Source organism: Lepidochelys olivacea (assembly GCF_965140295.1).
Source record: "Lepidochelys olivacea isolate rLepOli2 genome assembly, chromosome: 4".
NCBI lineage: Eukaryota > Metazoa > Chordata > Testudines > Cheloniidae > Lepidochelys > Lepidochelys olivacea.
In genome coordinates this window covers 149204053-149271720 of record NC_140414.1, presented here as the reverse complement: position 1 = coordinate 149271720, position 67668 = coordinate 149204053, and the positions used below count along the sequence as shown (strand labels likewise).

At 67.1% G+C, this 67668-nt stretch overlaps 1 protein-coding gene and 1 pseudogene across 4 annotated transcripts; both read left to right on the top strand.

The window, feature by feature from the left end:
* Positions 1-30235: 30235 nt before the first annotated feature.
* On the top strand, positions 30236-34591 carry LOC311519354 (annotated as a pseudogene). The gene is made up of 4 exons: positions 30236-30873; positions 31686-31792; positions 34091-34475; positions 34508-34591. The product of its transcript is annotated as an uncharacterized misc_RNA (transcript).
* An 11488-nt stretch (positions 34592-46079) lies between these two features.
* Positions 46080-55879, top strand: PCGF1 (polycomb group ring finger 1). Of its 3 annotated transcripts, none has more exons than XM_084626888.1 (9): positions 46080-46228; positions 48324-48429; positions 49135-49287; positions 49705-49776; positions 50267-50372; positions 51887-51920; positions 53198-53284; positions 55287-55361; positions 55716-55879. In XM_084626888.1, exons 1-9 carry the CDS (start codon positions 46133-46135, stop codon positions 55761-55763), a joined length of 777 nt encoding a protein of 258 aa, XP_084483014.1. In that variant the 5' UTR covers positions 46080-46132; the 3' UTR covers positions 55764-55879. The 3 variants fall into 3 exon arrangements, with proteins under 3 accessions (XP_084483014.1, XP_084483012.1, XP_084483013.1); XM_084626886.1 differs by having other exon boundaries at positions 55281-55361; XM_084626887.1 differs by having other exon boundaries at positions 46099-46228; positions 48327-48429; positions 55281-55361.
* The last annotated feature ends 11789 nt before the right edge of the window (positions 55880-67668 follow it).

Below are 67668 nucleotides of genomic sequence, written 5' to 3'. Positions count from 1 at the left end.
GCTGGGACCTCAGCCTGACCCACGGCATCTGCTTCTGGGAGCCACCCCCAAACTCGGCAATCCCCTCCGGAACAGAGTGGGGCCCACGCCAGGTGCTAAAACACCCCCGGCACTCAGGGCCAGACACTGGAACCAGGCAGAGGTGGTGCTGAGCCCTGGGGACTGAGCCCCCCGCGGCAGCAGGGAGACCAGCTCTGCGGCCCCATGTGGAGCGAAGCCTTGAGAGAGAGAGAGGCTGTCCCAGGAACTGCGGCTCAGTGGGGCCCGCTGTACGGGGCGCAGGCGGGGCCTGGGCTAACAGCACCCAGGAGACTGCGGCTGCAGGGCTGGGAGAAGCCCAGGCTCCGGCCACAGCCCATTGTCTTGCTGGGCCCCGGGGGAAGACCACTCAGCCCCAGGCAGCCGGTCCCCCTGGCTAGGCGAGCAACCTGCCCCTGCCTGGTCAGTTGTGACCAGGCTGCGTGCTGGGAGGGCCCCGGGAGGGGGCATCCCAAGGAGGGGTGTGAAGGGGGCGGCAGGGCTGTGTGCACAGGGGGCCCGGAGCTGCCAAGTTTTGTGCTGCTCCACGTGTGATGTTTTATGCAAATTACTTAATGAGGCAATTTAAATATGTGTAAATAGTTGCATAGCCCATACATGTAAGGGATGGGGGTGGGGCTCAGAGTGGCACAAACCCTATGGGGCAGTGCTGGGAGCGCCAGGCAGGGGGCACGAGGGGCAGAGGCAGCAGGCAGAGGCGTGGATCCGCGGACACCCCCGGGGCCTGCCCTCCGCCCAGCAGGAGGGATCCGTGCGGGGCATGGGGCTGGCAGGTGCACGAGTGTCCCGTGAGATGCCCGATGCCAGGCAGCCCTGGGCGGCATGCAGGTGCCCATGGGTGGGCGGGGGACATGCTGTAGGAGTGGATGGAAAGGGAGAACAGCCCTTCCCAGGCACCCGGGCCCAGGCGAATGTGCTGGACTGGGCCTAACACCCCAGCTGCCCCTCTCCCAGTAGCCCCATGGGCTCAGCTCTCTCTCCAGTCCCGTGCCACGTGGACACGGGCTTCGCTGCTCAGACGACGCGGCCTCCGGGGCCAGGGAATGAGGCTGAGCCCCTCGGCCTCCCCCCGCGTCCCCAGGCGGCTCGGTGCTAGGAGAGCCGCGCGTGGCGGAGGAGCGGCAGAACCCGCAGCAGTGCCAGGGCAGAGGAGAGGCGCGTGGGCTCCGTGCCCGCCTGGGAAACACGAGCCCATCGGCTCCGCAGGGCCCCTCGCTGCGCTGCCCGACACCCTCCCTTGTGCCTGCAGCCAGTGCTGCTTTCCTGGCCTGGGCTTGGGGGCCGGGCAGTTCCCGGGCAGAGGGAGGCGGGGAAGGCCAGGGCCGTGGGGAGCGGTGGGGGGTCATGCTGACAGGGGTGGAGCCCGGGTTCCTGTCCACCCCTGCCCTCGGCTCCTGTGTCAGCCCGACTCCCTTCTCCCGCAGCCCTCCCTGCTAAGGGGGGGCCGTGATCTCCCCCCTCCCCCAGGCCAGGTTCTGCTGAGCCCAGAGGTGCTGGCAGCCGGTGGGACGTGGGCGGGAGCCCCTGGCTGTGCTGACAGGAGCCGTCGCCCCGAACCTCGTTATCAAAGGCAAAGGGCATGTAATCGGATTGAGCAAATCCAATCAGGTGCATTAGGCAGGGAGTGGAGTCCATAACCAGCCCAGCCCCCGACACACACACACACAGACGCACGGACACACACACACACGGACACACACACACGGACACACACACAGACGCACGGACACACGGACACACACACAGACGCACGGACACACGCACAGACGCACGGACACACACACACAGACGCACGGACACGCACATACGTGCAGACAGACACACACACACACAGACGCACACACACACACACACACAGACGTGCAGACACGCGCACAGACACACACACACACACAGACGTGCAGACACGCGCACACACACACACGCACAGACACACACAGAGACCTATAGCCCAGCCTTCACCCCAGCCAATTTCTGCTCGGCTCTGGCTCCCCCCCGAGGCTGCCCCCCCCCACTGGCCTGCCGTCAGTCCCTCTTTCCCCAGGACCCCCAGCCAGCAAGCCCCAGGGGCCGTGTGCCAGGCAGGCTGTGTCCATCTCTCGGGGCCATGCCCCGGTAACAGCCATTCCCCATGGGAGTAGCTGGGCCTGCCAGCCCCTGCCATCCTCAGGCTGCCTGCGGAGAAAGGAGACACCATGGCATGGGGACTGGGGCCGTCCCGCAGCTTCTTGGCCTCCCACAGGAGGGGAAGGAGGATCCCGTCTCCAGCTGAACCCACAGGGAGTGGACCAGCATCCCCTGCTCAGAGTGGGACACAACACCAGGTTTGTCACTGTCCTGCCCGAGACCTTTCACGGTACAAGTGCTCAAAGCCTCAGTGCTACGTCTCATGCCAAAGTCAGCAGCACAGTGCCCCTGGCACCATGCTGGGGATTGGCACCAGCCCTGCCCCATGCTGCCCCCTGCTCCCCGCAGCACAGTGCCCCCTAGTACCACACCGGGGCCAGCCCTGCCTGCCGGGGGAGAGCGTCCCCAGCTGCCCCCCGCTCCCCGCAGCACAGCGCCCCTGTGACGAAGTGGGACTGTTCTTAATGTTTCCTCTGAATAGTGTGGGGGTGCCTCAGTTTCCCCTAGGCAGTTCTTAAGTATCTAGGGGGTGGGGTAAGGGTGTATGATCATTGCAGAGCCCTAGAGGGCCGGTGTGTGCAGGGGTCTGGACACAGAGAATGGCCGACACCCTGTTTCCTGGCCACTGATGGCCTGGGCCTTCCCCCCTGCAAGGTGAGAGCTAAAGGGTTGGAGAACAAAGGAATCCGGTGCCTTCCTGGCCCGGGAAAGGAACAAAGCCCAGAGGACGAGGGGCTGGAGGGTGAGTCAGTTTGGGGCTGGCTGGAGACATGGAGTGAAGGGCAGACAGGGTTGTCTGGCTCACCTCCCCCCAAAATGGACCCGGCTGAGGGGTCCTGTTCTCTGCACCTACAAGCTCTGTTTTAGACCATGTTCCTGTCGTCTAATAAATTTCTGTTTTACTGGCTGGCTGAGAGTCACGTCTGTCTGCAGAGTTGGGGGGCAGGACCCTCTGGCTTCCCCAGAAGCCCCACCTGAGTGGACTCGCTGTGGGAAGCGCACGGAGGGGCAGAGGATGCTGAATGCTCCGAGGTCAGACCCAGGAAGGTGGAAGCCGTGTGAGCTGTGTGTCCTGAAGACAGGCTGCTCACCGAAAGGCGACTGCCCCAGAGTCCTGACTGGCTTCATGGGGAGCAGTTACAGAGCATCGCCCGGGGACTCCGTGACAGCCCCCTAGTGCCGCACGGGGGCCAGCCCTGCCTGCCAGGGGAGAGCGCCCCCGGCTGCCCCCTGCTCCCCGCAGCACAGCGCCCCCTAGTGCCCCACTGGGGCCAGCCCTGCCTGCCAGGGGAGAGCGCCCCCGGCTGCCCCCCGCTCCCCGCAGCACAGCGCCCCCTAGTGCCCCACTGGGGCCAGCCCTGCCTGCCAAGGGAGAGCGCCCCCGGCTGCCCCCTGCTCCCCGCAGCACAGCGCCCCCTAGTGGCGCACTGGGGCCAGCCCTGCCTGCCAGGGGAGAGCGCCCCCGGCTGCCCCCTGCTCCCCGCAGCACAGCACCCCCTAGTGGCGCACTGGGGCCAGCCCTGCCTGCCAGGGGAGAGCGCCCCCGGCTGCCCCCTGCTCCCCGCAGCACAGCACCCCCTAGTGCCCCACTGGGGCCAGCCCTGCCTGCCAGGGGAGAGCGCCCCCGGCTGCCCCCTGCTCCCCGCAGCACAGCACCCCCTAGTGCCCCACTGGGGCCAGCCCTGCCTGCCAGGGGAGAGCGCCCCCGGCTGCCCCCCGCTCCCCGCAGCACAGCACCCCCTAGTGCCCCACTGGGGCCAGCCCTGCCTGCCAGGGGAGAGCGCCCCCGGCTGCCCCCCGCTCCCCGCAGCACAGCACCCCCTAGTGCCCCACTGGGGCCAGCCCTGCCTGCCAGGGGAGAGCGCCCCCGGCTGCCCCCCGCTCCCCGCAGCACAGCACCCCCTAGTGCCCCACTGGGGCCAGCCCTGCCTGCCAGGGGAGAGCGCCCCCGGCTGCCCCCTGCTCCCCGCAGCACAGCGCCCCCTAGTGGTGCACTGGGTTGTTGTGGTCAGCACTGACTGTTGGGGCAGAGCGCCCCTGCTGAGAACCCCACCCGGCTCCTGGCAGCACCTGGACACTCCCGGCCACATGCCCACCCTGGCCAGGCCAGCTTTACCCGTGTGCTGGGCAAGGTCCAGAGCGCAGCGGGCGGGGAGCAGGGTAGAGCTTCCAGCGGGATGCTGTGGAAGCCCCCCCGCCAAGCCTTGATGGGGCTCGTAACGAGGCTGCGACCCATGTGTTGGCATCCCGGTGGGGGGCGTTGGGGGCTGAGTGATGCAGGGCCAGGATTGGTGGGTCTGGGGGCTCAGTGACACAGGGCCAGGCTGGAGGACGGGGAGGCTGGAGGCTGGGCAGGGCCAGGGTGGGGGCTGAGCCATGCAGGCAGAGGCGGATTAGAGGTTTCTGGGGCCCTGGGCCAAAGCTAGTGGGGTCCCTCCCCACACCTTCCGCCTGCAGGAGGAGCACTAGCATCACTCCGCTGGGACCTGAGGGGGGTCGTTCCACCATCCTGGGCCCGTCTGTTCCCGGGTTGAGCTCCTGGCCTCGCTCTCCTTGCTGGCTGTTCAGGACCAAGGGCCCGTGCGGAGGCAGATCCTCCAGAGACAAGAGGCTGCCACGCTCCAGACCGGAGCAAAGGGGACGTGTCTGGCCCCTGCCCAGCGGGTGGGACGGGGACGAGAACCTGCCAGCCAAGTGGGAGAGCAACACTCAGATCCCTGTGCCCCCGAGGCACACAGCAACCGCCCGCGTACAGTGTGAGGGGCCTTGTGTGTGCCCCCGGGGGAACCCACCCCCAGGCCCGGCTGCTCTGCAGGCACTGCCCTGCGGCTGGGGCTTTGCTCCCCAGAGTCCTTGGGGCTCCGTCTCTGGAGAACGTTACCCCCAGAGACCTGCCCCCCCGTGCAGCCCACCTCGCTACACCAGTGGCCAGCCCCTCGGCCGTGGGACGCTCGCAGGGCTCACAAATTCGCTGCCACCCCGGGCACGGGCGCGGCCAGGCCAGGCAGCGGGGCCCATGGCAGGGCTCACAGAACGAGCCCAGCAGAGGCAAGTCACAGGTAAAAGAAAACCAGAAAGCTCAGCCTTGAGCCCCTGCTTATTCCTACGCCCCACTCCAGGCCAGGAAGGCGTTTCACGCCCAGTGGTCAGTCCAAGCAGCGCTGGCCCAGTGGGGATCGGCGCCCCATAAGCCGCTGCCACTGGCAGGATGGTCCTTGGTAACGGATGCCAGCTTGTGCCCTTCCCCCCCGTTTGACACGTCCAGCCCCTTTGTCTCTTCTCACCGCCAGGTAGGGCTGCCAACTTGGTAATTGCACAAAACTGAACATCCCTTCCCCAAGGCCCCGCCCCTGCTCCGCCCATCCCCCAAGGCCCCGCCCCTACTCACTCCATTCATTGCTCCCTCGCCCCTACCTTCACTCTCTTTCACCAGGTTGGGGCAGGGGGTTGGGGTGCAGGAGGGGTGAGGGCTCCGGCTGGGGGTGGGGGCTCTGGGGTGGGGCTAGGGATGAGGGGGTTGGGGTGCAGGAGGGAGCTCCAGGCTGGGGCATGGGTTTGGGGTGCGGGGGAGGTGAGGTGTCTGCTCTGGGAGAGAGTTTGGGTGTGGGAGGGGGTTGGGGTGTGGGAGCAGATGCGGGGTCCTGGCAGCGCTTACCATAGCTCCCAGGAAGCGGCCGCCAGGTCCCATGGCCCCTAGCCAATGGGCACCTTGGAGCCGGCCCTCAGGGCAGGGGCAGTGCATGGAGTTTCCCTGGCTGTCCATGTGTCTAGGGGCCGCAAGGACCTGGTGGCTGCTTCCGGGTGGGCCACCAGGGTCCTTTTTCAACCAGGTGTCCCTACCCTATGGCCACCCTATGACCAGGGCGTTCCCTGGACTTCAGTTTTCCCCGATGGGCCCCAGCCAAGGTGAAAGGATTGTGGCGGATTCTCCAACTCTGACAGCTGCTCGGCCCGAACCGCTGCTGGAGGCATTATCGTGGGGCTGGTGGGGCCCTGCCCTACGGAGGTCATGACTCCGTGCTCCCGTCTAGCCGGAGAATCTCGGAACCCACTCATGGGCTCTTTGCCCTTTGCCAAGGCCAAGCCTGCCCCGGGCTGTGTGGGGCGAAAGTCGCCCGTTGTTCTCTCCGTTGCCTGAGCGAACTCTGAGCCCCCCAGCCGTTGGGGACGGTTCGGCACCTGCAGCTTTGGAGCACAGCATTCGGCACGTCACAGAACTCGTCCAATATCTTCTGTGCATCCATCCAGCAATAACCCCGCCGGCCTGAGCAATGCCATAGCATGAGGGGCAAGCGCAGGGGGAAGGGCTCACAATCGCTAAAGCAGGCCCAGAGCCCCCCTCCCCGGGACAGAAGTGCCTGACCTGGGTGCCAAGGCCCATCTGCAGGCAGTGCCCTCCCTCCTCCTCCGCCTGGAAGGGGCAACGATTATTTCTAACATGCAGCCGGCATGGCCCCAGCAAGGGGAAACGGATGTACTACCTTTAGCAGGAGCCATGGAGACAATACGTCCCTAGCCCTAGCCTGTACTCAGGCCCAAGAAACAACTCCGGGAAGGTGGGCAAGGAAATTTGCCATTGAAATAAATAAAGTTCTTGTGGGAAAATGTCACCAAAGGGGAGAGACAATTCATGGTGTGGTGGAAATTGGTGAACTTTACACTGAAAAAAGACCAAATCGTTGTACGAACACGTGACCCCATTTCACTCCTGGTATATACCCGGAGGTACCTGTGGGAATCCAGCTAACAACAAATGTGGTTATGTTTTCCACTGATCGCCAGTCCTGGGCATATAAAGAACAACAATAATGGAAAAACCATTGCCATGTTTCTGTTTGCGGCCCGTGAAAATTTGGGATATGTGTGAGAGGATCAAGACGTACAAGAAAGAGACAAATGTTTCTGTGTTAAAGACAAAGGCTCCCAAAGCTGCATGTTTGCGGGAGTCACTGAACCGAAGCCAGCTGTGTTTGAGGGAAGGGGTGTGTTTGGGTTAGAAGTCGTTCTCCAATGGCCATGGTAGATGATAACAACTTGCATTTTATGACTTATTTAATTCAGAGATGGTTTTGCAATATTACAAAGATTGCAAGCTGTGATTTTGCACACTATATGTACCTGTGTGGGCTGTGAACGACTTGGCGTTCAAGCCGCAGCGGTGTCACGAAGTGAGGCCTGTAACCCGAGGCATGGATACGACCACGATAAGAAAATTGTTGGTGCAACCTATGTTACATTTGCCTTTGCAATATGCGCCCGGACCGGAGAACAAACGTACTGAAGTACAACGCGGGAGTACGGAAATCACTCGTACTGAAAACTACCGCAGATGCGGGACATCACTCCTGGTGGGAAACACTATTAGGGTCGTCGCCTTCTGCACCTGGTATGCTAACGTAAGGGGACTGTTGCCCCCTTACGAACATTCAGTGGGGGTGTTTTGGTTGGCTAGCTCCCAGTACTAAAAAGGGGGAAGGGTCGATGGGGAATCAGGACCCTGAGACTGACAGCAACCAGGAACAATGGGGAGAGGCCAATGCTCCAGGTCAGCCGGAATGACAGGGCGAGCAGGCTAATCAGAGAGTCAGGAGGCCAGGGAGGTCCCGTCCTCCGTGTGAGCTGGATTTGCCTGGGTCAGACGAGTCGGGCCGAGCTAAGGAGAAAGCAGGGGCCTGAGCTGAGCTGGGGAACAGAGCTGGGCAAGATCCAGAGGGACCAGAAAAGCAGCCCAGAGAGAGCAGACCCTGTCCTGGGAGCAGAGCTGCAGCCCCAAAGCCAGAGGCACAGCCCAGAGAGAGCAGACTTGCCCTGGGAGCAGAGCTGCAGCAACCAGAGCTGGAGGGGCCAGAAAAGCAGCCCAGGAAGCAGGTCAGTGCTGGGAGCAGAGTCACAGAAGCAGCCTGCAGAGCAGACCTGTCCTGGGAGCAGAGCTGCAGCAACCAGAGCCAGAGGGGCCAGAGAAGCAGCCCAGGGAGCTGGAGGCAGAGCAGCAGCCGTGCAGAGACAGAGTGGTGTAGCTGAGGCTGGAGCAGTCTGGAGCTGGGTATGGTGAGCAGCTGGGAAGAGCGAGGGGGACCCTGGGCAGTGGGCCCAGCAGAGGGAGACGCCTCAGCCAAGGGGCTCTGCAGGCCAGGCTTGGATCGTAACCCCGACAGGGCGGGGGCGACACTGGGCAGAAGGGTCCTACCACTTAGACCCTGAGAGCGTGAGGCCACCAGCAGAGCAAGTGTCCAACCCACAGCATCCCTGCAGCACAGCCAGGGCCTGAGAAGAAGGCCTGGGACTTACAAAAAACAGACTATGAACTGCCCTGACGTTCCAGAGACGCCGTTTGTGATGTTCCCTGCCACAGAGCGGGGTGATGTGTTTCCTTTAACCTTTCCCATTTTTTCTTATTCTTTTTAAAATTAATTGTTGATTAAATAATTTGCATTTGCTTTAATTTGTATGTAATGGGTCAGTGGGTCAGAGAAGTGCCCAGTGCAGAGAGAGTACCCCGGAGTGGGGACACCCTAGCCCCTGTCCTAGGTGACCACAGCAGGGTTGGGGGTCGAGCCCCCCAGAAATCCTGGGCCCAGCCTTGTTGGGGTTACGAGGACTCTGCCAGACAGGAGAGTGGAAGGGGAGTCCTCGAGGGCAGGGAGGCCACTGGGTAAAGGGAGTGGGAGCGAGGACTCAGATCCTTTCGCTAGCCCACTTCACTGGGGTCATGCAGAAGCCAGGAAAGTTCCCCACAAGAGCGGGACTATTCCCCTGCTTACACTAAGACAATGGTTCACGCCATTGTGGTGACCACTGGAATCCAATTGGCTTTATTAGCTTCATTGGCTTTACTATTGGTTTTGTCTTGCTGGATGCAGAGAACTGTTCGGAGAACACAGGAAGCCGAGAGCCCCTTATTAATACTTGTTCCCCTCATAGACATTGTGATGCTGGCAGAGCAGGTCATGCCAGAGTGTATTCAGGCCACTTCACCTGAGTATTAGTAGAGATCAAGGTGACTGTTGAAGGCAGAAGAGTGTATTTGATGTTTAAACTCGATGAAAATTAATGGGATGTTACCTGCGTTGTTTTCACTGATCTGTCTCCTGGTGTATTATCGTAGCAAACGTTTACTGTGTGTGCACCCCTGTAATAAGCAACCCATCAAGGAAGCCTTGTGGAATGCTAGTGAAGGACTTTAACAGACAAGTGCTAATTTCAAAGCAAGTTGCCATGGTGTGTGCTGACCAGAGGTCAGTGACTCAAAGTGCATTCCCCATGCAGCGCTATCAAAGGAAAAGGGTGGTGACCCTGTCAGCTTTTCTGTCAGAAGAAGCTGTAAGTGTGGAGTCAAGGAAGGATCCTGCATCTCTGGCCTGTTTGGACTCTTACAGGGCAGGGTAACAGATGCAAAGTGGAGATTCCCAGAGACAATCTGGGCACCACGAAAAGACTTTTGGGAAACTAGCAGTTCATTACATCACTGCCACCATTTGCAATTACAAACGGCGACTCACCCGTACGTATATTTTACCTGCTTTAACCTCTCAATAACTCTCACTCCTTTTCTTAGCTAGTAAACCTTCTGTTAGTTTACTGTAGAACTGGCTGCCAGCCCTGTCTTGGTGTAAGCTCTAAAGCAGCGGCTCTCAACCTGTCCAGACGACTGTACCCCTTCGAGGAGTCGGCTTTGTCTCACGTACGCCCAAGTTTCACCTCACTTAAAAACCAGTTGCCTACACAATCAGACATAAAAATACAAAAGTGTCACACTGCTGGTGCTGAAAACTTTCTCATTTTCACCATAGAATTATCAAATCAATTGGAATATCAATATTGTACTTACATGTCAGCGTATGGCACTGTATAAACAAGCCATTGTATGAAATCTGAGTTTGTCCTGACTTCACTAGTGCTGTCTATGTAGCCTGTTGTAAAACTAGGCAAATCTCTGGATGAGTTGATGTCCCCCTGGAAGACCCCTGTGTACCCCGGTTGAGAATCACTGATTTAGGTACCAATTGATCTGGGGTAAGTACGGTCTCTCAGGACTGGGAGCAACCTGATGTGTGAGTTACAGTGTAAGGGATCATTATCACTCAGTGCAGGTTGTTTGGGTGGCAAGAGAGACTGGGAGTCTGAGGGGACTGTCTGTGATGCCAGGGTAGGACTGGTACAGAGATCCAAGAGTTCCCATTTGTTGCTGGCTTGGTGACACACCCCAGCTCGGGGTGCCTGCCCTGTGTGCTGACCGTGTGTCCGCACTCCTAGGCATGAGCCGCTCCAGACAGCAGGACCACTGGGACCATCACCCCTTAACATTTTTCAGAGTAACAGCCGTGTTAGTCTGTATTCGCAAAAAGAAAAGGAGGACTTGTGGCACCTTAGAGACTAACCAATTTATTTGAGCATGAGCTTTCGTGAGCTAAGGCTCACTTCATCGGATGCATACTGTGGAAAATACCCCTTAACATTGTCGTTGCTCAGCCAAATACAGTCAGCTCCTGAGTCTGTCACCACAAGGCAGGTTTCGAACCCGTCGATCATTCTTGTGCCTCTTCTCGGAGTCGGTGTGGGGCCCAGCCCAGACGTGTGGGGGCTCCACCCCTATGCAGTGCAGGGCCCCCAGCCCAGCTGTGCGCGGGCTCCCCCATACACAGCTCAGGAGCCCAGCTCAGCTGTGCAGGGCTCCCCCCATACACACCATGGGGACCAGCCCAGGTGTGTAGGGCCCGCCCCATACGCAACACAGAGCTGGGGTGCTTGGGGACAAATCTGGATGTTCCCCTCCAAGGCCTGACCCCACGCTGCACCCAGCTGAGCTCTCAGCCCCAGAAGCCCGCCATGCCAGGGCATCTCTGCTCTGAGCCCCCAGGATGGCACTCCCTTCCCCACCCATGTCTCCTGGGGAAATCCCCCCAGCCCTGCAGGGGGCAATGGGGTGGAGGAGCCGGGTAACCCCCAGCTCCCAGCCGCCGCCCCGGGAGTCCAGGGCTACCATCACCCTGGGCAGGAGAAGGAGCCAGAGGGATCTGGTGGAGTACAGCTGCCTCCCCACGCTGCTGCCCTGGCCCCTGCTGCACCCAGAGCCGCATGCAGGACCGCAGGTGCGATGTCCCGAGCCAGAGAGAGTGGGACAGGCCCTCCCTGCTCCGGGCTGAAGCCCTCCGCGCCTTCCATGCTGCGTGGCCCCAGCCTCTCCTCGCCATCCACGGCCACACAGCTCAGCCGCTGAGCTCCCCCCTGCCAGCTCCTGTCTCCTGTCCCAGCTCAGCTGGCATTTAATTACTTCCCTCAGGAGCCCTGGGGAGCAGGGCGGGACCGAGCTGGAGGGATGAATGACAGCTCTGCGGGCTCCACTAATTAAAGGGGCCCCCAGGGGCTGCGGCGTTATTACCTGTCAGGTAGCAGGTCTCAGCACCAGACCCGGGGGGTGGCGCTGACAGCAGCAGAGTCCCAGCCTGGGGCCTCTGCAACGACGGGGCCTCCGGGCGATTGGCACCTGGCAGAGGCAACCGGCCACCCCCCATCCCGCGCCATGCGGCCCTCCCCCCATTAACCCACGGTGCATTAGTGACATGACCAAGTGCACACAGAATCCGCCCGGCACTGGGGGTGGGCAGCCCTGTATGATGGGAAAGGAGGAGACGCTGACCCACAGCCCCTACAGCCCAGCCCTGGGCCCCCCAGCCCTGCCGGTGCCCCTCACTCCCAACCCACAGCCCCTGCTAGCCCAGCCCTGGGCTCCCCCAGCTCTGCCGGTGCCCCTCACTCCCGACCCGCAGCCCCTACAGCCCAGCCCTGGGCTCCCCCCACAGCCCTGCCGGTGCCCCTCACTCCCGACCCGCAGCCCCCGCTAGCCCAGCCCTGGGCTCCCCCAGCTCTGCCGGTGCCCCTCACTCCCGACCCGCAGCCCCTACAGCCCAGCCCTGGGCTCCCCCCACAGCCCTGCCGGTGCCCCTCACTCCCGACCCGCAGCCCCCGCTAGCCCAGCCCTGGGCTCCCCCAGCTCTGCCGGTGCCCCTCACTCCCGACCCGCAGCCCCTACAGCCCAGCCCTGGGCTCCCCCCACAGCCCTGCCGGTGCCCCTCACTCCCGACCCGCAGCCCCCGCTAGCCCAGCACCACCCCCAGCTCTGCCGGTGCCCCTCACTCCCGACCCGCAGCCCCTACAGCCCAGCCCTGGGCTCCCCCCACAGCCCTGCCGGTGCCCCTCACTCCCGACCCGCAGCCCCCGCTAGCCCAGCCCTGGGCTCCCCCAGCTCTGCCGGTGCCCCTCACTCCCAACCCGCAGCCCCTACAGCCCAGCCCTGGGCTCCCCCAGCTCTGCCGGTGCCCCTCACTCCCGACCCGCAGCCCCCGCTAGCCCAGCACCACCCCCAGCTCTGCCGGTGCCCCTCACTCCCGACCCGCAGCCCCTACAGCCCAGCCCTGGGCTCCCCCCACAGCCCTGCCGGTGCCCCTCACTCCCGACCCGCAGCCCCCGCTAGCCCAGCCCTGGGCTCCCCCAGCTCTGCCGGTGCCCCTCACTCCCGACCCGCAGCCCCCGCTAGCCCAGCCCTGGGCTCCCCCAGCTCTGCCGGTGCCCCTCACTCCCGACCCGCAGCCCCTACAGCCCAGCCCTGGGCCCCCCCAGCTCTGCCGGTGCCCCTCACTCCCAACCCGCAGCCCCTACAGCCCAGCCCTGGGCTCCCCGAGCTCTGCCGGTGCCCCTCACTCCCGACCCGCAGCCCCCGCTAGCCCAGCCCTGGGCTCCCCCAGCTCTGCCGGTGCCCCTCACTCCCGACCCGCAGCCCCTACAGCCCAGCCCTGGGGTGGAGCAGGCTCCCCGTGCAGGTGACAGCTGGGACTGAAAATGGCACAGACAGCACCGGAGCCTGCTGCCCCCGGGTCCCCCCGTGCTCTCCAAGGGATGGAGCCTGGCCCCGGGGCCTGCTGTCTCCTCGCTGCAGCACGGCAGGGTTGTCAGAGCAGAGCTGGATCCCTGCAGGAGATGGGGCAATGCTGGAGCCCAGAGCACCCCCCACATGGCCCGTGGAGTCTCCTGCTCCCACCAGATTGAGCCCCAGGCAGGGGCCGGGGGCTCCCACAGCTCCCAGGCCTGGTGCAGAGGGCAGAGGTGGGAGCAGAGGGGAGCTGCCAAGGCTGGGGGAGCCCCTGTACTGGGCCCAGAAGAGGGAGCACCAAACTCGACCAGAGACTTGTCCGCCCCCGACTGCCATCTGTGCCCCCTTCTCCAGCACACTCACCCTGCTCTCCGCCCCCCGCCTGCCGGCTCCCGCTGGCTCCCCGCCCCCCGTCTCCCCAGGCAGCACTTGTTGCTTAGGATTGAGGCAATAATAATAACCCTAATGAGCCTTTATGGCCTGGAACAGCTTCTGCTTTGCATTAGCGGGGCCGCTCCTTCCCCTCCAGAGCCCTTATCCAATCAGCCGCCATTAGCCCGGCTCCAGGCCGGCTGCGCCAGGGAGCCCCGAACCCAGGCCTGCGCCTCCCCAGGGCCAGCTCCACCGCGGGGCTTCTCACGGCCCTGATCCAGGCACGACCTTGGCCTTCCGCCGGCATCCACCAGCCAGGGGCGACTGGCCACCAGCCCCTGGCAGACAGTGCTGGGCTCAGCCCCAGAGCGACGCTAGGGGGCGCTGTGCAGGGAGTGGGGCAGGGTCTCACTGGGGGGTGCTGGGCTGCGGGGAGGGGGAGGGGGCTCCGTGGGGGGTGCTGGGCTGTAGGGAGGGGGAGGGGGCTCAGTGGGGGGCGCTGGGCTGTAGGGAGGGGGAGGGGGTTCAGTGGGGGGCGCTGGGCTGCGGGGAGGGGGGCAGGGGCACAGCAGGGAGCTCTGTCCTGGGGAGCAGAGACTCTGAACAGCGTTGGGGGCGTGGTGGGGAATGAGCCCCTGTGCAACACTGTGACCAGAAGAGCTAATCAGGGGAATCTGGAGCAGCAGAGAGCTGATTTCCCCGCTGCGTCCGGCACTGGGGCGACCTCGGCTGGGATCCAGTGCCCAGCTCTGGGGCCTGAAATTCACGAAGGGCGACCGGTCTGGTGGATAATTGAAAAGGCATGAGAATGAACAAAGGGTTAGAAAACCTGTGCCGTGCCCCATACCAGCACCACGCAGCGCTCTGTGCCGTGCCCCATACCAGCACCACGCAGCGCCCTGTGCCGTGCCCCATACCAGCAACACGCAGCGCCCTGTGCCGTGCCCCAAACCAGCACCACGCAGCGCCCTGTGCCGTGCCCCAAACCAGCACCACGCAGTGCCCTGTGCCGTGCCCCCAAACCAGCAACACGCAGAGCCCTGTGCCGTGCCCCATACCAGCACCACGCAGTGCCCTGTGCCGTGCCCCAAACCAGCACCACGCAGTGCCCTGTGCCGTGCCCCAAACCAGCACCACGCAGAGCCCTGTGCCGTGCCCCAAACCAGCACCACGCAGAGCCCTGTGCAGTGCCCCCAAACCAGCAACACGCAGCGCCCTGTGCAGTGCCCCCAAACCAGCACCACGCAGTGCCCTGTGCAGTGCCCCCAAACCAGCAACACGCAGCGCCCTGTGCCGTGCCCCCAAACCAGCACCAGGCAGCGCCCTGTGCCGTGCCCCATACCAGCACCACGCAGCGCCCTGTGCCGTGCCCCAAACCAGCACCACGCAGCGCCCTGTGCCGTGCCCCAAACCAGCACCACGCAGTGCCCTGTGCAGTGCCCCCAAACCAGCACCACGCAGTGCCCTGTGCCGTGCCCCATACCAGCACCACGCAGTGCCCTGTGCCGTGCCCCAAACCAGCACCACGCAGAGCCCTGTGCCGTGCCCCAAACCAGCACCACGCAGCGCCCTGTGCCGTGCCCCCAAACCAGCAACACGCAGCGCCCTGTGCAGTGCCCCCAAACCAGCACCACGCAGCGCCCTGTGCAGTGCCCCCAAACCAGCAACACGCAGCGCCCTGTGCCGTGCCCCCAAACCAGCACCAGGCAGCGCCCTGTGCCGTGCCCCCAAACCAGCAACACGCAGCGCCCTGTGCAGTGCCCCCAAACCAGCACCACGCAGCGCCCTGTGCAGTGCCCCCATACCAGCAACACGCAGGGCCCTGTGCCGTGCCCCATACCAGCACCACGCAGGGCCCTGTGCCGTGCCCCATACCAGCACCACGCAGGGCCCTGTGCCGTGCCCCCAAACCAGCACCACGCAGGGCCCTGTGCCGTGCCCCCAAACCAGCACCACGCAGGGCCCTGTGCCGTGCCCCCAAACCAGCACCACGCAGCGCCCTGTGCCGTGCCCCATACCAGCACCACGCAGCGCCCTGTGCCGTGCCCCATACCAGCACCACGCAGCGCCCTGTGCCGTGCCCCATACCAGCACCACGCAGCGCCCTGTGCCGTGCCCCAAACCAGCACCACGCAGCGCCCTGTGCCGTGCCCCAAACCAGCACCACGCAGCGCCCTGTGCCGTGCCCCCAAACCAGCACCACGCAGTGCCCTGTGCCGTGCCCCCAAACCAGCACCACGCAGAACCCTGTGCCGTGCCCCAAACCAGCACCACGCAGGGCCCTGTGCAGTGCCCCCATACCAGCACCACGCAGTGCCCTGTGCCGTGCCCCAAACCAGCAACACGCAGTGCCCTGTGCCGTGCCCCATACCAGCACCACGCAGAGCCCTGTGCCGTGCCCCATACCAGCACCACGCAGTGCCCTGTGCCGTGCCCCATACCAGCACCACGCAGTGCCCTGTGCCGTGCCCCAAACCAGCACCACGCAGAGCCCTGTGCCGTGCCCCAAACCAGCACCACGCAGCGCCCTGTGCAGTGCCCCCAAACCAGCAACACGCAGCGCCCTGTGCAGTGCCCCCAAACCAGCACCACGCAGCGCCCTGTGCCGTGCCCCCAAACCAGCACCACGCAGCGCCCTGTGCCGTGCCCCCAAACCAGCACCAGGCAGCGCCCTGTGCCGTGCCCCATACCAGCACCACGCAGCGCCCTGTGCAGTGCCCCATACCAGCAACACGCAGCGCCCTGTGCCGTGCCCCAAACCAGCACCACGCAGCGCCCTGTGCCGTGCCCCAAACCAGCACCACGCAGTGCCCTGTGCAGTGCCCGCAAACCAGCAACACGCAGAGCCCTGTGCCGTGCCCCATACCAGCACCACGCAGCGCCCTGTGCCGTGCCCCCAAACCAGCACCACGCAGCGCCCTGTGCCGTGCCCCAAACCAGCACCACGCAGCGCCCTGTGCCGTGCCCCCAAACCAGCAACACGCAGCGCCCTGTGCCGTGCCCCCAAACCAGCACCACGCAGCGCCCTGTGCAGTGCCCCCAAACCAGCAACACGCAGCGCCCTGTGCCGTGCCCCCAAACCAGCACCAGGCAGCGCCCTGTGCCGTGCCCCCATACCAGCACCACGCAGGGCCCTGTGCCGTGCCCCATACCAGCACCACGCAGGGCCCTGTGCCGTGCCCCCAAACCAGCACCACGCAGGGCCCTGTGCCGTGCCCCCAAACCAGCACCACGCAGGGCCCTGTGCCGTGCCCCCAAACCAGCACCACGCAGGGCCCTGTGCCGTGCCCCCAAACCAGCACCACGCAGCGCCCTGTGCCGTGCCCCCAAACCAGCACCACGCAGCGCCCTGTGCCGTGCCCCATACCAGCACCACGCAGCGCCCTGTGCCGTGCCCCATACCAGCACCACGCAGCGCCCTGTGCCGTGCCCCATACCAGCACCACGCAGCGCCCTGTGCCGTGCCCCAAACCAGCACCACGCAGAGCCCTGTGCCGTGCCCCCAAACCAGCACCACGCAGGGCCCTGTGCCGTGCCCCAAACCAGCACCACGCAGGGCCCTGTGCAGTGCCCCCATACCAGCACCACGCAGGGCCCTGTGCAGTGCCCCCATACCAGCACCACGCAGCGCCCTGTGCCGTGCCCCAAACCAGCACCACGCAGCGCCCTGTGCCGTGCCCCATACCAGCACCACGCAGCGCCCTGTGCCGTGCCCCATACCAGCACCACGCAGCGCCCTGTGCAGTGCCCCATACCAGCACCACGCAGCGCCCTGTGCCGTGCCCCAAACCAGCACCACGCAGCGCCCTGTGCCGTGCCCCAAACCAGCACCACGCAGGGCCCTGTGCCGTGCCCCCAAACCAGCACCACGCAGGGCCCTGTGCCGTGCCCCAAACCAGCACCACGCAGGGCCCTGTGCCGTGCCCCCATACCAGCACCACGCAGTGCCCCGTGCCGTGCCCCAAACCAGCACCACGCAGTGCCCCGTGACGTGCCCCATACCAGCACCACGCAGTGCCCCGTGCCGTGCCCCATACCAGCACCACGCAGTGCCCTGTGCCGTGCCCCATACCAGCACCACCCAGTGCCCTGTGCCGTGCCCCAAACCAGCACCACGCAGTGCCCTGTGCCGTGCCCCAAACCAGCACCACGCGGTGCCCTATGCCGTGCCCCAAACCAGCACCACGCGGTGCCCTGTGCCGTGCCCCAAACCAGCACCACGCGGTGCCCTGTGCCGTGCCCCCAAACCAGCACCACGCGGTGCCCTGTGCAGTGCCCCCAAACCTTCACCACGCGGTGCCCTGTGCCGTGCCCCAAACCAGCACCACGCGGTGCCCTGTACAGTGCCCCCAAACCAGCACCACGCAGAGCCCTGTGCAGTGCCCCCAAACCAGCACCACGCAGAGCCCTGTGCCGTGCCCCCAAACCAGCACCACGCAGTGCCCTGTGCCGTGCCCCATACCAACAACACGCAGTGCCCTGTGCCGTGCCCCAAACCAGCACCACGCAGTGCCCTGTGCCGTGCCCCAAACCAGCACCACGCAGAGCCCTGTGCCGTGCCCCCAAACCAGCACCACGCAGAGCCCTGTGCCGTGCCCCAAACCAGCACCACGCAGTGCCCTGTGCCGTGCCCCAAAGCAGCACCACGCAGTGCCCTGTGCCGTGCCCCAAACCAGCACCACGCAGGGCCCTGTGCCGTGCCCCAAACCAGCACCACGCAGCGCCCTGTGCAGTGCCCCATACCAGCACCACGCAGCGCCCTGTGCCGTGCCCCCAAACCAGCACCACGCAGCGCCCTGTGCCGTGCCCCCAAACCAGCACCACGCAGGGCCCTGTGCCGTGCCCCATAACAGCACCACGCAGCGCCCTGTGCCGTGCCCCAAACCAGCACCACGCAGCGCCCTGTGCCGTGCCCCAAACCAGCACCACGCAGCGCCCTGTGCCGTGCCCCAAACCAGCACCACGCAGCGCCCTGTGCCGTGCCCCAAACCAGCACCACGCAGCGCCCTGTGCCGTGCCCCCAAACCAGCACCACGCAGGGCCCTGTGCCGTGCCCCATACCAACAACACGCAGGGCCCTGTGCCGTGCCCCATACCAACAACACGCAGCGCCCTGTGCCGTGCCCCCAAACCAGCACCACGCAGTGCCCTGTGCCGTGCCCCAAACCAGCACCACGCAGCGCCCTGTGCCGTGCCCCCAGGGCAGCACCGTGCCCCACACCAGAAGGAACCGCTCTGCGGTCTCCCCGGGGTGCAGCCTCTCAGGAGAGCTGCTCCCCGCCATTGGACAGCAAGCACCGGGCGGGGGGCCTGGGGGGGTCCGGGTCCCACGTGGCCACAAACCTGCTGCCCAGGACCCGGCTCCGGCGGAGTCTGAAAATCAGGCGCCCCCCCCGCGCAGCCCCGCCCGCTCCCCAGCCCCCCACCCGCAGGGCCCCGAGCAGCTGCTGCCCCAGCTGGCAGGGGACCCGGGAGCCCTGGCGGGGCCGGACCGGGCTCGGGGGGCCGGCCTGGGGGCCCCTCCCGCCGCACGGGGGGGCTGGGACCCCGCCGCTGGCCCGGCTCGTTCTCGCTGCTCACGGGCCTGGCCACACGGTGGCGCTGCCTTGCCACAGCTCCGCGCCGGGGGGGGGCGCCGGGGGGGCTCGGGGGGGCAGCCCCAGCGAGGGGCCAACTGAGCCCGGCCCCGGCCGGGGGGCACCTGGGCCCACACACCCGCCCCCGAGTCTCCCCCCGGGGCCCTCCCCCGGCCCGCCCCCAACGCGTTTCCCTCCCCCCGCCCCCCAGCAGTAACCTGTGCTCCCCCTGGCCCCCCCGGGCACCCTCCGGCCCCACTCAGACCCCAGCCCACGGATCCAGCAGGAAACAGCTGCTGCCCAGCGCCCCCTAGTGCTGCACCGACTGCCGGGGAGAGCGACCCCCCCGCCCTGCCCCCTAGTGCTGCACCGACTGCCGGGGAGAGCGACCCCCCCGCCCCCCTGGCCTGCCCCCTGCTGCACCGACTGCCGGGGAGAGCGACCCCCCCGCCCCTCCCCCTAGTGCTGCACCGACTGCCGGGGAGAGCGACCCCCCCGCCCCCCTGCCTGCCCCCTGCTGCCCAGCGCCCCCTAGTGCTGCACCGACTGCCGGGGAGAGCGACCCCCCCGCCCCCCTGCCCTGCCCCCTGCTGCCCAGCGCCCCCTAGTGCTGCACCGACTGCCGGGGAGAGCGACCCCCCCGCCCCGCCCCCTGCTGCACTGACTGCCGGGGAGAGCGACCCCACCGCCCCCCTGCCCTGTCCCCTGCTGCCCAGCGCCCCCTAGTGCTGCACCGACTGCCGGGGAGAGCGACCCCCCCGCCCTGCCCCCTGCTGCCCAGCGCCCCCTAGTGCTGCACCGACTGCCGGGGAGAGCGACCCCCCGCCCCCCTGCCCTGCCCCCTAGTGCTGCACCGACTGCCGGGGAGAGCGACCCCCCCGCCCCGCCCCCTAGTGCTGCACCGACTGCCGGGGAGAGCGACCCCCCCGCCCCCCTGCCCTGCCCCCTCGTGCTGCACCGACTGCCGGGGAGAGCGACCCCCCCGCCCCCCTGCCCTGCCCCCTAGTGCTGCACCGACTGCCGGGGAGAGCGACCCCCCCGCCCCGCCCCCTAGTGCTGCACCGACTGCCGGGGAGAGCGACCCCCCCGCCCCCCTGCCCTGCCCCCTGCTGCCCAGCGCCCCCTAGTGCTGCACCGACTGCCGGGGAGAGCGACCCCCCCGCCCCGCCCCCTGCTGCACCGACTGCCGGGGAGAGCGACCCCCCCGCCCCGCCCCCTAGTGCTGCACCGACTGCCAGGGAGAGCGACCCCCCCGCCCCCCTGCCCTGCCCCCTGCTGCACCGACTGCCGGGGAGAGCGACCCCCCCGCCCTGCCCCCTAGTGCTGCACCGACTGCCGGGGAGAGCGACCCCCCCGCCCCCCTGCCCTGCCCCCTAGTGCTACACCGACTGCCGGGGAGAGCGACCCCCCCGCCCCCCTGCCCTGCCCCCTAGTGCTGCACCGACTGCCGGGGGAGAGCGACCCCCCCGCCCCCTAGTGCTGCACCGACTGCCGGGGAGAGCGACCCCCCCGCCCCGCCCCCTAGTGCTGCACCGACTGCCGGGGAGAGCGACCCCCCCGCCCCCCTGCCCTGCCCCCTGCTGCCCAGCGCCCCCTAGTGCTGCACCGACTGCCGGGGAGAGCGACCCCCCCGCCCCCCTGCCCTGCCCCCTAGTGCTGCACCGACTGCCGGGGAGAGCGACCCCCCCGCCCCCCTGCCCTGCCCCCTAGTGCTGCACCGACTGCCGGGGAGAGCGACCCCCCCGGCCCCCTGCCCTGCCCCCTGCTGCCCAGCGCCCCCTAGTGCTGCACCGACTGCCGGGGAGAGCGACCCCCCCGCCCCCCTGCCCTGCCCCCTGCTGCACCAACTGCCGGGGAGAGCGAACCCCCTGCCCCCCGCCCTGCCCCCTAGTGCTGCACCGACTGCCGGGGAGAGCGACCCCCACTGCCCGCTGCCCCCCTGCCCTGCCCCCTGCTGCACTGACTGCTGGGGAGAGCGACCCCCCCCGCCCCCCTGCCCTGCCCCCTGCTGCCCAGCGCCCCCTAGTGCTGCACCGACTGCCGGGGAGAGCGACCCCCCCGCCCCCCTGCCCTGCCCCCTGCTGCACCAACTGCCGGGGAGAGCGAACCCCCTGCCCCCCGCCCTGCCCCCTAGTGCTGCACTGACTGCCGGGGAGAGCGACCCCCCCGCCCCCCTGCCCTGCCCCGTGCTGCCCAGCGCCCCCTAGTGCTGCACCGACTGCCGGGGAGAGCGACCCCCCCGCCCCCCTGCCCTGCCCCGTGCTGCCCAGCGCCCCCTAGTGCTGCACCGACTGCCGGGGAGAGCGACCCCCCCGCCCCCCTGCCCTGCCCCCCCCTGCCTTGCCCCCTGCTGCACCAACTGCCGGGGAGAGCGAACCCCCTGCCCCCCGCCCTGCCCCCTAGTGCTGCACCGACTGCCGGGGAGAGCGACCCCCACTGCCCGCCGCCCCCCTGCCCTGCCCTCTGCTGCACCGACTGCCGGGGAGAGCGACCCCCCCCCGCCCCCCTGCCCTGCCCCCTGCTGCACTGACTGCTGGGGAGAGCGACCCCCCCCGCCCCCCTGCCCTGCCCCCTGCTGCCCAGCGCCCCCTAGTGCTGCACCGACTGCCGGGGAGAGCGACCCCCCCGCCCTCCTGCCCTGCCCCCTGCTGCACCAACTGCCGGGGAGAGCGAACCCCCTGCCCCCCGCCCTGCCCCCTAGTGCTGCACCGACTGCCGGGGAGAGCGACCCCCACTGCCCGCCGCCCCCCTGCCCTGCCCCCTGCTGCACCGACTGCCGGGGAGAGCGACTCCCTAGTGCTGCACCGACTGCCGGGGAGAGCGACCCCCCCCGTCCCCCTGCCCTGCCCCCTGATGCACCGACTGCCGGGGAGAGCGACCCCCACCACGCCCACCCTGACCCCTGCCCAGCTCCCTGCAGCCCAGTGCCCCCTAGCACCCCCTCCCCTGGGGCCAGCCCTGACTGCCAGGGGAGAGCACCCCTTGCTGTGCCACTCCCAGGCTGGACTGGGCCCCACAGCCCCTGGGGCTGGTGACGCTATTGGGGGAGAGCTGCAGGCAGCCTGCTCCTGGGAGATGGGCTGGTTGGGGGGCAGTGGGCTTGGGGCAGAGGCGTGGAGGGTGGGCCCCTCTCTCAGCGCCCTTCCCTGAGCCCCGTTAGAGGGGGCTGCTCTGGCCACTGAAGGGCCTGGTCTCCTCCATGGGGTCCTTACAGGCCTGCTGGGACATTGTCCTGGCTGTGGGGAGGTCTCCCAGCAACCTCGACCCCTGAGTCCCCTGTGGGGCTACACAGCTGGGCTCATGCCCACAGCCCTGGCCAGGTCCCCTGCGCCTGGCTCTGGACCCACAGAGTGAGACAGGACCCCAAGGGTCGTCCAGTCTCACCCCCGGCCAGGATGCATATGAACTGCTCTCTGTCTGCCTGTGGCATGGGGTGCCCGCCCCGCTTCGCTGGCAGCCCCCCCACCCCCTCCCGGGACTGGGGACAGCCTGGCCACGGCCCTCCTGGCTCTCCCCGAGCCCAGAGCTTTGTGCTGCAGCCCCAGCTCTCGCCACGGAACTGGGCTCTGGGCGCCTCGGCCCTGCCTGGGCTCCATGCCCACCCTGGCACCCTGCCACCCGCAGAGCAAGGAGAAGCCGGTGGGGAGAGGTGCAGAGCCCTGACCAGGGGGCGCGTCCCCCTGCCTGGTGGCTGCTGCCCTGGACACAGCTCCGTGCGCTGCGGGAAGGACCAGGGTCCGATCCAGGGCCCCTGCTCCATCCCACCCACTTGTGCCCCCATGGCGGTTGCTGGATAAGCGCCCCTGGACCAGCTGCTGGGCGCATGCTGTGGGGTCCCACCTGGCCGTGATGCCTCTGCCCCTGGGCCACCTCGCCTGCCTGTAAGCTCCCCGTGCCAGGGGCCGTCGGGGCGAGGCAGTGGCTGGTGGGGATGAGACTAATGCTGCCTCTCTCCTCTCCTGCCAGGTACCTGCTACTCCTGCCCCTGCAGGTAAGTGCTGCGTCCGGCATGGCACAGCTCTGCCAGGCCAGGGGAGAGGGGCCGGGGATCCCTCTGGCCCAGGGCCCCAGTCCCGGCACTCTCCTTTCGCTTCTACCCCACGGTCCCGGGGGCTTTCAAAGCAAAGTGGAGCTGCAGCAGTTTCCTGGCAGAGTCGGTCCCCGCGGAGCCGCATGCCCAGCCTGGGCACTCGTCCCACAGGGTCAGGGCTGCCCGGCAAAGGGGACTGAACAGCTCGGGGGGGGGGGGCTAGTGGCTAGAGTGGGGGTGAGGAGCCAGGTCTCCTGGGTCCTGTCCCCAGCTCTGTGGGGGAGAAGCAAGCAAACAATGTCTGGTTTAAAATGGCTCCATGTAAATGTACATCTGGGATCAAGGGGCAGATTTACAGGCTGGGGGGAAGCAGGGAATGACCAGGAGGTGGGGTCGTGGTGGATAATCAGCTCAACATGGGCTCCCACCATGGTGCTGTGCCCCGACCAGCTGATGTGATCCTGGGATGCAAACAGGAGACTCGGGAGGTGATTTCCCCTCTGGGGCAGGCGCGGCTGGGATCCGGTGCTCAGGGCTGGTGCCCACAGTTCAGGGAGGATGGTGATAACTTGGGGAGGGTCAGAGAAGAGCCCCGGGGACAACTGAAGGGCTAGAAACCTGCCCTGGAGTGAGAGTCGCAGGGAGCTGGGTCTGTCTGGCTTGACACCGAGATGGTTCAGGGGCGCCGTGATCCCAGCCTGCAGGTACCAGGGGGCAGATCTCTGAGAGCGGCCTGTCAGCCTAGCCCAGGAAGGTCGACCGCGGGCCGGTGGCTCGACACGGAAGCTAGAGAAAGTCAGCTTGGAACCCAGGGACCGAACAGGAAGGGTTGGGAGCCCTTGGACCATTTCCCAAGGACACGTCTACACTTAAACCGGCGCCATGGCAGTGCTCCAGGGCAGACCGGGGGGGGAGAGGGGGCTCCCAAGGCTGCAGTAAGTCGCTTCTCCCCCCTCCGTGAGAGGCAGCAGCTGGGCCGAGGGAGGGTCCTGGCAATGTCCTGGCTAGGGTGGGCATAGCTGGGCTCTAAGGGGCTTCCCACCCCTGACCCTGTGTTTGTGTTGTGGGCAGACCAGCCCCAGGGCCGGAGGTGGCTCCATTTCCTGGCAGTTCCGGCTGGGGCTGGGCCGTCCCGGGGGCCGACTGGAGGGTCCCAAGGGGTCCCGTCTGGCCGTGGAACCTCTGGCTCTAGTGGGGTGGGGTGGCGGGGGAGGCTGGGGTCCATTAGGGGCTCTGCCCCTGGCTCCTTCGGTCACTCTCCCCTCATGTGCGCTGATGCCCTCTGGGGCATGGGGCTGCCCCCTTCCTTCTCTGTCATCCTGGGGCTCCCTGGCTGGGCGGGGGGGGCCACACTGTGTTCCCCTGGCGCTCCTTCCAGGGAGCAAGGCTGGGGCTGCCCGAGGTGCTGGGGGTGGGGAGGTCTCCCGGAGCTCGCCCGTCCGGTGAGCGCGATCGGAGCCCGTCACGCCCGCCCAGCCCTGCCACGCAAAGGGCTGTTGGGTGCGGCTGGCCTGGAGCCCTCGCCATGGCCAAGGGGCTGGAGACAAAGGGGGGCCTCCGAGTGAGAGAGGCAGGGCCAGCAGCTCCCCCCACCCCGGCAGTCCCATGGCCAGGAGCCTCCCCAGCCCCACTCTGGGCCCCCTGCAGCCGGGACGTGAGGGGCCCTGACCCACTCTTGGCAGCACAGCCGGGTACCCCCCCCCGGTGCCCGGGGGAGCCTGGCCCCTCAGGGTGGGGGTGTCTCCCAGTGACTGCTGCTCCTGCCCTAGCCCGACTGGGGCTCGTCCCAGGGGGCGGGGCCTCATCCCAGGGGGCGGGGCCTCATCCCAGGGGGCGGGGCCTATCCGGATGTAACATTATGGGTGGTTTTACTGGGCCTGTCAGAGGCAGTCTGTGTGCTGGTGCGTGAGGGGCAGGGTGGGGCCAGGGTGAGCAGCCCATGGGGCCGGCAGTGGGGCACATGGGGCTGGCACATGGGGACAGTCGATTAAACGGAGAGGCAGTCAATCTCCAAGGAACACATGGCAGCCCGCTCCACACAAGTGGCCAGTGGAACTCCCTGCCACCGCGTGCTCTGGAGCAACTGGTCCCGGGCAGTTTGAGCCAGGAGCCCAGGATAACCCAGCCTGGTCGCTCCTGGGCTGCACCATGTCCCTCTGCTCTGCCCCGCTGAGGCTTAGCCCCGGGCAGCCTCACTGGGCCCCCGGCGCACATCTGCGGAGACGTGAAGAGGCAGCAAACTCCCGCCATGGACGTGGCTGCCCCGCGGGCGGGTCCCAGGCAGGTTGGGACCCAGGTCTGAGCCCATGGGGGCTCCCCCTCAGCTGCAAGTCCCCGCTCCGCCAGTCCTCAGGCTGAGACGAGTGCCTCTGGCCCCGAGGAGGGGCTGTGGGACCCCCTGACCCAGCTCCTCTCTCTCTTGCTCAGCCCCTGCTGCTCATTAGATGGCAGCTGTGCTGGGGGCAGGGTCCTCACTGCTGGCGGCAGCCCCCCTAGGACTGGGGCCCCGCCTGCTCCCCATGGCCGTGCCCCGGGGCGGGGCGCTCAGGCAGGGAGCAGCCCCCCTCAGTGCCCTGCCAGTGCTGGGCAGGTGCCCGCCCCTTGCCGTCGCCTGGTGGGAGCCTGGTTAGAGGAGCCGGGAGGCGCCTGTGTTGGGCCCTGCTGCCCACCCACTGGCCCCCTGCCCTGCAGGGACCGGCCCTGCTCCTGAGACACTGGGCGGGCGAGGATGGGCCCCTGGAGCTGCCATTGCTCGGGGTGGGGTGGTGAGGGGGCTCCCGGGGGCGGGTAGGCAGTGACCACTAATGGAGTCTGTGCCAGGGCAGCCTGCAGGTGTGTGTGTGTGTGGGGGGGGTCCCTGGGCTGGGATCTCCTGGGAACATGCTACTGCATGACCCCCCAGCCTGCTGCCCCCCAGTCCCCACATGTGGCTTGGTGCATCCTGCTGGGCCATGCCCCCGGTTGACTCTGTTCCAGCCCGGTGGCTGGCCAGACACGCTCCCGTGTGCCGCAGGACTCGTGCTCCCAGCCCTGGGGCTCCGTGGTACCTGCCCCGTGTGCGCCCCTGGCCCGGCTAGGCAGGGTCCCGCCCTTGGAGCAGGTCAGAGGGGGCGCCTGGGAAGCGGGGAGGAAAATGAAGGCAGATCTGAGCAGAGACTAGCCCATGCTGGGGAGAGGGGCTGGTGTGGGGGAGAGAATGCTGGGCCCAGCCCCATGACAGGCTGCCCAAGCCATGGCCTAATCAGCTGTGGGGAGGCGAGGAGGCTCTGCCTGAACCCAGAACTCAAACCTGACCAGGGTAACAACCTGCTGAAGCTGCAAGCCAGTGGAGCGGCTCTCTTAGCTTGTGCGGTAGTGGGCTATGCTCAAGCTGCCAGTGCATGCAGGGCGGGGCCTGTGTCAACGTCATTCTGCCCCACGGACAGGGGAACCGTTCTCGTGCCTTCCCCCCGGGCGGAGCAGCTGCTGTGAACCATGCAGCTCCCTCCCCTCCCCGCGGGGGCCAAGCCTGGCCTTGGGAGGGTTTCACCGACTCTGCCCTGCTGCAGCCCACGGGGTGAGGCCCAGGTGCGGCTGGACCCTGCCTGGCCAGGGGCAGACGTAGGATCTCGCAGGGCCTTGTGTGTGAGCGAACACCCGGGATGTGAGTGCAGCCTCCCAAGGGACCGTGGCCGCACTGTGGGTAGCACTGGCTGGTGCGTGTGTCTCCCCGCTGCAGTCCGCCTGTCCCCACCCCCAGTGCTGTCTTGGGCTGGGCGCGGTGCTGAGCCGGCCCTCGCAGGAGCATCAGAGCAGCCCTGTCGCGTGGAGGGTTCCTGGCTGGCAGCGCAGCCCCCGGGCACAAGGACAAGAGCCTTAGTGTCAACATCTAACAAGCTCCCTGAGCCAAAGACAATTAACCCCATTACAAAAGAGCCAGGAACAAGGTGCCAACCAGAAAGTGGCTGGCAGCCTGCCCGGGAACCAGCAACACCAGCCCCAGCAGCGCCCCCAGCCTTTGGGCCAGCGTGGCTGATGGCAGAGACGCCTGACCGGACCCAGGAGGGCTGGGGACACCCCGAGAGCTGCGGGCAGTGCCGGATGCCCCCAGTCACTGACTGTGAGACACCCCCGGGCCAAATGGGGATCCACCTCGGCACCAAGACAGGGCCTGGAGCAAGGGTGGAGGGGAAGGCTGGAGGCTGCCGGGCAGTTTGGGACCTGGCCTAGGACACAGGACACCAGGGTCAAGCATCCTGCTCCACCACTGAGCCCTGTGTGCCCTAGGGCAGCCTGGGCCCTTCTGGTCTAACGTCTGCCCCACTGCCTGGCAGGGACGTGGGGAGGCTCCGGCACTGTGCTGCTGGGCACAACCTAAGATCGGAAAGCCCCAGGGTTTGGGGGACAGCAGATGCGGCTCTCGCCCCATGGGGGTGGCCTGCCCTCATGTGTCCTGGGACTGGGCAGGGCGTGGGTTGCAGCAGTGTGCAATTGGTGACTTTTTTCAGAGACTTATAACTTGGCAGATTTTCACAAGGAGAGCAAAAGGCTCATAGAAGATAAGGGTTGGAAAAGACCTTAGGAGGTCATCTAGTCCAACCCCCTGCCCAGAGCAGGACCAATCCCCAACTAAATCATCCCAGCCAGGGCTTTGTCAAGCCTGACCTTAAAAACTTCTAAGGAAGGAGATTCTACCACCCCTCTAGGTAACGCATTCCAGTGCTTCACCACCCTCCTAGTGAGAAACTTTTTCCTAATATCCAACCTAAACCTCCCCCACTGCAACTTGAGACCATTACTCCTTGTTCTGTCATCTGCCACCACTGAGAACAGTCTAGAGCCATCCTCTTTGGAACCCCCTTTCAGGTAGTTGAAAGCAGCTATCAAATCCCCCCTCATTCTTCTCTTCTGCAGGCTAAACAATCCCAGCTCCCTCAGCCTCTCCTCATAAGTCATGTGCCGCAACCCTCTAATAATGTTTGTTGCCCTCCTCTGGACTCTCTCCAATTTGTCCACATCCCTTCTGTAGTGGGGGGCCCAAAACTGGACACAGTACTCCAGATGTGGCCTCACCAGTGCTGAATAGAGGGGAATAATCACGTCCCTCGATCTGCTGGCAATGCCCCTACGTATACAGCCCAAAATGCCATTGGCCTTCTTGGCGACAAGGGCACACTGCTGACTCACATCCAGCTTCTCGTCCACTGTCACCCCTAGGTCCTTTTCTGCAGAACTGCTACCTAGCCATTCGGTCCCTAGTCTGTAGCGGTGCATGGGATTCCTCCGTCCTAAATGCAGGACTCTGCGCTTGTCCTTGTTGAACCTCATCAGATTTCTTTTGGCCCAATCCTCCAATTTGTCTAGGGCCCTCTGTATCCTATCCCCACCCTCCAGCGTGTCTACCACTCCTCCCAGCTTAGTGTCATCTGCAAACTTGCTGAGGGTGCAATCCACACCATCCTCCAGATCATTAATGAAGATGTTGAACAAAACCGGCCCCAGGACCAACCCCTGGGGCACCCTGCTTGATACCGGCTGCCAGCTAGACATGGAGCCGTTGATCACTACCCGTTGAGCCTGACAATCTAGCCAGCTTTCTATCCACCTTATCGTCCATCCATCCAATCCATACTTGCTGGCAAGAATACTGTTGGAGACCATGTCAAAAGCTTTGCTAAAGTCAAGATATATCACATCCTCTGCTTTCCCCATATCCACAGAGCCAGTTACCTCATCATTGAGGGCAATCAGGTTGGTCAGGCATGACTTGTGCCCTTGGTGAATCCATGCTGACTGTTCCTGATCACTTTCCTCTCATGTAAGTGCTTCAGAATTGATTCCTTGAGGACCTGCTCCATGATTTTTCCAGGGATTGAGGTGAGGCTGACTGGCCTGTAGGTCCCAGGATCCTCCTCCTTCCCTTTTTTAAAGATGGGCACTACATTAGCCTTTTTCCAGTCGTCCGGGACCTCCCCCGATCGCCATGAGTTTTCAAAGATAATGGCCAATGGCTCTGCAATCACATCTGCCAACTCCTTTAGCACTCTCGGATGCAGCACATCCGGCCCCATGGAGTTGTGCTCGTCCAGCTTTTTTAAATAGTCCCGAACCACTTCTTTCTCCACAGAGGGCTGGTCACCTCCTCCCCATGCTGTGCTGCCCAGTGCAGCAGTCTGGGAGCTGACCTTGTTCGTGAAGACAGAGGCAAAACAAGCATTGAGTACATTAGCTTTTTCCACATCCTCTGTCACTAGGTTGCCTCCCTCCTTCAGTAAGGGGCCCACACTTTCCTTGACCTCCTCCTTGCTAACATACCTGAAGAAACGCTTCTTGTTACCCTTCACATGCCTTACTAGCTACAACTCCGGTTGTGCTTTGGCCTTACACCCCTGCATGCTCGAGCAATATTTTTATACTCCTCCCTAGTCATCTGTCCAAGTTTCCACTTCTTGTAAGCTTCCTTTCTGTGTTTAAGCTCACCAAAGATTTCTCTGTGAAGCCAAGCTGGTCGCCTGTCATATTTGCTATTCTTTCTGCACATCGGGATGGTTTGTTCCTGCGCCCTCAATAAGGCTTCTTTAAAATACATCCCTGACCCCAGGACACCTCACTGCCAAATGTCAGGTCCCTGTCCTGAGCCTGGCGGCACTAACGCATCCGGAGTGGGTGTGAGCCAGCCTAGCCCCCGGCCCGTCAGGCTGAATCTCATGTGATTGGTGTGAAACCCAGCGATTTTTCACAGTAACACGTGGGTTTTCTGGGGGCCGAGTCTAGTGGAGACACTCCAGTCCCGTGCTCAGGCTTCTCTCTGCAAACATGGCACCTTTATGAAAATGGAAGCCAAGATTTTCCACAACCTCCTACCCGAGCAGCTGTGGCTGAAGCAAAGCACCAAATAACCCCAGGTTTGCGACACACCAGCGCGGGCTGCGGACAGAGCCACGTATCCCCCAGCTCAGCTGGTGTGGTCCAGGACCAGCCAGTCTGAGGCAGACACCTGGCCGGCGGAATTTCAGCCAGAATGTGTAAAATTTGGCCACTGAGAACAGGGTCTTGCCATGGGAAGTGTCTGGCAGCTGTTACTCTGGAGTCACTGCCAATCCCTCAGCTGTAACCCCTGGGGCCAGCAGAGACAGACCCCGGCACTTGGCGAGTGGACGCTGGGCCGCCTTGACCGTGCCAGGCGAACGGGAGACCTCCCGGATTGGGCTGCTGCATTCTCCAGAGCAGAATGGCTGGGTGGCAATGCCAGGGAAGCGGCTGGAGTCGGACAATTCCTGGGCCCGGCTGGGACAGCGTCCCGGTCCCCAACCCAGGGTCCCAGAGGAGCGCTCTCCAGGCCTAGCATCCCGAGTGGTGTCAGTCTGCAGCATGTCCCTGCAGGAGGGGCAGGAAATGGAGCATGTGCCAATGGGCCTGCTCAGGGACGGACGGGGCAACATCCCTACACCCCATTCGGGCAGGGGCCTGGGTAGAGAGACCGCCTGGGGCGAGGGGACAGAGACCTGTTTGGGGCCTGGGGGGAGGGTTGGGGGGCTGGGCAGGTCCCTGGCTGGGAGGGCCCTTCTGTGGCTCCCTGGGCAGACGGGCTATGGGCCTGGCCAGCATCTGCCCCTTGTCTCCTTGTGCTGCGCGGGGCTCGGCACGCCAGAGGGGCCTGACCCCCAGAGCCGCAGTGGGGAGCCAGGCCTGCCTTTCCCTGCAGGAGTCTCACCAGCCAACGGCCGACTTCCGCCTCTACGTGGAGAGCCACACACGGCACCTGGACGAGGTGAGCCGCCGGCACGTCCGCGTCTACCAGCTGTACAGCCGCTCCAGCACTGGGCACCTGCAGGTCCTCGGCAAGAGGGTCCGTGCCAACGGCGAGGACGGCAACAAATATGGTGTGGGCCTGGGAAGACCTCGGGGGGCTGGCCGGGCAGACGGTGGTAGGGGGCTGCAGCCACGTGTCCTGCCCCCAGAGCTCCCCGGGGGCAGGGGAGCCCGGCTCTGCCCCACGTTGGAGGCTGCTCAGGAGGGGCCCCTTGGCTGGGGACTCCCAGTTCCACAGCCACCCTCGCCCCAGCCCAGGGGTGCCAGCAAACCCGCCCCAGGCCCATTCCCCTGAGTGATCCTCCCCACCCGCCCGGGCAGGCAGCGGGAAGGTGTCGCTCTGGAGGCAGGAGGCAGATTCCAGCTGTGCCCTCCCGCTCGGGGCCGTGCCCGTGCCCGTCTGCACTGTGCGCCCACCAATTGCCTAGTAAACACCTGATAACGCGGCTCCTTATCCTGCAAGCCAGCCGGCCCCACCGGCGTCCCAGGCCGTCCTGGCAGGGGCCCAGGAATGCCAAGTATCCCAGCCACGCAGCCCGCATGCCAGCAGGGAGCTGCATGACCTTCCGGCCTGGGACACGCTGCCCATGTCCCGCAGCAACCCGAGCCCCAGGGAACTGCATCAGGGCTCAGCAGGACCCTGGCACCCAGAGACCTGCCCTGCAGGAGCAAGCACAGAGTAACGGGGCCCCGTGAGCAGGCAGCCGGCTCCCCCCAGCTCTGCCGGTGCCCCTCACTCCCGACCCACAGCCCCTCCACAATCCTAGCCCCGGTTTTGTGCCAGGCTGGGATGCTCCAGGCTCCTTCATCTCTGCTCCCCCCACCTGCCATGTCCTCCCCCCTGTCACGGCCACTCCTAACTACTGCGCCTGGCTCCTTGCAGCGCTGCTGGCCATGGAGAGCGACACCTTTGGGAGCCACGTTCGCATCAAGGGCAAGGAGACGGGCTACTACGTCTGCATGGACAGGAGGGGGAAGGTGCTGGGCAAGGTATGGGACTGGCTTGTGCCAGGCGTGCCCTCTTCGGGGGGCACAATGCTGCCCTGTCCCTCCAGGGCTCCCCCAGTCCCTTCCTGCTCCTCCCAGAGAGCCCAGCAGCGGGGGCCAGGCCCTGCACCCCTGAGCCACCTGGGGACACCCCCAACCCCTGCCCAGGTGAAGGGGCAGCTAGCAAGGGCCCCGGCCCCTCCCCAGAGCCGGCTGGGCGAGGGGTTGGGCTGGCTCGGTCCAGCAGCCTCCCCCGGGGGGTCACAGTGACCAAGCCACCTGCCAGGCCTAGGCTGGGCCCTGCTTGCGCCATGTGCTGTGACCAGGGCTCCATGCGGCCTGACAGTGACGTGGGTGCTAGTGTTCCCCTGCCCACGCCCCCCCAGCTCCCCACCCTCCTGAGCCCCCCAGCCTCCCACGCACCCCTCACCCGCCTGCACCCCCGTAGCCTCCCCCATCGCCCACAGCACCCCCGCCTGTGCCCCCTGCCCACCTGCGCCCCCCAGCCTCCGATGCACCCCTCACCCGCTTGCACCCCCGTAGCTGCCCCCAAAGCCCACATCACCCCTGCCCACCCATAGCCTCCCCCATCGCCCACAGCACCGCCGTGTCACGGAGTCCCCGGGCGATGCTCTGAAACTGCTCCCCATGAAACCAGTCAGGACTCTGGGGAAGTCTCCTCTCTGGGAGCAGCCTGTCTGCAGGACACACAGCTCACCCGGCTTCCACCTTCCTGGGTCTGACCTCGGAGCATTCAGCATCCTCTGCCCGTCCGTGTGCTTCCCACAGCGAGTCTGCCCAGGCGGGGTTCTGGGGAAGCCAGAGGGTCCTGCCCCCCAACTCCGCAGTCAGACGTGACTCTCAGCCAGCCAGTAACACAGAAGGTTTATTAGACGACAGGAACATGGTCTAACACAGAGCCTGTAGGTGCAGAGAACCGGACCCCTCAGCTGGGACCATTTTGGGGGGCAGTGAGCCAGACAACCACGTCTGCCCCTCACTCCATGTCCCAGCCAGCCCCAAACTGAAACTCCCTCCAGCCCCCCCCTCCTCTGGGCTTTGTTCCTTTGGGCCAGGTGGTCACCTGATTCCTTTGTTCTCCAACCCTTTAGCTCTCACCTTGCAGGGGGGAAGGGCCAGGCCATCAGTGGCCAGGAAACAGGGTGTCAGCCATTCTCTGTGTCCAGACCCCTGCACACACCTGCCCTCTAGGGCTCTGCAATGATCATACACCCTTACTCCACCCCCTAGAGACTTAAGAACTGCCTAGGGGAAACTGAGGCACCCCCACACTATTCAGAGGAAACATTAAGAACAGTCCCACTTCGTCACACCCCGCCTGCACCCCCTGCACCACCCAGCCTCCCATGCACCCCTCACCTGCCTGCACCCCCATAGCCTCCCCCATTGCCCACAGCACCCCAGCCTGCGCCCCCTGCCCTCCACCTGTGTCCTGAATTCCCCGTCCCACCTGCATCTCACACCCCTGCTCACCTGTGTCCCGCCGGCCCCCACCTACCTGCAACCCCCCGGTAGCGAAGGGACGACTCACTGGCCTGGCACGGCACCTCCTGCTGGTCATCAAGGAATTAGCTCTTGTCCAGCCTGGAGCGCCCTCTGCAGGCCGGTGTCTCGCCTGCCGCTGGCCCCGCGTCCCTCCCGGACCCCGGTGCCCTTTCCCCTAGGGGCTCTGCCCCAGCAGTACCCCCACACTCTGGGTCTCCCCTCCCAGGGGAGCCCCCAACCCTCTAAACCCACTTTGCCTCTGTGACTCCTGCCAGTCGCCATCTAGCCCCCGCTCACTGGGGCAGACTGCAGTCTGTAATGGCCACTCATTGCGGGCAAGGGGCTTGGACCAGCTGCCTCTGCCTGTCCCCGGTCTGCCCCTCTCCAGCCCCAAGGCCTCAGCCTGGGGAGTTGCCAGGCTGGAGCTCCCCAGCTACTCTTGGCCTTCCCCAGCCCTGCTCAGCCTCGGGTGCCCTGTGCTCCCAGCAGCCAGGCCCTCTCCCTCCAGGGCTGGAGATGTCTTCTGGCCCTGCAGCTCTTCTGTAGGGTCCAGCCTGGCATGGCCCCAGCTGGGGCTGCTTCCCCAGTTAGCCTGGCTTGGCTGCTTTTAACCCCTGTTCTCCAGGAGTGGGGCAGCTGCCCCACTACACCCTCCCCCCTCACCTGCATCTCACACCCCCTGCTCTTCTGCATCCTCATGGCCCCCCATGCCTGCCAGTGTCCCCCCGGCCCCCCACCTGCCTGTGTCCAGCACAGCCCCCCACCTGCCTGCCTCAGTCTCTCTCTTCCCCGCAGCTGGACGGGCAGAGCCGGGGCTGCGTCTTCGTGGAAGAAGTCCTGGAGAACAACTACACGGCCTTCATGTCGGCCTGGCACCGGGGCTGGTACCTGGGCTTCACCCGCAAGGGGCGGGCGCAGACGGGGCCACGCACCCACCGGACCCAGCGCGAAGGGCACTTCATGAAGAGGCCCCCCAAGGGCGCAGGGGGCGAGGGGCAGAGCCCGTTCCGCTTCACTGCCCTCACCCAGCGGACTAAGCGGGCCCTGGGGCCCTCGAGCCAGAGGCCCGTGCCCAGCCGGTGCCCATCAGGGGCTGGGGCCCCACGCTGTGCCCAGCTCAGCAGGGCGAGGAGACGGGGTCCCAGCACGCAGTTCAGCTGCTCCGGCCACGCCAAGGCGGGTGGGCGAGGAGCCAGGGGGGCAGGCAGCCAGGGGGGCGGGCAGCCAGGGGGGCGGGCACAGGCGCTGCCCCACATTCCCACGGGCTTGCAGTGGTGCACTGCCCCACGGCCCTGACAGGTGGGTCACCCCACACGCCGCGCAGGGGCTGCCCCAGAGAAGGGCTGGTTTCATGCTGCTGGAGGGGGACTAGTCGGTGGGTTAATGTCATTCAATATTGCGGCGTGGGGCCTGAGCGTCTGCCTCTCTCCCCTTGTGTCTGCTGCACCTGGGGGGGCGGCCTGGGGGGCCAGCGCCTGGAAGCCAGCTGGGCATGGCCCATGACTTCACAGCTCGCCAGGCCACCCCGGGGGGCGGAGGGGAGGTATTGCTGGGGGGCAGGGGAGGGGGAGGTTTGCCGGGAGGGGAGGGGAGGGGGGAGGTTTTGCTGTGTGGAGAGGGGAGAGGCCAGAGAAGGGGGTGGGACAGGAGAGCTATTGCGGGCACAGGAGGGTGGGGGAAGGGAAGGGAGGGGAGGGGAGGAGGTATTGCTGGGTAGGGAGGTGTGATAAAGCGGGACTCTTAAGGTTTCCTCTGAATAGTGTGGGGTGCCTCAGTTTCCCCTAGGCAGTTCTTAAGTATCTAGGGGGTGGGATAAGGGTGTATGATCGTTGCAGAGCCCTAGAGGGCAGGTGAGTGCAGGGGTCTGGACACAGAGAATGGCCGACACCCTGTTTCCTGGCAACTTCCTGCAAGGTGAGAGCTAAAGGGTTGGAGAACAAAGGAATCCGGTGCCCTCCTGGCCCGGGAAAGGGACAAAGCCCAGAGGAGGAGGGGCTGGAGGGAGTTTCAGTTTGGGTCTGGCTGGGACATGGAGTGAAGTGGAGACGGGGTTGTCTGGCTCACTGCCCCCCAAAATGGACCCAGCTGAGGGGTCCTGTTCTCTGCACCTACAAGCTCTGTGTTAGACCATGTTCCTGTCGTCTAATAAACCTCTGTGTTCCTGGCTGGCTGAGAGTCCCGTCTGACTGCGGAGTTGGGGGGCAGGACCCTCTGGCCCCCACAGGACCCTGCCTGGGCGGACTCGCTGTGGGAAGCGCACGGAGGGGCAGAGGATGCTGAATGCTCCGAGTTCAGACCCAGGAAGGTGGAAGCTTTGTGTCCTGCAGACAGGCTGCTCACAGAAAGGAGACTCCCCCAGAGTCCTGCCTGGCTTCATGGGGAGCAGTTCCAGAGCATCGCCCGGGGACCCCGGGACACAGTGCCAGAGACATCTCAGCAGGCATGCTCTGCACTCATGATGCCATGCTTGGAGCCCACTCTGAGCAGGTATTGGGGGCCCAGGTGCGGTGGGGAGGGGCATCCCCTGCTCGGTGGGCACACCCAGAGGTGGCCCCTGCCTCTTCGCCCTTCTCCCCACAGCTGCGGGGAGTGTGTTTGGGCGAAGGCCTGCATTGAGGGGGCAGAGGTCCCACTGGGCAAGCTGTGGGGGGAGGGGTGGAGCACCCCCGGCCCGGGCCTATGGGGCCAGCAGCAGGGACCAGCACGAGCCCCCAGAGCAGCCCAGCGGGGCCTTGGGCAGCACGGTCAGTGGAGCGGCCCTCACCACGGGGCCTGTGCCAGGACCGCAGCCACCGTCCACCCTGCCCGCTTGGGGCCAAGGAGGGGGGCAGGCATCCGGGCCTGCCAAGTGCCAGGGGGCTCCTTGGCATGGGCCGTGGCGCCCTGCTTGGGACTGGGCCTGGCACCAGGCTGGGGCCTCCGGGGCTCGCTCAGCACTAACCGATCCTAACAAGCTGGAACGTCTCCCGGCGGCCTGCGGCTCCGACACACGGCGTCTGTCCGGGGAGCTGCCCGGCTGGCCTGGGGGTCGCAGGGCAACTGCCCCGCCCCGCACACCCACTACTCCCAGTGCAGCCCAGCCTGCTGCCAGGGGCTGGGGTGGTCCATACCATTCTGCCTGCCCCCCACCCCCTGTGAGCTGCACTGGCCCAGCCAGCTCGCAGCCTCGGGGTCCCCGGGCGATGCTCTGGAACGGCTCCCCACGAAGCCAGGCAGGACTCTGGGGAAGTCTCCTCTCGGGGAGCAGCCTGTCTGCAGGACACACAGCTCCCCCGACTCCACCTTCCTGGGTCTGACCTTGGAGCATTCAGCATCCTCTGCCCCTCCGGGCGCTTCCCACAGCCAGTCCGCCCAGGCGGGGTCCTGGGGAAGCCAGAGGGTCCTGCCCCCCAACTCTGCAGGCAGACGGGACTCTCAGCCAGCCAGTATAACAGAGGTTTATTAACAGGTTTCAGAGTAACAGCCGTGTTAGTCTGTATTCGCAAAAAGAAAAGGAGGACTTGTGGCACCTTAGTGACTAACCAATTTATTTGAGCATGAGCTTTCGTGAGCTACAGCTCACTTCATCAGAACGGTTTATTAGAGGTTTATTAGATGACAGGAACATGGTCTGCACACACCTGCCTGTCACGGAGTCCCCGGGCGATGCTCTGGAACTGCTCCCCATGAAGCCAGTCAGGACTCTGGGGTAGTCGCCTTTCTGTGAGCAGACTGTCTTCAGGACACACAGCTCACACAGCTTCCACCTTCCTGGGTCTGACCTCGGAGCATTCAGCATCCTCTGCCCCTCCGTGCGCTTCCCCCAGCGAGTCCGCTCAGGCGGGGTCCTGGGGAAGCCAGAGGGTCCTGCCCCTCAACTCCGCAGTCAGACGGGACTCTCAGCCAGCCAGGAAAACAGAAGGTTTATTAGACGACAGGAACATGGTCTAAAACAGAGCTTGCAGGTGCAGAGAACGGGACCCCTCAGCTGGGTCCATTTTGGGGGGCCGTGAGCCAGACAACCACGTCTGCACTTCACTCCATGTCCCAGCCAGCCCCAAACTGAAACTCCCTCCAGCCCCTCCTCCTCTGGGCTTTGTCCCTTTCCCGGGCCAGGAGGGCACCTGATTCCTTCGTTCTCCAACCCTTTAGCTCTCACCTTGCAGGGGGGAAGGGCCCAGGCCATCAGTGGCCAGGAAACAGGGTGTCAGCCATTCTCTGTGTCCAGACCCCTGCACACACCTGCCCTCTAGGGCTCTGCAATGATCATACACCCTTACCCCACCCCCTAGATACTTAAGAACTGCCTAGGGGAAACTGAGGCACCCCCACACTATTCAGAGGAAACATTAAGAACAGTCCCACTTCGTCACACTGCCCTCTAGGGATCTGCAATGATTATATACCCTTATCCCACCACCTAGATACTTAAGAACTGCCTAGGGGAAACTGAGGCACCCCCACACTGTTCAGAGGAAACATTAAGAACAGTCCCACTTCGTCACAGTGTTCTCCAGGATACCGGCTGGGAGACCCTGTTGTGGGGTGACCGTGTCTCTTTGCGATAGGATCCAGACCCTCCTCCTGTAACATCCAAGGGTTTGAATTTGAATCCAGGGGACCAATCGAAGAAGAGGGAAATAGTCAAAATGCAGATGACCTGGCTGGCAGGGGGGATGAGCTGCTAGGCTCAGGCTACCTGCCTGCCTGTAACCAGACCCCTGGGGCTCCCCGTCGCCCTTGCACACCGGAGCGGGGGCTCAGGCTGGCTCTGATGCAGTGAGGAAAACAGGGAGCTCGCTGCCTACCCCACTGGGACAGCAAGGGCAGCGCTGAGCACAGTGGGAGCTGAGACCCCAGCTGAGTGGGGGGAGACACAGGCAGGGCAGGGGATCTGTGGGGAGTGGCAAGGTGCTGGGTAAGGAAAGTCTGGATGAGCCTAGGCAGCCTTGTGAGCTGATGGCTGTGTCTAGTCAGCAGGGTGGGAAGGCGAGGAGAGTGGAAGCTGAGAGTCCCTGGACCTTACCTGTTAGCTGGGTGGAGAAGTGTGACAGGGAAGGAAATGTGTCTGTGTCTGTCAGGGGTATTGACTTGCCTGTGGAGGGAGCTACCCTGATCTCCAAGCATTTGTCTGTGACCAGCCTTGTGTGCTGGGACCAGGGGAATGAGATCCCAACCTGTGTGTCTGGGAAAGGAGAAAGTGTCTCTGTCTCTTCTTTGTCTGTGGAGCAGACAGAAGGGGCCTTTCAGCCTGTGATGGTTGAGGGTCGTGCAGTTGTCTCAGAGTTGGTTCTGGATTCAGCTAAAGCCCAGGAAGGGAAGGGTCCTAAGTTTGTGTCTGCTCGGGAGAATGGCACTGAAACTAGGTCGCATCCAGTTAGGGTCTATGTAAAATCCCAGAGACCAGACAATTCTGGTGCTTGTATTTTGCCTGTTGCTAGTGTGTTGTTGGAAAGGGTGTAGCAACTCTGTCTGATCAGGGTGAGATCCTAGCCAGGGCACAAGGAGAGCATGAAGGTGATTTGATTATGTTACCTACTGAGGGTGTGGAAACCTGTCGCAAGAAGGAAAAGATTCCTGAACTTGTGTGTGGCAAAGGGAAGGAGACTGCTTCTGACCTTTTATCTAGGAAGTCTGTGAGTTTGCCTGAAAGGGGATTGTGTAGGAATCCGCCGGATGGGCCAGAGGTAATTCTGGATGTAAGGGAGACCCAGAAAGAGTCTGTTGTTGCTCAGGAAAGTGTTCCTCTAGAGCACGCCCTAGGAGAAGAGGGTAACAGCAGAATTTCGCAAAAAGAAAAGGAGGACTTGTGGCACCTTAGAGACTAACCAATTTATTTGAGCATGAGCTTTCGTGAGCTTTATGCATCCGATGCAGTGAGCTGTAGCTCACGAAAGCTCATGCTCAAATAAATTGGTTAGTCTCTAAGGTGCCACAAGTCCTCCTGTTCTTTTTGAGCATTGGAAAGTTCACCAAAGCACAGTTCATCGTGCAGCTGGAGGAGGATGACCGCTCTAAGGAACAGATTCCTGACCCCAAATGGGGCGATAGCAGGATCTGGGAGCAGCTGGAGCAGTAGCCAGGCATCCCCAAGACTCCTGTCCCCGACCAGACGAGGGTCTTCACGATCAGGTTCCCCATCGGGGGATCGGAGACAGACGGGATTGGAGCTGAGTCCGAGAGAGCAAGAGGACTGTGAGAGACAGCGAGAGTCTGAGAAAGAGCTGCAGAAGCAGCAGCAGCATGAACTGGCGATGGGTGAGCGGAGAGGCATAGGGATCTACACCCTTATCCCACCATCTAGATACTTAAGAACTGCATGGGGGAAACTGAGGCACCCCCAGAATATTCAGAGGAAACATTAAGAACAGTCCCGCTTCGTGACACACACTCCCAGGGGTTAAGCGTAGCTCCTCCACCCCCCGAAACCGCTCCTCTCTGAGCCTTCAGCACGCCTGGTTCCCGTCAACCCCCCTTTGTTTTACTGCTCCCCAGTCACCTACTGCAAAAAGTGCCATCCATGGGTGCAGTACATCCCACCTCTGCCACCAGTTGTCACGGAGCGTGGGGAGTCTGGGCCCTGCATCCTTCTTCCTGGGATTCACCATGACTCTCAGCCGGCCAGTAAAACAGAGGTTTATTAGGCGACAGGAACATGGTCTAACCCAGAGCTTGTCTGTACAGAGAACAGGACCCCTCAGCTGGGTCCATTTTGGGGGGCAGTGAGCCAGACAACCACGTCTGCCCTTCACTCCATGTCCCAGCCAGCCCCAAACTGAAACTCTCTCCAGCCCCTCCTCCTCTGGGCTTTGTCCCTTTCCCGGGCCAGGAGGGCACCTGATTCCTTTGTTCTCCAACCCTTTAGCTCTCACCTTGCTGCGGGGAAGGGCCCAGGCCATCAGTTGCCAGGAGACAGACTGTCGACCATTTATGTACACTGGCCCTTTGCTCTGCAACAATCACACACCCCTATCGCACCACCTAGAGACTTAAGAAATGCATAGGGGAAACTGAGGCACCCCTACAGTATTCAGAGGAAACATTAAAAACAGTCCCACTTTGTCACACCTTTGTAACCTGTGCAGGGCTCTGCCTTGGTCTGCATTGCAGCCCGGGCTCGGGGAGCTGCCCAGCCATGAACCCCACGTCACCAGTGGTAACTTCCACTGCTGGCCAAGCGCATGGGGAGGGAGCGGGGCAGCCATAGTGTGGGAATTGTGTGTGCTGTTTTTATGATGCCTGTGTGTGCCTCAGTTTCCACTGTAAGCTGCAGCCTCACCGACTGAAGTGGGGGAAGTGATGGTCCCAGGCAAAAAGATTGCTAGCCTGTGTATGAAAACCTTCGAAAGCCAAGGCAGGTTGTGCCTTAAGACTCTGCCAGCCTATCACTCAGGGTGAGAATTTGCTAATTCATAGCCCAGCTTTCCAGTGTGTTAAACTCAGTTTGCGGTTTTGTTTATTTACTAATCTGCTTTGTTTGCTATCACTTCTAATCACTTAAAATCTATCTTTCGTAGTTAATAAACTTGTTTTTGTTTTGTCTAAAACCAGTGTGTGGAAATCATACTTGGGGCAGAAAGCTGTTGCATATCTCTCTCCACACTGGGGGAGGGGGCGAGTTTCATGAGCTTGTGCTGTACAGGTCTCTGTACAAAGCAAGATGATATAATTCTGGATTTACCCTTCAAAGGGGGCTGTTGTGCACTTGAGTAACTGGGCAGTTCCTTACCTGAGCCTTGCCAAGCAGAGCTGATCTCAGCATCTGTGTGAAGCTGCAGCTTGGTGTGTCTCTACCGGTGCAAATGCTGGTGGAAGTGCCAGCTTGGAGAGCTTGGCAGCTTGTCACAGCAGCACAGCGTGAGAGGGAGCCCAGGCTGGTGGATCAGGTGGGCTCAGTGGTACCCCAGTTCCAGGCAGCACCCCGAAGGGAGAACCTGTCATGGAGAGATCTAGGAAGATTGCACTCTCCCGAGAGATGGAAGATGTGCAACACCATCTTCAGGAGCTGACAGCAGGAAATGGCATTACAGAATCCTGCAGCCCATCTGCCTCACCCTCTGTGGTGGTCTGTAAAAGGAATGGGAAAATCCTGGCCCTGGTTTGGGGGGCTCAGTCCAGGCATAGGGCCTGCGTGCGCGTCTTGGGCCCGTGATGTGTGTCACTGAGCCACAGGATCGGTGCCACTGCCAGCTTCTAAACAGCCCTTTGGGGGGCCCTTCAGTGGGGCAGCTCCCGAGGGCCCCACCCTCCCTCTGGGGCCGGCCCTGCAGCCTCCAGTCCCCGCCTCCGAGACTGAGTCTCCATCTCCAGCCTCCTGGGTCACCCGTGCTCTGCCCGGTGAGTCCCGCGGAGCCAGGCCTGCGGGGGCCCAGCCGGGGCTGGCAGAGGCCCCGGTCGCGTTCTCCGCACAGCGGTTTGCTGGTCACCGGGGCGCGGCGCTGGCAGCCGTCAGTGGAGCCAAGATAAGCAAAGTGGAGCCTGGGGGAGATGGGGGGCCCTCGGGGAACGGGGGTGGGGCTAGCATCCCATTGCTTCCCCATCTCCCCTGCTCCCTGGGGCCCTGATGTTGCCAGGCCAGAGCCCTCATAGGCCCTGTTCCCACATGGCTCTGCCCACTGCTCCCCTTGGCCCTGGGACAGGGTCACAGCCTGGCCCCGCAGCCTGGCCTGGCCCTGTCCTCCTGGGGCGCTGGTGAGCCCCCCACTCCTGAGCCCCCGCCCAGGCCATGGCGCTTGTAGTGACCCCAAGTGAGGCAGATCATCTGGGGCATTGAGATCGGGGGTGGGGGTGCTGGACCCTTCCCTGGTGAGACGCCCCTGCACAGGGGGAACAGTGCCATGGTGCTGCCCTGCCCCTCCCCCAGCCCAGCCCCCAAGGCCCCTGCAGGCAGCAGCAGAATTTATGGGGGTGCCTGGGGGGGTCCCAGCACTCTCCCCCCAGGTACCCGCATGTCAGGGGCTTGCTCATCAGCTGTGGGGGGCAGGATGAGCGTCGGGGGGGGGGGAAATCTGTCCCTGCACAAAGCATTATGAAGGCAGGAGTTGGTGCCAGGCACCTGCAGGCCTGTGAGAGCCCCAGGACCCATGGGGCTGTGGCTGCTGCCCGGCCCGGTGCATGGCTCTGCCAGCTGGCATGGGGCAGTGGGAGCGCTGCCCCCGCCCAGCCCCATGTCACGGCCCTACAGCCAAGGCCGGGCAGCCGGGGCCGCTCCCAGTGAGGCGGAAGGAGCTGGCAGCGGGCAGGACAATGAGCCATTCACTGGGGCGAGCTCCTTGGGTAACCCCGATGAGGGCAGCAGCCTGGGGCTCTGCTCGGCGCCCGAGCCGCGACGTGACAGCCCTGAGCACGGACAAGCCGCCCTTGTGTGTGGGGGGCCGCCTGCACCCCCGATCGACGGCGGGGCAGCCCCAGCTCCCCCAGCCCTGCCCAGACATAGCCTGCCCCCCGCTGGCCCGTGTGTGGCGCGCCGGGCCAGGGGTCTGCCACCCACAGGGGTGAAGGAGAGACAGCAAGCCCAGCACCTTTCCCTCTCCCAGCTCCCCTGAGTGCCACTCTGCCCATTATACAACTGGGGAAACTGAGGCACCAAGTGAGCAAGGGACTTGCCCAAGGTCACAGTCAGGGCCAGAGGCCTAGCTCCCAGCCCCACCTCCAGTCTAACCCACTGGATCCCTCCCACCCCTGAGCTGGGAAGAACCTAGGAGCCCTGGCTCCCAGCTCCCCACCCCGGCTCTGACCATTGGAGCCACTCTCTGACTGGCACAGATTGTATCTCACACACAATCGCTGTTTCAGTCTCTCCCAGGTCCCCCCATGTTCCCTCCCCCACTGCCGCGCCAGATGGGCCAAGAGGTGTCATCTAGCTGGGGGGGGCACAGACCCAGACGTGTCCTCACTGCCCCTCCCCCCACTTAGGGGGAGGCACCCTGGCTTCCAGCTGTGACGCCAGGTGCCCTGGAAGGGGGGACATTGGGCTCGGCCTTCGGGTTTGGCTGGTGGTGGGCCGTGGGCTGGAACGTGCCCAGCAGATGTGACCTCCCCTCCCCGCATGGCTGGTCAGATGCTCCAGAGTGTGCGGGGGCCCCAGCGCGGGGAGAGGCCCTTCCCCCCTCCACCCCCACCCCCTCCCCCTCCGCCAGGGCTCCACACCAGTGCCACGGCAAGGCCCTGCTACCAGCCTGGCCTCCACGGCCCCCAAAGAAGAGCTCCCTCCCCCACACCTGCCAGACTAGGCAGGGCAGCTCAACCCCCCCACAACTGACACCCCCAGACAGTGAGACCAACACCCCCACCCTGCGTCCTCAGGACCAAACCAGGGCCAGCTTGATACAGGAGTCCATGCACGGGTCACCCCCCATGGAGGGGCACCGGCAGAGCTGGGGGGAGCCCAGGGCTGGGCTAGCAGAGGGCTGCGGGTCGGGAGCGAGGGGCACCGGCAGAGCTGGGGGGGGCCCTGGGCCAGGCTAGCAGGGGCTGCGGGTCGGGAGTGAGGGGCACCCGGCAGAGCTGGGGGGAAGCCCCGGGCTAGCAGGGGCTGCGGGTCGGGAGTGAGGGGCACCGGCAGGGCTGGGGGGGAGCCCTGGGCTGGGCTAGCAGGGGCTGCGGGTCGGGAGTGAGGGGCACCCAGCAGAGCTGGGGGGGCCCAGGGCTGGGCTAGCAGGGGCTGCGGGTCGGGAGTGAGGGGCACCGGCAGAGCTGGGGGGGCCCAGGGCTGGGCTAGCGGGGGCTGCGGGTCGGGAGTGAGGGGCACCGGCAGGGCTGGGGGGGAGCCCAGGGCCGGGCTAGCAGGGGCTGCGGGTCGGGAGTGAGGGGCACCGGCAGAGCTGGGGGGGCCCAGGGCTGGGCTAGCAGAGGGCTGCGGGTCGGGAGTGAGGGGCACCGGCAGGGCTGGGGGGAGCCCAGGGCCGGGCTAGCAGGGGCTGCGGGTCGGGAGTGAGGGGCACCGGCAGAGCTGGGGGGGGCCCTGGGCCGGGCTAGCAGGGGCTGCGGGTCGGGAGTGAGGGGCACCCGGCAGAGCTGGGGGGAAGCCCCGGGCTCGGCTAGCGGGGGCTGCGGGTCGGGAGTGAGGGGCACCGGCAGGGCTGGGGGGGAGCCCTGGGCTGGGCTAGCAGAGGGCTGCGGGTCGGGAGTGAGGGGCACCGGCAGGGCTGGGGGGGAGCCCAGGGCCGGGCTAGCAGAGGGCTGCGGGTCGGGAGTGAGGGGCACCGGCAGTGCTTGGGGGGAGCCCTGGGCTGGGCTAGCAGGGGCTGCGGGTCGGGAGTGAGGGGCACCCAGCAGAGCTGGGGGGGCCCAGGGCTGGGCTAGCAGGGGCTGCGGGTCGGGAGTGAGGGGCACCCAGCAGAGCTGGGGGGGCCCAGGGCTGGGCTAGCAGGGGCTGCGGGTCGGGAGTGAGGGGCACCGGCAGAGCTGGGGGGGCCCAGGGCTGGGCTAGCGGGGGCTGCGGGTCGGGAGTGAGGGGCACCGGCAGGGCTGGGGGGGAGCCCAGGGCCGGGCTAGCAGGGGCTGCGGGTCGGGAGTGAGGGGCACCGGCAGAGCTGGGGGGGCCCAGGGCTGGGCTAGCAGAGGGCTGCGGGTCGGGAGTGAGGGGCACCGGCAGGGCTGGGGGGAGCCCAGGGCCGGGCTAGCAGGGGCTGCGGGTCGGGAGTGAGGGGCACCGGCAGGGCTGGGGGGGCCCAGGGCTGGGCTAGCGGGGGCTGCGGGTCGGGAGTGAGGGGCACCGGCAGAGCTGGGGGGGGCCCTGGGCCAGGCTAGCAGGGGCTGCGGGTCAGGAGTGAGGGGCACCCGGCAGAGCTGGGGGGAAGCCCCGGGCTAGCAGGGGCTGCGGGTCGGGAGTGAGGGGCACCGGCAGTGCTTGGGGGGAGCCTTGGGCTGGGCTAGCGGGGGCTGCGGGTCGGGAGTGAGGGGCACCGGCAGGGCTGGGGGGGAGCCCTGGGCTGGGCTAGCAGGGGCTGCGGGTCGGGAGTGAGGGGCACCGGCAGAGCTGGGGGGGCCCAGGGCTGGGCTAGCGGGGGCTGCGGGTCGGGAGTGAGGGGCACCGGCAGGGCTGGGGGGGAGCCCAGGGCCGGGCTAGCAGGGGCTGCGGGTCGGGAGTGAGGGGCACCGGCAGAGCTGGGGGGGCCCAGGGCTGGGCTAGCAGAGGGCTGCGGGTCGGGAGTGAGGGGCACCGGCAGGGCTGGGGGGAGCCCAGGGCCGGGCTAGCAGGGGCTGCGGGTCGGGAGTGAGGGGCACCGGCAGGGCTGGGGGGGGCAGGGGGCTGTGAGGCAGGATGGGGGGGATGCAGCTGCTCCCCAAACTGTCCTTTACTAGCCAGTTCTCCTGTCCCTTGTGGCTTATTTATCTTGTGGTGGGGGGCAGCGGAGGGGCCGTGCGGGCCTGGGATGGGGGGCGCTGGTGGGGGGGATGGGGTGGCGCCAGGTCCGCCCCCGGACGCTGGGGCAGGAGCGCCGGGTTCCCCCCCGGGCGCTGGGGGGGGCTGGGGCGGGGGGCGATGGAGGGGGCGGGGGGCGCCGGGTTCCCCCCCGGGCGCTGGGGGGGGCTGGGGCGGGGGGCGATGGAGGGGGCTGGGGGGGGCTGGGGGCGCCTTCGCAGGCACCCGGCCGGGGGGCGGGGCGCGCGGCAGGGGAGGGTCCCACGGCCCCCGCGCTGTTACCCCCCCGGCCCGCCAGGGGGCGCCCGGCCTGCCGCGGGCGGAGAGCGGGGACTACAGCTCCCGGCCTGCACCGCGCCAGCCGCTCCGTGCCCCGCCCCCGGCTCGCGGGCGGCCTGGCCGCGCAGGGCACGGCGGGAGCTGTAGTTCTCGCCGTTGCCGTGGGGACAGGCCCCGCCCCAACCCGGAAGTGGGTGGGAGGCGGTTCTAAGATGGCGTCTCCTCCTCAGGGGGGCCCGATGGCGATCGCCATGCGGCTGCGGAACCAGCTCCAGGCCGTCTACAAGATGGACCCGCTCCGCAACGAGGTGAGGCGCCGCGGCTCCCCCAGCAGCGGCCGCGCCTCGGGGCGGACAGAGCAAGGCGCATGCGCGGGCGGAAGAGGGGCTCCCGCGCCTGAGTGGGCGACGGACAGGGCCGCGCATGCGCACCAGTGACGGTGCGCACGTGCCCTGAAGGCGGTGTCTGGCGGGGCGAGGGCTGCCCGTGCGCATGCGCAGCCGTGAGCCGGCGTGTCCACGCCATGGGGACGGAGTCCGCTCCAGGGGGCGGGGCCTAGGGGCCAGGCCCCGCCCGCAGCCGGGCTGGGGCAGAGTTAAGGTGATGTCGCCTGGGGGAGGCACAGGCGAGTGTAGGGGCGGGGAGTAGCCCAGTCATGGAACCTTCTCCAGTCCCTGCCCCCCACAGTCCACAGGGGCCCCCTCCTGCCCGGCTGGGGCACCCACGTATTGCTGGGGCAGCCTGGTGGGTGCCCTGCGCAGGGTCCCCCGGGGCTTTGTGCCTAACGGGCTCCCGGGCACCACCCCAGCACGTGGGTCAGGAGGAGCCAGGGGTCCAGAGCTGCGCTGCTGATCTGGGGGTGGGGGTAGGCCTCGCTTGTCCCTCTCTCAGCCCCAGAAGTGGAGATTCAAGGGCCGCTGGATTGGCCCCCCAAGACGGTGGCCGCACAAGCAGAGATGTGGGGGGAGGGGACTCCAGGGCCGGGCTAGCGGGGGCTGCGGGTCGGGAGCGAGGGGCACCGGCAGGGCTGGGGGGGAGCCCAGGGCCGGGCTAGCGGGGGCTGCGGGTCGGGAGTGAGGGGCACCGGCAGGGCTGGGGGGGAGCCCAGGGCCGGGCTAGCGGGGGCTGTGGGTCGGGAGTGAGGGGCACCGGCAGGGCTGGGGGGAGCCCAGGGCCGGGCTAGCAGGGGCTGCGGGTCGGGAGTGAGGGGCACCGGCAGGACTGGGGGGAGCCCAGGGCCGGGCTAGCGGGGGCTGCGGGTCGGGAGCGAGGGGCACCGGCAGGGCTGGGGGGGAGCCCAGGGCCGGGCTAGCGGGGGCTGCGGGTCGGGAGTGAGGGGCACCGGCAGGGCTGTGGGGGGAGCCCAGGGCCGGGCTAGCGGGGGCTGCGGGTCGGGAGCGAGGGGCACCGGCAGGGCCGGGCTAGCGGGGGCTGCGGGTCGGGAGCGAGGGGCACCGGCAGGGCTGGGGGGGAGCCCAGGGCCGGGCTAGCGGGGGCTGCGGGTCGGGAGTGAGGGGCACCGGCAGGGCTGGGGGGGAGCCCAGGGCTGGGCTAGCGGGGGTTGCGGGTCGGGAGTGAGGGGCACCGGCAGGGCTGTGGGGGGAGCCCAGGGCCGGGCTAGCGGGGGCTGCGGGTCGGGAGCGAGGGGCATCGGCAGGGCTGGGCTAGCGGGGGCTGCGGGTCGGGAGCGAGGGGCACCGGCAGGGCTGGGGGGGGAGCCCAGGGCCGGGCTAGCGGGGGCTGCGGGTCGGGAGCGAGGGGCACCGGCAGGGCTGTGGGGGGAGCCCAGGGCCGGGCTAGCAGAGGGCTGCGGGTCGGGAGTGAGGGGCACCGGCAGGGCTGGGGGGGAGCCCAGGGCTGGGCTAGCAGGGGCTGCGGGTCGGGAGCGAGGGGCACCTGCAGGGCTGGGGGGGAGCCCAGGGCCGGGCTAGCAGAGGGCTGCGGGTCGGGAGTGAGGGGCACCGGCAGGGCTGGGGGGGAGCCCAGGGCTGGGCTAGCAGGGGCTGCGGGTCGGGAGCGAGGGGCACCGGCAGGACTGGGGGGAGCCCAGGGCCGGGCTAGCGGGGGCTGCGGGTCGGGAGCGAGGGGCACTGGCAGGGCTGGGGGGGGAGCCCAGGGCCGGGCTAGCGGGGGCTGCGGGTCGGGAGTGAGGGGCACCGGCAGGGCTGGGGGGGAGCCCAGGGCTGGGCTAGCGGGGGCTGCGGGTTGGGAGCGAGGGGCACCGGCAGGGCTGGGCTAGCGGGGGCTGCGGGTCGGGAGCAAGGGGCACCGGCAGGGCTGTGGGGGGAGCCCAGGGCTGGGCTAGCGGGGGCTGCGGGTTGGGAGCGAGGGGCACCGGCAGGGCTGGGGGGGAGCCCAGGGCTGGGAGTGAGGGACCCTGGTGACATGTGCCCCGTCTGGCAGGAGGAGGTGAAGGTGAAGATGAAGGAGCTGAACGAGCACATCGTTTGCTGCCTCTGCGCTGGGTACTTCATCGACGCCACCACCATCACCGAGTGTCTGCACACGTGTGAGTGCAGGGGCCAGGCTGGCTGGGGGCACCAGGGGACAGCCCCTCCCCCCGGGCTGGTTCACGGCACCCGTCTGTGGGGCAGGGCTCCCAGTGGCCGCGCTGCTGGATCTGGCCCGGCCTGGCCCTGCCGTCGCTGGCCCAGGGGCTGCATTCTGGAGCCCTCTGGCCCCGAGTCTGCCGCAGACCTGGGCAAGAGGGGCCGGGCTGCTCCCTCTGCTGGGCCGGCGTCTCTCCCGGAGAGTTAGGAGCCCCCTCTGTATGTGAAGGAGCCGGCCGGGCCAGGGGTGGGGGGCGGGGCAGCGGGAGCTGGCTGAGGGGTGCTGTGTGGGGGGAGTGGGTTGGGGGTACGGGGTGGGGTGGCCAGAGCCAGCCTCCACCTCTCCCCCACCCCTGCGCTTTCAGGGGTTGCCGGCTCCAGCGAGCCTGGCCAGCAGGTGGCAGCATCGCACCGCCCTGGGTGGGCTGGAGATGCCCCTGGGGGAGGGGGATCAGCTGGGTGCCCAGCGCCCAGGGCCTGCAGGAGGGTCAGCCCGCACCACACGGGCCCCAGCCGGGGCAGGGGCAGGGGATGCTGGCTGAAGCCGGCTGCGGGGCTAGATGGGCCCGGGGTGGGGAGCCGGGCAGGGGCAGGGGCTGCTGCCCACGGCGTCCCGGGCTGTGCCAGGCTGGGTCCCCGGCCCTGACGCCCGGCCCTCGCCGCAGTCTGCAAGAGCTGCATCGTCAAGTACCTGCAGACCAGCAAGTACTGCCCCATGTGCAACACCAAGATCCACGAGACCCAGCCGCTGCTCAACCTCAAGCTGGACCGCGTCATGCAGGACGTGCTCTACAAACTGGTGCCCGGCCTGCAGGAAAGTGAGTGGGGGGTGACTGTGGGGGGGGGCTCTGCTGTGGGGGGCAGGGATGAGGCCGGGGGGCTCTGCTGTGATGGGGGGGCTGTGAGCCCCAGGGGCTGGGGTGGGGGGGCTCTGCTGTCCGTGCCCCACCTGCAGCCCCTGTGTAGGGAGCCATCAGCACAAAGGGCCGGGCCTGCCGCTGGCAGATGCCCAGTCGATGGCTCCACACCACAGCCCTGGTGCTTCTCAGTCCCCTGCCCGGCCAGGGCTACTTGGGCAGGGCAAGGCTGCCTTCACCCCAGAGCACACAGCCTGGGCCAGGCCCTACTCGGGGGAGGCCAGGGGCCCTGTGTGTGTGGGGTGGGGCGGGGTGGGGGAGGCCGGGGGCCCTCCCTAGTGCGGGAAGCTGGCCGAGCGCTGCCCCCTCTCACTGCAGGCGAGGAGAAGCGGATCCGGGAATTCTACCAGTCGCGCGGCCTCGACCGAGTGACCCAGCCCAGCAGCGAGGGTGCGATACTCACAGTGCGCTGTGCCTAGCCTGGGGGGGCTCTGAGCCCCGTGCTGGGGGTGGGGGGACAGTGGGGTGGCAGGGGGAGGAGGGCTTCATGGAGCTGGGGGAGAACAGGGCGATGGGGAGGGAGGGAGGAGCTGCGGGGGGTGGGACGGGGTGGCAGGGGAGGGGGCTCTGTGGAGCTGGGGGGGGCAGGACGGAGGGATGGGGTAGCAGGGGGAGGGGGCTCCGCAGAGCTCGGGGAGCACAGGGGGATGTGGAGGAAGGGTCTCTACGGAGCTGGGGGGGTGGGATGGGGCGGCAGGGGGAGGGGGCTCTGGGGCTGGGGCAGTGGGGGCAGGCTGTAGCTGCCTCTCCCTGGGGCATCCATCCTGCCCCACTCACTGCTGTCTGCTGGGCTGCTCTCGTGCCCTGTGGGCCCCGTTCGCTGGCTGCGGGGGGCTGGGCCCATCGCTGTCCCCGTCTCACTGCCGTGCGTCCCCCCCAGATCCCGTGGTCGACACGATGGGTTTGCCCTACAGCAGCTTCGACCACTCCCGTGCTCACTACTACCGCTTCGACGAGCACGTCTCCCTGTGCCTGGAGCGGCAGAGGTCAGTGGGGCGGTGCCCGTGGCAGGGGCTCAGCAGATGGGGTCACTGAACCCTGCCCAGGACTGGGGGTGACGACGTGCCTCTCGATGCTGATCCACAGTTCCCTGCTCTCCAGCCCTGGGCTTCCCTCCCAGTGCCCCCAGCTCTGCCCGGATCCCTCCGTGCCTGCTCTGAAACCCACGCACACCACAGCCATGCAGCCAGCGCTGGGGTGGGACTCGCCTGTTTAATAGCCCCCAGCTGCCCGCGGGAGTCCTGGCTCCATGGAGGCTGTGCTGGGGCCTTAGGGAGACCGAGGGGGATTCCGGAGTGAGACTTTGCCCAGAGCGCCAGGGTTAATGCGACCTCTCTGGGGAGGGGCCGGAGGACGGAGGTACTGGGCCTGGGGTCGGGCTCCGGGTTTACGTGGGGTTCGGGAGGCGGAACGGCCAGCAGTCCAGCACCCCATAGCACGCAGTGGGGGAGAGGGGAGAGCGCCCCCTGCTGGGTATGAGCTCTGTCCATCCCAAAGACCCAGCCTCGGGCCTGGCTGCAAAGGCAGCTCTGGTCTGCCCGGCCCATGGACCCCTCCCTGGTGAAGTTGGCAGGTGGCCCTAAGGTCGGGGCAGGGGGGAGCGGTGAGGGCAGGTCTGTCACAGAGCAAGCTGGTCGCGTGGCAGGCTGGGCACAAGCACCAGGGTGAAAGGGACAAAGGCCGCAGGCCGTCCGTACCGGCGGGGCTCGTGGTGGGTGGGTGGCTGACTGCCACGCTGTGGCCAGAAGGCGAATGCCGTCCTGAGCTGTGTAAACGGGGGATGTCGAGCAGGAGCCGAGGGGTGATTTTCTGGGGTGGCTGCTGCTGGGATCCTGTGTCTGGCTCTGGTGCCCACAGGTCAAGAGGGACGTTGAGAACTTGGAGGGGGTGGAGAAGAGCCGTGGGAGCGATGGAAGGGTTAGAAACCTGCCCTGGAGTGAGAGACGCAGGGAGCCTGGTCGAGTTAAAGAGAAGGGTCAGGGTGGCTGGGTCCCCGTCTGTCGGCACCTACGCGTGGAGCAGAAATGTGGCGGTCCAGGGCCCTTCGGCCTGGCAGAGGACAGGCTAACACATGCTGGGGGCTGGAAGCTGAGGCTAGCCACGTTCAGACGGGACGTGAAGCCCACATGGTGGCCGGGAGGGGAGTGACCCACGAGCCGTTTCCGCAGGGAGGGTCAGGGCTGGTGTGTCTCTAAGATGCGGCTCCTGTTCGAGCAGGAGCAGTGCAGGGTGGTCTGGCCTGTGTTCCCCGGGGCCGACGAGGGGAGCGCAGGGTCCCATCTGGCCGGGGGGTGTCTGCGGCTAGGGGCTCTGGGGTGTGGGGTGGAAGCGATGAGGCTGGGTTTAGGAGCTCCCAGGGGGAGGTGCTGTGAAGAGGGCCAGGCAGTGCCCATGTTGCACCCGCCCTGTGGGCACTAGGTGTTTGCCCCTGGCAGGGTTTGCCCCTGGCCAGGCCAGCACTCCCAGCTCTCATGGGCCGTCCCCTCTGGTCTCTCCCCAGCTCCAGCAAAGAGAAGAACAAGACTGGTCTGCAGGTAAGGCCAGGCAGGGGGTGGCTCCCCGCGTGCGCAGACATGGTGCCGTCTGCTGGCAGCCGGGGGCACCACGAGCCTGCCTGGCTCCCACGGGGGCGCTGGGGCCAGCACGCTGGGGGCCGGGGGCCAGTGTTTCCTGCCTTCTCTCAGCCGTCTGGGAGCAGGCCGGTGAGGACACTGGCTCCTCTCAGCCAGGTCCTCGTCCCCCAGCTGGCCAGGGCCTGGCTCTCCCCCCCAGCTGTCCGGCTCCCTTGCGGGGGTTGGGCTGGGAGCTTGACCTGCCAGCGCTGTGCGAGGCCCCCACAGCCCCGGGATCCTGTCTTGCTATCTCGGGGGGCTGGAGGCAGTGGCCAGGCCCCTTGCCAGGGGTGGGGGGAGGGCAGCCTGGGTGGCTCCTTCCACTGATGCTTCCTGTGTCCCCCATCGGACCCACACCCCTGGGCTGGGCATCGGCGTGTCCCAATTCCTGCTGGGTCCATGCCAGGGATGCCCCCTGCCCCTGGCCCAAAGGGGGCTGTGCCAGCCCAGAGCCCTGCCCAGGAAACACTGCACCAGGGTAGGGACGGGGGGGGTGGCCTGGGGGGGAGCGAGGTGCAGCGCTGGGGGTGGGAGGTGGTCAGGGGGAGCCCTGGGGGGTCTGTGTGGAGTAGCCAGGGCATGGAGGGGCTGGCTGGGGGTGTGTGCAGGGGGGGCTGGCCGGGGGATGCGTGCTGGGGGAGTGGGGGGGCAGGGGCTGGCTGGGGGAGGTGCAGGGGGGCTGGCCTGGGGGAGCGGGGGGGGCCGTGGGTGGCCGGGGGGTGCGTGCTGGGAGTCGCCGGGGGGTGCGTGCTGGGGGGGCAGGGGCTGGCCGGGGGAGGTGCACTCTGGGGGGGGGGCTGGCCAGGGGGTGCGTGCTGGGGGAGCGGGGGGGGGGCAGGGGCTGGCCGGGAGAGGTGCACTCTGGGGTGCGGGGCTGGCCGGGGGATGCGTGCTGGGGAGGCAGGGGCTGGCCAGGGGAGGTGCACTCTGGGGGTGGGGGGCTGGCCGGGGGATGCGTGCTGGGGGGGCAGGGGCTGGCCGGGGGAGGTGCACTCTGGGGGGGCAGGGGCTGGCCGGGGGAGGTGCACTCTGGGGGGGCGGCTGGCCAGGGGGTGCGTGCTGGGGGAGCGGGGGGGGCCGCGGCTGGCCGGGGGATGCGTGCTGGGGGAGCGGGGGGGGCCGTGGCTGGCCGGGGGAGGTGCACTCTTGGGGGGGGGTGCCCCTCCGGCGCCCTGCCCTCACCCCGCTCTCCCTTGCAGCAGAAGTACGTGCGCTGCTCGGTGCGGGCCCAGGTGCGTCACCTGCGCAGGGTCCTGTGCCACCGCCTGGGGCTGGGGCTGCAGCACGTGAGTGAGCCGGGGGGGCCGGGGCCGGCGCTGCCAGCCCGGGCTGGGCCACTCGCAGGAGGCTGGCAGGCCGGGCACCGGGGGCGGGTCTCAGGCTGGGCACCGGGGGGCCGGGGGCGGGTCTCAGGCCGGGCACCGGGGGGCTGGGTGGGGGTTGCAGGTGCGGTTGGAGGGGCTGGGGGCGGGTCTCAGGCCGGGCACTGGGGGGCTGGGTGGGGGGGGGTTGCAGGTGCGGTTGGAGGGGCTGGGGGCGGGTCTCAGGCCAGGCACCGGGGGGCTGGGGGCGGGGGGGTTGCAGGTGCGGTTGGAGGGGCTGGGGACGGGTCTCAGGCTGGGCACCGGGGGGCCGGGGGCGGGGGAGTTGCAGGTGCGGTTGGAGGGGCCGGGGACGGGTCTCAGGCGGGGGGCCGGGGGCGGGTCTCAGGCCGGGCACCGGGGGGCTGGGGGCGGGGGGGTTGCAGGTGCGGTTGGAGGGGCTGGGGGCGGGTCTCAGGCCAGGCACCGGGGGGCTGGGGGCGGGGGGGTTGCAGGTGCGGTTGGAGGGGCTGGGGACGGGTCTCAGGCTGGGCACCGGGGGGCCGGGGGCGGGGGAGTTGCAGGTGCGGTTGGAGGGGCCGGGGACGGGTCTCAGGCCGGGCACTGGGGGGCTGGGTGGGGGGGGGTTGCAGGTGCGGTTGGAGGGGCTGGGGGCGGGTCTCAGGCTGGGCACTGGGGGGCTGGGTGGGGGGGGTTGCAGGTGCGGTTGGAGGGGCTGGGGGCGGGTCTCAGGCTGGGCACCGGGGGGCCGGGGGCGGGGGAGTTGCAGGTGCGGTTGGAGGGGACGGGGACGGGTCTCAGGCGGGGGGCCGGGGGTGGGTCTCAGGCCGGGCACCGGGGGGCTGGGGGCGGGGGGGTTGCAGGTGCGGTTGGAGGGGCCGGGGGCGGGTCTCAGGCCGGGCACCGGGGGGCTGGGGGGGGGGTTGCAGGTGCGGTTGGAGGGGCTGGGGACGGGTCTCAGGCTGGGCACCGGGGGGCCGGGGGCGGGGGAGTTGCAGGTGCGGTTGGAGGGGCCGGGGACGGGTCTCAGGCCGGGCACTGGGGGGCTGGGTGGGGGGGGTTGCAGGTGCGGTTGGAGGGGCTGGGGGCGGGTCTCAGGCTGGGCACCGGGGGGCCGGGGGCGGGGGAGTTGCAGGTGCGGTTGGAGGGGACGGGGACGGGTCTCAGGCGGGGGGCCGGGGGTGGGTCTCAGGCCGGGCACCGGGGGGCTGGGGGCGGGGGGGTTGCAGGTGCGGTTGGAGGGGCCGGGGGCGGGTCTCAGGCCGGGCACCGGGGGGCTGGGGGGGGGGTTGCAGGTGCGGTTGGAGGGGCCGGGGGCGGGTCTCAGGCCGGGCACCGGGGGGCTGGGAGGGGGGGTTGCAGGTGCGGTTGGAGGGGCCGGGGGCGGGTCTCAGGCTGGGCACCGGGGGGCCGGGGGCGGGTCTCAGGCCGGGCACCGGGGGGCTGGGGGGGGGGTTGCAGGTGCGGTTGGAGGGGCCGAGGGCGGGTCTCAGGCCGGGCACCGGGGGGCCGGGGGCGGGTCTCAGGCCGGGCACCGGGGGGTCGGGGGCGGGTCTCAGGCCGGGCACCGGGGGGGTTGGAGGGGGGGTTGCAGGTGCGGTTGGAGGGGCCGGGTCTCAGGCCGGGGGCTGGGGGGGGGGGTTGCAGGTGCGGTTGGAGGGGCCGGGGGCGGGTCTCAGGCCGGGGGGCTGGGGGCGGGGGGGTTGCAGGTGCGGTTGGAGGGGCCGGGGGCGGGTCTCAGGCCGGGCACCGGGGGGCTGGGGGCGGGGGGGTTGCAGGTGCGGTTGGAGGGGCCGGGGGCGGGTCTCAGGCCGGGGGGCTGGGGGCGGGGGGGTTGCAGGTGCGGTTGGAGGGGCCGGGGGCGGGTCTCAGGCCGGGCACCGGGGGGCCGGGGGCGGGTCTCAGGCCGGGCACCGGGGGCAGTGCCCATCCACCTGGTGATGCAGCGTCTCCGTGGCAGGTGCAGATCCTTTACGGCAGCGAGGTGCTCCCGGATCACATGACCATGAAGCAGCTGTGGCTATCCCGCTGGTTCGGCAAGGTGGGTGCGGGGCCGCGGGCCCTGGCCTGGGCGGGGGGCGTCGGGCCAGGGTACCTGTCGCGTGAGCGCAGCCCGGCAGCCGCACTGGGCACGTTGGGGGGCAGGGCCCTCGCTCTCCCCGGCACGCAGCCGGCCCCAGCCCTGGCCTGGTGCTGCCCGCCAGAGTCCGGCCCGTTGTTTCTCCTGCCGAGTGCCGGGGAGGCTGGGCGCTTCTCCCTCGCTTGAGCTCGCAGGGGGTGCACTGGTGGGGTCTGGCTGCGCTGGGGGGGTGGCAGGGGGGTGCGCTGGGGGGGCCAGGAGGGGTGGTCCCGCTGGCCGTCCTGCTCTTCTCACGGCCACTCTCTTGCCTTGCAGCCTGCGCCCCTGCTCCTGCATTACAGCGTGAAGGAGAAGAGGAGGTAGGGGGCTGGGCCGAGGGCGCTGCCCTGCCCAGAGACCCCCGAACCCTGCAGCCCCCCCTAACTTAAACCCTCCTGCCCCAGCCCGAGTCTATTTTTTGAATAAAACAGTTGAAAATCCCTGGCCGGCCGGCGCGCGTGGCACCGGGGGAGAGGGGGGCAGGGGAGCCGTGCTGGGCAAGCGCCAGGCAGCGCCCATGGGAGGGAACAAACACACACCCCCCTGCCCGCGGCAGTACCCAGCCCTCCCACGCGCCGGCCCCGGCCCCCCTTCCCACACAGCCGTTCCTGCGCCATGCAGGGGGCCCCGGGTGCCGCGGCCCCACGGTGCCCCCCGTTCCCTTGTAGCGAGGGAGGGAGCCGCATGGAGACGTTTACCCAGCGCCAGTTGCTCTGTTGCACTCAATAGATTAATCACCATCAGAGCCGCCTCGGGCGTCTCGTCCCCCTGCCAACCCCGCCCCCCGGAGTGATGGGGAAATAATGGGCCTGGGGCCGTGGGGCTGCCCCTCTGCAGTGCAGATAATGAGCCATGATAAAGTCATGGGCCCTGGGATTCCTGGGGGGGGCCTTCCCCCGGCTGGCTTCACCACACTCGGCCAATTCGCCACTCTTGTGGGCACGGTACTGCAGGCAGCTGGGCAGAACGCGGCAGGTCCGGGGCTGCTGGGGGTCGGGGCACTGCCTGCAGGGGGGCGCCCCCTGAATTCCTCTGGCCCCAGGAGGCCTCGGCAGACCTGGCAGTGAGCACAGGGGAGAATGGGCTGTGCCCAGGCTGCTGGGTTAGGGAAAGGCGGAGGGGCACCCTTGTCCATGGGGGCACTGGGGGAGGTGCTGGGCCCTGCTCCCCACGGCAGGTCACGGGCCGGCCCCTGCACCGAGTGGCTTGTTGAGCTGCGGCTGGACCGGCTGGCCAGCAGCAAACACGAGCCAAGCAGCTGGTGTCTCCTATTCCTGGAGACCCAACAGGTGCCCCTGAGCCTGGCCCTGGCCCAGTGCCCAGCCCGCGCCGCCCAGTCCTGAAAAGCAGACCTGGCAGGGAACGCAGCTGGCTTGGCAGAGAGCGTGGCCAGGAGTGGGGGGCTGAGCAGAGAGCGCAGCCCTGAGGGGGGGCAGGAGGCGCAGCCCCAGGCAGGCAGGGAGCATGGCCCCATCTCCCCCTGACGGTGACTGTCCCGGCCCCGTCCCGGCCCCGTCCCGGCCGTGTTGGTGCTGCCCGGGGCAGCGGAGCCCTGGGCTGGGCGATTCCTGGGCAGGCCCCAGGAACCCAAGGTTTCTTGAGATGTCCTGGGGCCTCAGCTTCCCCGCCTGGAGCGGCCGCATGGCAGGGGCGCTCCGTCATGGCGCTCACTGCCTCTTCTCGGGGGGCTGCCGATGCCCCCTTGTCCTCCAGGCTGGGGCTTGCCCTGGGGCTACTGCTCCTTGGGGCTGGCTGTCTTGGGCCCTGCCTCTGGCGCGGGGCTGGCTCCCGGGCTGTTTATCCCTCACGTGGCCCGTGGCCCACAGCACCTGGTCCCAGAACTGAGACAGGACGCTGGGTCCTGTCCCCCCCCCCCCGCCCCCCCAGCTCAGTCACAGGCCAGCCTCCCGCGGGCGTGGGGCAGGCCCACAGCTGCAGCAGGCCCTGGCCAGGGCCCCTGACGGCTGCACGGGATCCCGGCCGCTCAGCCTTGGACTTGTCCTAAAGGAGCTTCCTCCACCCAGTAGTAGGAACCCCCCTTTCGTGCTGTGGCCCTGCACTCCCCCCCCCCCCCCAAGACACAGGAACCAGTCGGGCGCCCACGTCCCAGGGTTTCCCTGGGAGAACAGGTGGAAACTTTCCCTGCCCCCGCAGTACGAGACCCTCAGCTGTGTCAGGGAAATCTGATAAGGGGGTGGGAGAGAAATCAGGGATTCCCCCAGCCTGGCCCCCCCCAGCTCTGCCACCGCCCCTCAATCCTGACCTGCGGCCCCCGCGATCCCTGCCCTGCCCCCCAGCTCTGCTGGTGCCCCTCACTCCCGACCCGCAGCCCCCGGTTTGCTGGCCGGGCGGCTCTGTGCCCTGTCTGGCTGTGGGGGCAGCCGGTCGTTCATCGCCCCACCGGGGCTGGGTTGGGGAGGGGCTGAGCGGGAGGGGGCTGCCTGTGGCTCTGTGATTTATGCCGCACGGCCTGGCAATTAGCAGCGCATCCCCGTGGCCGATCCTTAACCCCTGAGCTCTGCGCGGCTGGGCTGACCCCGGGCCCGGGAGCCCCTGGGGGGGATCTGGTTACCCCGGCCCTGCCCTTCCCACGCGGGCCTGCGCAGTGCCCAGCCCAGCTGTTGGCCATCCCTCAGGCGGCCGGCAGGCCGGGGGGGCAGCCTAGGGCCGAGCGCTCGCCCGCTGCCAAGTAACTGGTGAAAAGCAGAGCAGAGGGCACAGGGCAAAGCCAGCTGGGACCGCGCGGAGCCAGCCCAGAGATGGGGCTGGGGTCTCCCAGCCCCCCTGAACATGGGTCCTCCCCACCCAGCCTCCCCACAGCCCCCCTGAACACGGGGACTCCCAGCCCTCCATGCCCTGCTGCCCCTGGAGACTCCGAGCCCCCCGCCTGCTTCCCCCACGGCAGCACCTCCCCCCAGAGGGTCGGTGCCGTTCGGACGCCCCCGGGACGGGACAGCCCCTCGCCCCGTCAGCCGGCCGGGCAGAGCCAGGGAGACGGGCCCAGCAGGGCAGGGCCCAGTCCCTGGGGGGGGCGCTGGCAGGCCTGGAGCCCGGGCGAGGGGCCCTTTGCTGTGTCTGTCACCACGGGCTCTGGCTCCTGCAGCCCCAGCCTGTCAGACGCAGGCCGGGGGCTCCGGCGTTACACAGAGCAGAGCAGGAAGCCGGAGCCGGGCCAGAGCTGGCTGATCCCTCGGCGCATCCCGCACCCCCCGCGCCCCCCACTTATCAGCCCGGCTGGGACAGCACAAGGAGGCTAATTCAAACCAACTGGGCGGCTGACATTGGTAAATGAGCGGCCTGCCTGCACTGGGACTGAGGGGCAGGAATGCTGCCGGGAATGGGGGGCGCGGCTGGCTGGGGGGGGCTCCATGCTTCCAGCCAGCTGTGCCTGACCCCCCCCCCCCCCCCGGTCCCAGCACTGTCCCCCGCTGGGGCTCCTGCCTTTGGGGGCAGGGCCGCGGAAAGGGAAAGTTTGGCCCGGGGTTTTGGGTGCTCGTCCCTGCTGTGCCAGGCTCCGAGTGCCCCCCCGGGCGGATCTCTGGACACGGGCCCATCTGTCATGGGCTGACAGCTGCCCTGGCACCTGGGGGGGCACTCAGACCCAGCGGGGGGGGGGGTGCAGGCAGACAGTGGCTGGGCTGCCCGCTGCTGGGATGGAGGTGGCACCAGGAGTTGTGGGGCAGTGGCTGGCACCCAGGGGTCTGCTCCCAACCCCGCAGCTGAGCGTGTCCCAGGGAGCTGGGGGGACGGGGGGGGGCTGATTTGCCATGCTCACTTGGCTTTAATTACCTGTTCCTGCGGCCCAGCCACTGCTGCCGGGGGACCGGGCCGGTGACTCTGGGGGCTGCTCGGCTGGGAGCTAACATCTTTCCAGCTTCACATTAACAGCTGGGTCCTGCCCTGTCAGCAGCCAGTGCCTGGCCTGGCCCATGTGGGCTCCGCAGGGCAGGGGCTGGACACAGGGCAGTGCCCAGCTGGGGGATTCACTCGCTCCCTGGGCTGCTGCCCCCCTGTGACAAAGCAGGACTGTTCTTAATGTTTCCTCTGAATAGTGTGGGGGTGCCTCAGTTTCCCCTAGGCAGTTCTTAAGTATCTAGGGGGTGGGGTAAGGGTGTATGATCCTTGCAGAGCCCTAGAGGGCCGGTGTGTGCAGGGATCTGGACACAGAGAATGGCCGACACCCTGTTTCCTGGCCACTGATGGCCTGGCCCTTCCCCCCTGCAAGGTGAGAGCTAAAGGGTTGGAGAACAAAGGAATCAGGTGCCCTCCTGGCCCAGAAAAGGGACAAAGCCCAGAGGAGGGGGGACTGGAGGGAGTTTCAGTTTGGGGCTGGCTGGGACATGGAGTGAAGGGCAGACGGGGTTGTCTGGCTTACTGCCCCCCAAAATGGACCCAGCTGAGGGGTCCGGTTCTTTGCACCTACAAGCTCTGTTTTAGACCATGTTCCTGTCGTCTAATAAACCTTCTGTTTTACTGGCTGGCTGAGAGTCACGTTTGACTGCGGAGTTGGGGGGCAGGACCCTCTGGCTTCCCCAGGACCCCGCCTGGGCGGACTGGCTGTGGGAAGCGCAGGGAGGGGCAGAGGAGGCTGAATGCTCCGAGGTCAGACCCAGGAAGGTGGAGCCAGGTGAGCTGTGTGTCCTGCAGACAGGCTGCTCCCCGAGAGGAGACTTCCCCAGAGTCCTGCCTGGCTTCATGGGGAGCAGTTCCAGAGCATCGCCCGGGGACCCCGTGACACCCCCACTCAGGGCTGGGGGCCTTGGGGCAGAGCAGACCTCAGTCCCCTGAGTGTCAGAGGGGGATGCTTGGCAGTTGCTGTGTCCCAGGCCCATGGCGACGTGGGCCTCGCGCTGGGCTGCGGTGGTAGGGGGCTGTGGCCTAGCAGACATCTTGGGGGGTAGGGAGCCCAGAACCCAGTTCTGGGCCTCCCTCCATTTCCCCAGCCAGCTGCAAACTGAAACTCTCCCACCCCTCCTCTCCTTTGTCTCTTTCCCCGGCCAGGAGGCCACCTGATCCCTTTGGTCTCCAACCCCTTCAGTTGGCACCTTGCAGGGGAGGGGCCCAGGCCATCAGGAGACAGGGTGTCGCCCATTCTCTGTGCCTCATCCTCACACTGGCGCTCTGCTCTGCAACAATCCCACCCCCTTATCCCCCCCTGGATACTTAAGAAATGCATAGGGGAAACTGAGGCACCCACACAGTATTCAGAGAAAACATTAAGAACATTCCCACTTCATCACAAGTGACCCTTGGTTGAAGCTCTGCCTGTCCATCCGGCTGATCTCGTCCATGACTCCAGTGAAGCCTGGACTGCATCCCACAGCTCACGCGTACCCCTGCCCCCCAGCCCTTGTTCCCGAGCTAGGGAGCTGCTGCTGGCTCCCTGTGGACGTGACCATCCATGGACGTCAGTCGCTAGGCGTCAAAGTCGCGGTGGTTGGATTTGCCATTGTCGTCATATTGGGTTCTCCGCTGATGTGGGGTCGGCCTCAGCCAGTCCCTTTGCAGGGACCCACTTAGCCCCAGCCAGCCAGGTGCTGTTCACACCTGGGTCTGAGCTTGCCTGTGAGCAAATGGCCCTTTCCACCCCAGGGGACAGTGCAGCATACAGGGGAAACTGAGGCATATCCAGGCCTGATAAAATTACCAAAAAATCCCACTTCATCGCACAAGGAAACAATGAGACAGTGCTCAGCTAGAGGGGCGCCTGGCAGCCTGGGCTATAGCGTGGGGGGGGGGAGTGCCACATTGCAGGAGTACGGGTGTTGTGAGAGGATGGGGAGCGCGGCTCTGTGGGGGGGTGTTGTGTGGGGTTCTTATGCAGCATTGGGGGTATTGTGCGGGGTGTGCAGGCATTGTGCAGAGGTGTGGTGCACTGTTGCAGCTGTGTGGGTGTTGTGTGGGGGTGCAGGTGTTGTGAGGGTGTACAGTGTTGAGGAAGTGGGTGTTGTACAGATGTGGGGGTGTTGTGCTGGGGTGAGGGTGTGGTGGGGGGTGCAGTGTAGAGGGGTGCAGGTATTGTGCAGGGTTGTTATGCAGCGTTGCGGGGTGTTGTGCAGTGTTGTGGTGTGCAGGTGTGGAGGGGTGTGGGTGTTGTGCACGTGCTGGGCTGTTGTGTGGGGTGGGAGGTTGTGCGGCATTGGGGGTGTGGGTGTTGTGCGGGGGCATGTATGTTGTGCAGCGTTGAGGGATGGGGGTGTTGTACAGGGTTGTTATTCAGCATTGCGGGTGTTGGGTGTTGTGCGGTGTTGTGCGGGTAGGGATTTTGTATGGGGGTGGGAGGTTGTGTACTGTTGAGGGGTGTAGGTGTTGTGTGGGGTTGTTATGCAGCATTGAGGGTGTTGTGCAGTATTGTGGGGATGTGTGTGCGGGGGGTTATGTGCAGTGTCGAGGGGTGTTGTGCAGTGTTGAGGGGGTTGTGGGGGTGCGGCATTGATGGGTGCGGGTGTTGAGGTGGTTGTGGGGGTGTGGCGTTGATGGGTGCGGGTATGGGGGTGTTGTGGGGTGGTGCAGCGTCGAGGGGTGTTGTGCAGTGTTGAGGGTGCTGTGGGGGTGCGGTGTTGGTGGGTGCGGGTGTTGGGGGGTTGTGGGGCTGCGGGTGTTGGGGGGGGTTGGGCGGGTGCGGCGTTGGTGGGTGCGGGTGTTGGGGGGTTGTGGGGGTGCGGCGTTGATGGGTGCGGGTGTTGGGGAGTTGTGGGGGTGCGGCATTGGTGGGTGCGGGTGTTGGGGGGGTTGTGGGGGTGCGGCGTTGATGGGTGCGGGTGTTGGGGGGGTTGTGGGGGTCCGGCGTTGATGGGTGCGGGTGTTGGGGGATTGTGGGGGTGCGGCGTTGGTGGGTGCGGGTGTTGGGGGGTTGTGGGGTGGTGCAGCGTCGAGGGGTGTTGTGCAGTGTTGAGGGTGCTGTGGGGGTGCGGCGTTGATGGGTACGGGTGTTGGGGGGTTGTGGGGGTGCGGCGTTGGTGGGTGCGGGTGTTGGGGGGTTGTGGGGGTGCGGCGTTGGTGGGTGCGGGTATGGGGGTGTTGTGGGGTGGTGCAGCGTCGAGGGGTGTTGTGCAGTGTTGAGGGTGCGGCGTTGGGGGGTGCGGCGTTGGGGGGTGCGGCGTTGGGGGGTGCGGGTGTTCGGGGGCTGTGGGGTGGTGCAGTGTCGGGGGGTGTTGTGCAGTGTTACAGGGGTTGTGGGGGTGCGGCGTTGGGGGGTGCGGGTGTTGGGGGGCTGTGGGGTGGTGCAGCGTCGAGGGGTGTTGTGCAGTTTTACGGGGGCTGTGGGGGTGCGGCGTTGGGGGGTGCGGCGTTGGGGGGTGCGGGTGTTGGGGGGCTGTGGGGTGGTGCAGCGTCGAGGGGTGTTGTGCAGTGTTACGGGGGCTGTGGGGGGTGCGGTGTTGGGGGGTGCGGGTGTTGGGGGGCTGTGGGGTGGTGCAGCGTCGAGGGGTGTTGTGCAGTGTTGAGGGTGCTGTGGGGGTGCGGCGTTGGTGGGTGCGGGTGTTGGTGGGTTGTGGGGGTGCGGCCTTGGGGGGTGCGGGTGTTGGGGTGTTGTGGGGTGGTGCAGCGTCGGGGGGTGTTGTGCAGTGTTACGGGGGCTGTGGGGGGTGCGGCGTTGCGGGGTGCGGGTGTTGGTGGGTTGTGGGGGTGCGGGTGTTGGGGGGTGCGGGTGTTGGGGGGCTGTGGGGTGGTGCAGCGTCGGGGGGTGTTGTGCAGTGTTACGGGGGCTGTGGGGGTGTGGCGTTGGGGGGTGCGGCGTTGGGGGGTGCGGGTGTTGGGGGGCTGTGGTGTGGTGCAGTGTCGGGGGGTGTTGTGCAGTGTTACGGGGGCTGTGGGGGTGCGGCGTTGGGGGGTGCGGGTGTTGGGGGGCTGTGGGGTGGTGCAGTGTCGAGGGGTGTTGTGCAGTGTTACGGGGGCTGTGGGGGTGCGGCGTTGGGGGGTGCGGGTGTTGGTGGGTTGTGGGGGAGCGGCGTTGGGGGGTGCGGGTGTTGGGGGGCTGTGGGGTGGTGCAGCGTCGGGGTGTGTTGTGCAGTGTTACGGGGGCTGTGGGGGGTGCGGCGTTGCGGGGTGCGGGTGTTGGTGGGTTGTGGGGGTGCGGGTGTTGGGGGGTGCGGGTGTTGGGGGGCTGTGGGGTGGTGCAGCGTCGGGGGGTGTTGTGCAGTGTTACGGGGGCTGTGGGGGTGTGGCGTTGGGGGGTGCGGCGTTGGGGGGTGCGGGTGTTGGGGGGCTGTGGTGTGGTGCAGTGTCGGGGGGTGTTGTGCAGTGTTACGGGGGCTGTGGGGGTGCGGCGTTGGGGGGTGCGGGTGTTGGGGGGCTGTGGGGTGGTGCAGTGTCGAGGGGTGTTGTGCAGTGTTACGGGGGCTGTGGGGGGTGCGGCGTTGGGGGGTGCGGGTGTTGGGGGGCTGTGGGGTGGTGCAGCGTCGAGGGGTGTTGTGCAGTGTTACGGGGGCTGTGGGGGTGCGGGTGTTGGGGGGTGCGGGTGTTGGGGGGTGCGGGTGTTGGGGGGCTGTGGGGTGGTGCAGCGTCGAGGGGTGTTGTGCAGTGTTGAGGGTGCTGTGGGGGTGCGGCGTTGGTGGGTGCGGGTGTTGGTGGGTTGTGGGGGTGCGGCCTTGGGGGGTGCGGGTGTTGGGGGGCTGTGGGGTGGTGCAGTGTCGAGGGGTGTTGTGCAGTGTTACGGGGGCTGTGGGGGGTGCGGCGTTGGGGGGTGCGGGTGTTGGGGGGCTGTGGGGTGGTGCAGTGTCGAGGGGTGTTGTGCAGTGTTACGGGGGCTGTGGGGGGTGCGGCGTTGGGGGGTGCGGGTGTTGGGGGGCTGTGGGGTGGTGCAGTGTCGGGGGGTGTTGTGCAGTGTTATGGGGGCTGTGGGGGTGCGGTGTTGGGGGGTGCGGGTGTTGGGGGGCTGTGGGGTGGTGCAGCGTCGAGGGGTGTTGTGCAGTGTTACGGGGGCTGTGGGGGTGCGGGTGTTGGGGGGTGCGGGTGTTGGGGGGAGCGGCGTTGGGGGGCTGTGGGGTGGTGCAGTGTCGGGGGGTGTTGTGCAGTGTTACGGGGGCTGTGGGGGTGCGGTGTTGGGGGGTGCGGGTGTTGGGGGGCTGTGGGGTGGTGCAGCGTCGAGGGGTGTTGTGCAGTGTTACGGGGGCTGTGGGGGTGCGGGTGTTGGGGGGTGCGGGTGTTGGGGGGAGCGGCGTTGGGGGGCTGTGGGGTGGTGCAGTGTCGGGGGGTGTTGTGCAGTGTTACGGGGGCTGTGGGGGTGCGGTGTTGGGGGGTGCGGGTGTTGGGGGGCTGTGGGGTGGTGCAGCGTCGAGGGGTGTTGTGCAGTGTTACGGGGGCTGTGGGGGTGCGGGTGTTGGGGGGTGCGGGTGTTGGGGGGAGCGGCGTTGGGGGGCTGTGGGGTGGTGCAGTGTCGGGGGGTGTTGTGCAGTGTTACGGGGTAGCAGGTGTTGCGGGTCCCTCCTGGCCTGTGGAGCTGAGGCGCGGAGAGGGGTCCAGGTTTCCACAAGGCCGGAGCCTGGGGTAAAACTGGGGCCAGGGGCCAATGGTCCCGTGGGGGGCACCCGCACTGGGGCCAGCTCCCCCCAAGGGAGTCTGGGGGGGCCTAGGAACTCTCACTGGGATGGATGGCAATGCAGACAGCCCCCAACAGGCCCCGGGGTGCATGCAGCCCCTCCCCGTGCTCCGGGGGGGCTCCAGGACCCGAGCCCCCTGGGCTGCTCCGAGCCAGGCACCTGGCCCCATGACGCCAGCAGGAGAGCTGGGGGCCCCCGGGGGGGTACAGAGGAATGGGTCTGGCTGGGCCTGCCAGTGTTTCAGTGGCAGCTCGGGGGGGCTGGACGATTGCCCCTCCGCCCCACGGTCCCTTGGGCAGGGGCAGGGGGATCGGGGGGGGCGTGGGGGGGCTGCGGTGTGAGGCTGGAAATGCCCCCTCCCCCCAGGCGGGGAGGTAACGGACAGGCTCAGCTGTAGGATGAACTCGTCAAGGGCGCGCCGCGTCTGTCATCGGGGGCTCAGCTGGAGCCCCTCAAAGGGCCAGCGCCTGGCGCGGCCTTCCTCTGCCCGGGGGGGCCGGGGGGGCGCTGGGATGGCCTAGCCCCGGGGGTCTCTGCAGGGGGGGCACAGCCAGGCTGCTAGCACAGTGGCTGGGGCTGGGGCTAGCTGGGGGGGCATCAGCGCCGGGCGCCCCGTCGTTACTGCCAGACAAATGAGCCCATGTGCTGTAATGGATATGCCCCCCCCGGCCACCTGGCCGGGGCCCCCCTCCACCAGCCGCTTACAAGCAGGGGCCTCCCCCAACCCCGACCTCCGGCTGCCAGGCTCTGCCCCCCAGGTCGGGGTGTGGAGGGAAAGTCCTGCCCCGGCCCTAGGGCTGGAGGTTGGGGAGTGGGGCACGGGGCCCTTCCCTGGCAGGGGCAGGCAGGGGGGGTTCAGTTAAGCTGGATGGGGGATGTGGAGTGGGGTGTGGGGCCTTTCCCTGGTGTGGGGAGGTGGGGGGGTCGGTTAGGCTCAGGGTGCGGGGGGTGGGGCACGGGGCCTTTCCCTGGTGGGGGCTGGCTGGGGGGGTTCGGTTAGGCTGGGGGGACAGGGAGTGGGTCGTGCGGCCTTTCCCCCCTAGGGCTGGGCTGGCTGGGGGGGTTCGGTTAAGCTGGAGGGGGGATGTGGAGTGGGGTGTGGGGCCTTTCCCTGGTGGGGGCAGGTGGGGGGGTCGGTTAGGCTGGGAGGGTTTGGTTAGGTTGGGGGGGGCAGAGAGTGGGGTGTGGGGCTTTTCCCTGGCAGAGGCTGGCTCAGGGGGTTCGGTTAGGCTGGGGGGGGCAGGGAGTGGGGTGTGGGGATTTTCCTGGCGGGGGCTGGCTCAGGGGGTTCGGTTAGGCTGGGGGGGGCAGGGAGTGGGGTGTGGGGATTTTCCTGGCGGGGGCTGGCTCAGGGGGTTCGGTTAGGCTGGGGGGGGCAGGGAGTGGGGTGTGGGGATTTTCCTGGCGGGGGCTGGCTCAGGGGGTTTGGTTAGGCTGGGGGGGTTCGGTTAGGCTGGGGGGCAGGGAGTGGGGTGTGGGGCTTTTCCCTGGCGGGGGCTGGCTCAGGGGGTTCGGTTAGGCTGGGGGGGTTCGGTTAGGCTGGGGGGGCAGGGAGTGGGGTGTGGGGCTTTTCCCTGGCAGGGGCTGGCTGGGCGGGTTCGGTTAGGCTGGGGGGGCAGGGAGTGGGGTGTGGGGCTTTTCCCTGGCAGGGGCTGGCTGGGGGGGTTCAGTTAGGCTGGGGGGGTTCGGTTAGGCTGGGGGGGCAGGGAGTGGGGTGTGGGGCTTTTCCCTGGCAGGGGCTGGCTCAGGGGGTTTGGTTAGGCTGGGGGGGTTCGGTTAGGCTGGGGGGGTCTTTTCTGACACCTGCTGCTGCCGGCGGGTCTGTAGAGAAGGAGAACGGGTGTGACCAGCTACAGCCCCCGCCCCCGCACTGGGGGCTGCCCCCTGCCAGTCAGCAATGGGGGGCCACTGGCACTAGGCGGCAGAGCACAGCCGGGAGCCTACACCCCTGTGCCCTCGGTGCCATCCCAGAAGCTTTCCGGGGGGGCTGCAGGGAGCCCCCAGCTGTGCAGTGCCCCCCTGACTCCCCGGGGTCTCCCCGCACTCACCCCCCGTGCTGCTGACAGACAAATGAGCCCACGTGCGGCTGCGTTTCCAGCCTATTGGTGGGGTCCGGGCATGGGGGAGCTGCCCCCCGACACACCCGTTCTGCCCCTGTGGCCGACTGATGTGCTGGGGCCGGGGGGCTGTTACCCACCTTCGCCAGCGGCTTCAAACAGAGCGACTGGGCCTCCCTGGTTCTGGGACCCAGCACCGAGCACCCCACAGACCCCCCAGCCGAGCACCGTCCAGGCCCTCCCCCCAGCCAATCACCAAACAGCCCCCCCACCCGAGCACCGTCCAACCCCTCCCCCCAGCCGATCACCAAACAGCCCCCCCACCCGAGCACCAAACAGCCCCTCCCCCCAGCCGATCACCAAACAGCCCCCCCACCCGAGCACCGTCCAACCCCTCCCCCCAGCCGATCACCAAACAGCCCCCCCACCCGAGCACCAAACAGCCCCTCCCCCCAGCCGATCACCAAACAGCCCCCCCACCCAAGCACCGTCCAGGCCCTCCCCCCAGCCGATCACCAAACAGCCCCCCCACCCGAGCACTGTCCAGCCCCTCCCCCAGCTGATCGCCAAACAGACGCCCCCACCCGAGCACCAAACAGCCCCTCCCCCCAGCCGATCACCAAACAGCCCCCC

Bases quoted from the DNA above. Each gene is read 5' to 3' on its own strand.
- PCGF1 (XM_084626886.1), top strand. From the start codon at position 46,133: ATGGCGTCTCCTCCTCAGGGGGGCCCGATGGCGATCGCCATGCGGCTG. The intron at 50,373-51,886 runs GTCAGTGGGGCG...GTCTCTCCCCAG, and splicing joins CTGTGCCTGGAGCGGCAGAG to CTCCAGCAAAGAGAAGAACA. The intron at 53,285-55,280 runs GTGAGTGAGCCG...TCTCCGTGGCAG, and splicing joins TGGGGCTGGGGCTGCAGCAC to GTGCAGATCCTTTACGGCAG.